General features: G+C 40.7%; 1 protein-coding gene across 1 annotated transcript; it reads left to right on the forward strand.

Moving 5' to 3' along the window:
* Positions 1 to 6,014: 6,014 nt before the first annotated feature.
* Positions 6,015 to 31,667, forward strand: MTNR1B (melatonin receptor 1B). The gene is made up of 2 exons (XM_050333684.1): positions 6,015 to 6,319; positions 30,654 to 31,667. The coding sequence occupies exons 1-2, from the start codon at positions 6,103 to 6,105 to the stop codon at positions 31,520 to 31,522; spliced, it is 1,086 nt and encodes a 361-aa protein (XP_050189641.1). The 5' UTR covers positions 6,015 to 6,102; the 3' UTR covers positions 31,523 to 31,667.
* The last annotated feature ends 40,422 nt before the right edge of the window (positions 31,668 to 72,089 follow it).

Genomic DNA, 72,089 nt, shown 5'->3' on the forward strand with positions numbered 1-72,089 from the left:
TCTCTTAAACATTATTACAGTAACTAAAGTGGTGTTTTGACTTTACGTTATCTGCTACTGAAGAGAGACACAAGGCATTACCCCTAAAAGCAGCTGTACCTCATGCGGCATATAATTCAGTGGGTCAGTTTTTGTTATTCAGGCAAGGCAGTCAGTCCAGACAACAAGTTCCAATTTACGCCATGACCTGTTGTTCTCTCTCCCAACTTTGAGAAGACCTGATCCATCTTAGATTGCAACTGAACGGCACCACAAAATCAGCCACAGCTGGCTCACTGGTAGTCTTGTTGGTTGTTGAAGTGAAAGCGACACTTGCCTATAAATAACAGTGGGAAAGCAAATTCAGCTCAGTACATAATTTGGTTGGTGTGATGGTGGTTATCAGAAAATTGTCTGTTCTAGTCAAATAATCACAAAGTCTGCCTTTTATTTCCATGAGTTCATCATGTTCCAGCTCCAGTCCCAGTGGATACGGCACTAGGTTTTCTAGATGGAAGCGTCCTATTACAGGACCACTGTAATCTAAACTTCCTATGAAAATGAGACTTGAGATAATCAGGCCTTCTATTACCATATCTGTGCTGTTGTTAGCCACTCCTAGCAACTTTTAAACTTCTGCTAAATTCCACTGGATTTGAGTCATGGCCTCAAGCTTTGAGGTTGTTGTACTTCTAGACATTTTGTGAAAACTGACAGCTGGCTAGAGAAGCCATACTTACACTCCTTCTGCAAAAAGGCAGTCTCTGTCTTTTATGCATATTGTATCAGCCACCTGACTGATCTCAGGTGATATATCATATCTCAGTTGATACCTTGACACCCTGGCAGAGCTCAAGACACCACAGTTCATATTGTCTCAGGGACAACACTGGTGGAAACTGATGCTGAAGAATGAAACCTTATGTCTATCTTTATTAAAACAGTTGTACTTAAGCTTTGAACTCATTTGAGTCACCAAAACCAATTATTCCTTGGTTCCAAATTTCAGCTCATGTTGAACATGTGGTCAACCCTGTGAAGCAGACCATCTGGTACTGCCAGTATTGGCAAAGAGCTACAGGCTGGTTTTTATGCAGCTTAGACCATTCATGACAGCTTTGGATTAACTTTAACAAAAGACAATAGGCTGCACAGCAAAATTAAATATATTTCAAACCATTAACGAATTAACTCTCAATTACCTCCCAAGAAGTACCTAACAGAGTTTCCTTTGTCTCTTTTGTCACATTAAAATGAGGCTAAGAAACAAAGTTAGCCACAGTCCTGTGACAGATCCATGGGACAGTCACCATCAGGACTTCAAAGCCTCCTGATTGCCAGTACATCACTCCCTCTCCAGCCCATCTTGGTCTCTAGCTGTGACAAAACTAGCAGCTGCTTGCGAAAACAAGCTGAAGGACAGAGATAACAGCACCTGAATGCTACATAAACAAGGGATTGTAGTAGCTCTCTCTAATAATATAAACCTATTATGTTCTTCTGGCTCTGGCTTCCATCTTAAAAAGAATTAGTCAAAGGGTTATGTGGCATTAGGGAATTAGCCTTTCACCCCTGAAAAATGTAAGTTCAAATATTAGTTGAGGTCATGAATGAAAATCATTTTCTTCCATTCCAGCCTTGTGCTTACATATTAGAAAAATACAACACAAATTGGCAGAACAGGATTGGAATAACAACTGCAGCTTGTGCACGTGTATACACATATATATATAGTATACATGTATACTATATATATATGGTATACAAAGTAAATATATACATATATGTACTTACATTAGAGAATGGGGAAGGTGGAATAGGAGAACATGTTTAGAGATAGGATGGTTTTGAAATGTTTTGAAATTTGACACTGAATCCGAATCAGGAGATCCAATGTTTGATTTTAGTCCTGCGATGACCCCTTGGAGTAATCTTTACCAAGCAAGAGTCCCCTTTAATCCCCTAACACTGAAATATCTCATCTAAGCTAGTCCTCAAAGCTCCTCTTCATTTTTGTCAGAAAGACAGGCACAAAGTTATCTATGCCACCTACCTTTCACACCTATTCAATGATCACAGTGCAACAAATGTACACAGTCCTTTGGAAGCAGAGCATGCTCTCTCTCTCTCTCTCTCTCTCAGGTTGAGATGCACACAACCTAATCCCTTCCCGCTCTCAATCTTCATTTTGTCCAATTTATTTATTAAAGATTTAAAAAAATGTGACTCTTTTTTATTCAAAATTCACAGCAAAAGGATCCTGTTGTGGGCCATGGAAATTCCCTGTGAGAATGACAGATCTTATTTAATGAGCAATTTCCAGCAGGAAAAAAGGGTTGGAAAATTATGGACAACAAAATAACCTTTCCCCCACTAAGGTTTTGATTTCTACATAACTACAATATTGCAGTGGAAAAGATGAAACCCAGACCAGAAGATGTTACTAAGTGAATCTTCCGTTCCTACATAAAAGACAGATTCTTCTTGATTAGATGAGATACAGCTTTTCTGTACAGGCTCATGAGAACAATAGACTACCAAACAGGCTTCCATTTAAACACTGGTTGGGCTTGAATTGACCTACAAATATAGAGAGAACTGTATAAAAAACTCCAGAATTTTATAGAAATGGAAGTGGTGTAAAAGTCCAGACTCCAACCTCTGCCATGGTGTACACTGTAAAACAGGGAGTTCAAACTGAGATAGTTAAAAGTAGGAACACTATTTAGAGACTGTGCATTTTAGCTCCGAATGACCTTTGGTCTTGTAGAAGCATGTGCTGACATAACAAATATGGAAGAGACATAATTTCTTCTTCTCGTCTACTGGAATACCTAAATTTCAAGAGATTTTGCCAAAACAATCCTCTGTCCTGAAATGTCATTCATGTCTGTGAAAAGTTTTGACTTCTGTGACTAATTAAAGATAAGTCCTTTCAGAAAATCAAATCAACAAATCACAGAAAACAAAGTACTTGAATGTATCTCTAGGAAGCAGTCATTTGTCTTCAGAATGAAAAGAAGAAAAATAAAAAGACAAACGAGGTTTCAGCCTCGGGCAGCAGTGATGCACGGAATACTTGATTGTTCTACCATACAGGCAAATTCCTGGTCTTATCCTGGAACACAAATAGAGTTGGCCTTAGAAAACTTAGATTGCTTTCAAAAAGAAACATAGAACACAGTTAATTTTCCTAGACATATAGAAGAAAATTTCCCCAAACTTAAAAATATAAAGATATTAATGATCCAACTGTGAAGAATATATCCCTTTCTTTGAGACGGAGAGCTTTCTGTAACAATGAGTTATTTCAGATTTGCCTCAACAATCAATAGGCTTAAACATGCATTTCACTTTCAAAGAGAATTTAATTCATTTCAAATTAGGCTACTAAAAAAGTGAGTAAGAACATCCGTAGATTGCTTATTGCAGTTTAATCAATCATTTTACAAAGCAAACAAGATTAACTTTTATAACATCATTTTATAGATATCTGTAAATAGTAATTCAGATTTATGTTACTGACATAAATGAAGAGAGTGGGAATTCAGAGCAGACGAATAACCTGCTCTTTACAGGTTGCTGAGGCGGGAAAGGTACCATTTTTATTCCTACCTACTTGTTTTTCTACTGTCAAATGCCAGTGGAGCCACAAAAGACAGACTGTTGTTACAAAGCCAGCAACACTTATTCTGTTTCACATTTTGTAACAGACTCATACTTCAGGCCAAGCTCAGGCCATAGCTTTCTAATTTTTCTCTAAATCACCTGACACACTTTGGGGAGTTATAAAACAAAGTGACTGATGATACCTAACAATTGTGTGTGGCAGGGAAAATATATAGCGTTCCTCTTGTGGGGACAAACTGCAAATCTGGATAATGCCAGCAGTAAAGTCTACCTTGAAAAGTCACATTTATGCTCAGGGACAGTTTAAGCTTTTAACAAACAGCTGAAGATAAATCCTGTAGTAATAACAGACAACAAAATGGTACATTTCTCCTGAAAGCGCTTATATAGATTCTGGAAAGATGCCCAGAAAGAGTCTCAGGCATGAAAATAAATTATAATATGTGTACATTTTCCATAACAAGTCCATAAGTCTAGAGTAGTACATAGATAATGGGTAGTGAGGATAACAACTTTCTGAAAAGAGGAGTCAGAAGAGAGGCAGATAACGGGAAAGACTGTAACGCAAAAGCTTTCCTTAGTTGTAGATTATTATTCACTAGCAAAAAATCCTCCTTTGCACTGATGAATACAGAATACAGGAATCTCCTTGGATAAACTTCCTTTTAAAGTTCTGGAGAAAGAAAAAGAAAAACCAAGTGAACTTTCACTTCCATCAAGAATGAGCCTGTTCTGTCAAGTGTGCAGTTATTACTTTCCTATGGCAGAACTGCAGAATAACTATTCAGAAGTGATAATTCTCAGAAGACAGTTTTCTCTTTGGTTCAAGCCATGGAACTATGATAACTCCACCTGTAGTTTGAAAAGGATCATGATGTCTTACATACTGCCTACATTAAACAGAGAGCATCTGATGTGTGGTTGTTTTTGTTTTTTTTTTTTTTTAATTGGTGCAAATATGAGTGGTGCAAAAATCCACATGCACACTTCTATGTTTATTCCAACCAAGACTACTTTAGTATATCTGAAATTGATTAGGAATACATTTAAATTAAAGAACAAACTATTTCTAATTTGAAAGGAAGTCCACACAGTAACTTGTAGCACTTAGATTACACCACTGCACATTTTTGTAGACTCAAGTGACAAAGAAGCAGTGAGCCATACTAAGTTATTTGCTGTTAGAAAGCACAGAAACTTGCCCTGTTTTTCCAAACTGACTCCACAAGGCAGGTTGTCTCGAGATCTAATTCTTGAAAATCTGTGGAGCGTACCTTTCTCTGTGTTGAACAGGCACAAAGAGGACGAACCCAGCTACACAGTAACCTCTGTGGCAGGTGTAGCTCCTGCATCATTCTCAAAAGTGGAGCAAAACTTGGAAGCAGGACAACGATACAGTGTGGCCTGGATGGCCTGAAAACAATGCAAAGTAGGGCACAAAACCCTTCCGAGTTACGTCTGCCGAGAGCAGCCCTAATTGCCAGCACACGCTACGTGAACCCGGTGATCCACTGTCAGTGATGACGGCGATACAGAGGAACGTGGTAGCAATGCCTCTGCCCTCCTCTGTTGAATGCAACCTGTTTATTTACTTAGTGCAAATGAGCACAAGGCATCTGCCACTTTTGGGGGTCCAAAGGAAACTGCATGTTTCCAGGGTAGTTTCAGAGTGAAGCCCACCGATGCCCCATTGTCTGCCCCTGCAGCTTAAAAGGAAAATCCCTCGAAACGCGCGCAGTTTCCCAAGCCGACATTGGTGCGGGCACGTCCCGTCTGCGGCGTTCGCAGTTATCTCCTCACGGGCACTGCCCTTAGTCTCGACCAGACAGACTGCTGTGTTCAAACACGAGGCACAAGGCCAGGGCGATGGGAGCGTAAAAGCTCTTCAGATCCGCAGCCAGGCCGACGGGAGCAATGTACCAGGACACTGCTGGAGGCAGTGAGGGTGGGGGATAGGGGGGGACCTGGCCTTGCGCTGCCGGGAACACCGCGGTCCGAGCCGCAGGGGAGGGGAAAACCAACCACACACACCCCCCGCCCGAACCAATACACAAACAAACAAACAACCCCCAAGCAAGCATTCCTCCCGCGGCGTGTGGTGGATGTTCGCGGCTGAGCCCGGCGCCGGGAGCAGCAATGAGGGAGAGGGGCTTCTCCGCCGCTCTCGCCTGTCGCCGCGGCTCTCCGGCCCCCAAGCCGTCACCGGGCTCGGCCAAGCACAACCCGCTGCCCCCGGCTGCCCGCGTATCCTGCCCCCTCCCCGGCAGCTCCGCCGCCGCCGGCCCCTCCCTTGGCAGGCGGGGCCGTGCCCGCCCTCGGGCTTCCCCCACCGCCCGGGAAAGGGGAGGGGGCGCTGGGTCCGCCCCATCCCCGCCCCTTCCCCGCCCTTCCCGGAGGATCAGCCCCGGCGCGCCCCTTAAAGCCATTCCCACCGCCCGCGCGGGTAGAGTCCACGGGGCTGCCGCCGGGACACGCCGGGACGGGGTGTCCGCGATGCTGGAGAACGGCTCCCTGAGGAACTGCTGCGACCCGGGCGGGCGCAGCCGCCTCGGTCTGGCGGAGAGGGAGGCGGGGGCGGCGGGCTCCCCGCGGCCCGCCTGGGTGGTGCCGGTGCTGTCCAGCGTGCTGATCTTCACTACCGTGGTGGACATCCTGGGCAACCTGCTGGTCATCCTCTCCGTCTTCAAGAACCGCAAGCTCCGGAACTCAGGTAAGGGCTTGAGCCCCGCACCCCGCCCCGGCGGCGGCAAGGGGTGGCGAGCGCCAGAGTCCTGCGTGCACCCATGTCCTGCCGCTTCCAGCTGTCCCGAGGAGCCCAGCCTGCTTGTGGAGTCCGGGCGGGCCGTCCGCTGAATGCGGGGGACCAGAGCCCCCCATCTGTGCTTGCCCTCTCGTGTGTGCAGGAACCCCCTGGCGCTCAGTGAACCCTTTCCAGCGCACCGAGCCCGCACTCCCTCGGGCCGCGCTCCGTCCTGCTTGGCCCGGGAGAGAGGAATGCTCTTAATGAAGCATTGTGTGCTCTCTATGGAGCTTCCGAGGAAGGGGAATCGGTGAGAGGGAATCGGTGCCATCCGCTTAAAATACCGGAGACAAAGAGGGTGTCCAAAGCGGTTGGAGGAAAAAAGAAGTTAGAGTTTTTAAAACTTGCTCAGAAGTCCTGAAGATGTGGTGCTGTACATGCGCGGGAAAGCAGCTCAGCCCTCGCTCCGCAGCCTGCAGCAGAGTTCACGGCAGTCTGTCACGATATCGTCTTTCTTCTTGTCTCCTCACCTCATATGCTTCAACCAGAATGCAACAAATAAAGTGGGGTGTTTTCTTTGAATCATGTCTATTGTTTTTCCCTGTGTGTGCTAAAATGGGGCTCTGCGGTTTTTATTTGCTAAACTTACTGGCTTTCTCTCCTCATCTCTGCTGGGCTGGTTACACGTGTCTCAAACTATAAAACTGTAGTTAACCACCAACTTCTCGGATTTCCCTCCCGGCCAACCTCCCTGATTCGCGTATCTCCCCCTGCGTTTGGATACTAGACCCCCACCCTCCTCCCACCGTCGGTGGTGCCGGCTGTTCACTGATACGCAGAGCAGGGATGCTGCTTGCCTACCTGCACTCGGGTGGCTGGTGGGTGGTGGTGCAGTATAAGGTGGTACTCCCGAAATAGTGGTGTGTCTACTACAGTTCTCGTAGGACCAAGCAGCTCCCGGAACTGTTCCCTCCTCCGGGTCTTGAGTGCCACTCTTTGCCATGCGCACGCAGTTGGGGGTAAACCAAACTTTGTGGGGAGCTGAGCGAGGTCCGATATGCAAGCTCCCCTGAACTCTGGGAGCCAGCGGGCTCTACCGTCGGTCCTCTGGGTGCTCCCCCAGCACGGGGAAGGAGGGGCAGATGCTGACTTGTTTCTCCGGGGGGGGGGGGAGTTTGTTTGTGATTTGAGGGATGGTGGGGGGAGGTGGTTTGTTTTTGTGTTGTGTGTTTTTTTGTTTGATTGTGGGTTTGTTTTTTTTTTTTGTTGTTGTTGTTGTTTTGGTTTTTCGGGGTTTTTTTTTTAATAGTGTCGCTTCCCAAGCGCTGATTTGTCTCACGTGCAGTGTCTAGAGCTCCTGCTAACTAGGATAACTAGGAGAAGGCGTTCATTCGCCCTTGCTTTAAGTTAGATCATACTTAAGGGCAGTAACAGTTTATGGAGGGGTGAATCTTGCTCTCCCTCATGGTTGCACCTCTAACTGCAGGCGAGGGATGCCGGCGAGTCCCGTTTTCGTGGGGCTGAGCAGTCTCAGCCCAAGGACCAGCGCCAAACTTGAAGACGTCTGGAAGGGTTGTCTGAGTGAGGTAGGGAGCTGCCGGTCCTTTAGCTCCTGCCCGGGCTGCACGTCCAAGGGGATCAAGCCGCTACCAAAAGAAGCAGAGCCGTACCGGGGTGGCGGCTCCGGCACATCCCGGGAGCCGGAGCCCTCCGTTCCCCGAGCAGGGCCGTGGCCACGGAGCAGCGCCGGGCGCTGCCCCGGGCGAGCAGAGCGGAACTGGGGGCAGGGAGTCCCCCCCGCTCCCTCGGGACCCCCGTGAGTCACCAGCGCTCTCGTGGCTCCCTCGGCGCTGGAGGAAGGCGCGTTCCCGAGGGATTCGCGCCTGGGCTCCAGAGGGAGGAAGCACCCAAGGAACAGGCTCTCGCTGGAGGATGGCCGGCCCGAGGCATCAAGTCCCGGCTGGGGGGCAGCAAAACAGGGGCTCTCCTCTGAACCGTTTCCTTCGCTCAAACTACAGCAGAGGGGAGGGTTTGGACTGGAAGAGAGAGTGATGCCTGGAAGAGTAAGTTTCAAGATACTAATAAAAGTGCTCTGCGGCATCCTAGGACTTTGGGGTTGGGGGGAGGGGGATTGTGGGGGTGTGGAATCTTATCTAATTCAAATGCCCACTAATTGATCTCCTTCTAGGATCATCCCTAATGTGATGTCACTGACCCTATCCCAACGATCTCTTCATCTTTGATAAGTACTGTGAAGAACAGGAGGAAAATCCTTCTGCATAATCTTCATGAGGTTAAATATCTTTTAAATTGCCAGTTCTGAGTTTTAAATCAGGGAGAGATGGCTCTTGGAGGTGAAAGGGAAAGAGGATAGTTTGGTAAATGTCCACAGAAGTCTTTTCAAGAAACATTTCTTAAAGAAGGAGCAGAATGGAAGAGGACTGCAAACTGATGTGGGTGGAGTGATAGAGGGGATGGGGAAGTGGTGGAAAGCTAAGGCAGTACATGGGAGCCCTCAGCCTCTGACAAGGAAGGAAGATGGAAAATGAGGTGGACTTTCAGTTTTCCTTTCTGAGGAAAACAAGAAACAACATATTTATACTTGCAAGGAGAGTGAATGTAGTAGAAAGTGAAATGATGAGGAAATATGTAACAAAAGGAGTTAGAGCTGTAATAAGAGATGTCAGAGAGGGACAAGATGTAGTTAGTGGAATGGTTGTGACAAGAGACAGGACATCCAGATGATCAAAGAAAAAAGGAAGAGCTATAGCACCACGAGCACCCAGTTCCCTTTGAAGAAGCTAATGAGAGATTTTTCTTGGATAAGGATGAGAATTTGGGACTTCAAATAAGTCACAGGTGTATAAGGAATAAATTAATCAGCTTTGCCCACTTCTGCAGTGCAAACACTAATCTTGCCTTCTGAAAGCAAAACAGGACTTTAGCACTTTTCCAGGATTTATCAACACTATTCTGTCCTAGACTTTACAGAGAAATCTGATAATTGGAAACAATGTAATTATGCATCACTCTCCTGAAAATTAAGGCATGATCAAAAGTAAATCTATTTTAATGCTGTTATATAATGGGAGGCTCTAGAATGGAGTGAAGTAAAATGACCCATTAGCCTTTAAGCTGATATGTATTATGATCAGCAAGAGAGAAATGGAGAATGGATAGGACTTGTGCTTCTAGACATTGCTCATTCAGTCCTCAAACGGTAGGAATTTTGCCAGCCTTACAACAGAATGATTGATTGTACAGAAGCTTCTTTCCCATTTTGAATTTGGTTTTAGGGAAAATTTGTGAAGACTCTTCCAAGTAATGCATAGCATAATTGGTATGAATCAATGTGCTTGTCTTACATAACTGCACCCAGTCTTTCTGTGAGAGGCTGAGCAACTTCTGATCTCTAAAAGTGATTTAATTTACAGAAATTAATGCTTTTATCAGTTCTAATTTGGGAGGAGAGTAATTTCATCCAACACACTACAAAATGAAATAAAACTTAATATATGGAAATAACAAAATTAAATTAGCCTGTCTTTCTATTTGAAATGTCAAATGTGCTCTGAATTTTCAAAAACAATTATTGATTTTGTGTGTCTTCGATTAAGCATGCCCAGATGAAGACAGCTTTTAAAATGCTAAACTTTTGAAGTGCTAAAGTTTACATGTGTTCAACCGTCACTGCTGGATGATCAAGTATCATGAAGGTGCATCAAGTCAATCAAAACCACTATATGCTTTTAAGAATTTCAGGATACATTTGAATAGCCATAGCTATAAACATAACATTATGGGGTGGGTTAAGAACCTGGTAGGAAGCACTCCAGAAGGTGGGAACTGGCAAGGCATCTCCCACAGGACAAAGATAAAGCAAACCATTTATATTTCATTGGCCTTAAAGCCAGCATAAAATCAGTGAGAAGTGAGAATTAGGCACATTAACTCAATATCATTTTAAAGAGTAATGAGGACTTGAGACCCTTTGACTTTTGGAAGAAGGTCTAATATTAGCCTTGGTGCATTGCCAAAGAATACATTAGTGGAAAGTGATATTTTTAGTGTATTTTGTCAGCCTTCTTCACTCTCTGCAGTATTTTCCTTTCTATATATAATAGCTAACACAGCACAATGAGATTCTGATTTCCATTTGAATAGCAAGGTGCTGTTGCAACACAAATTAAATGAAAATTCATGTTTCTTTTACCATGTAAGAACATGGATATATTTGCATGTTTAGTTCTGCCTAATGTGTATGTGACTGTAGAGACAGAAAATACTTCTCATAGATACATCTGTAAAAAACCCCACCATTTAAGAATGTAGAATTCTAACTTTGGTACTCATCTGTCTACTAAATAAATGTGTTCAGCAATATAACCAAGTCCTGTAGTCTTTTTCTATGCTCTTTGCATAGTGCTCACTCCACAACTCTGTGATATAGTTGACAGTAAGTTTTCTCCATTGTTAAATGCTGGGTTTAATTATTCTTCATCTCTTTGGTCACACCAGTTCTCTTTCCCTCCTTTATTCCTCCCCCATAATTATTCCTATCCACTGGCGTAGAGGGCAGTTGTCTCCTGTAGTGGAATTCATCTCTCGGAAGACTAAATTGAGAAACCTGTTTCCGAACTTCTTCCCTTTGGCTCCCTTTATAATCAATGTAGAAAAATGAGCATTTTCAGGGAACAGTTAACCTAAAAATTTTTTTTACGCATCTACTTTAAGATAGCTGATTCAGTCCAAAAAAGTATTAATGTCTCTCCACTAAAAACAAAGAGAAGCAAGAGGGACTGTCTCAATGTAGCCACCTACATTTAGATGGAAAGAAATCAAATATGAAGTCAGAAGACATAATGTAATTCTTCTAGTAAATTGTCAAGTTTCATTTTTAAAATGGCACATTTTCTTCCTTCTTACTGCCTGTCCTCCAAGAGATCATGTTGATTTAACTAAGACTGACATAAAAAAAAAAAAATTACCAATACAACTGATTGTTCAACATGCTTCCTGGCTCCTGAAACCACTTGGAAAAATTGCCTTTTAATATCAGTAGTGATACTGACAAGAATATATTTTGATGAGCAGAGCATGAGATCACACTCTTATGGGATCAGATTTGTACTCATGACATCTTGAACCCTGGGACTGTGTGTGTTTGGCCTTCGCATTCTTTCTCACATTCAGCTTGAAGCTGCTCAGTACTAAGGAACTGAAAGGACTATAGGTTTAACATTCAAAAAAAAGGTCATGGAACTCAGCACTTAAAATAAAGATTTTCTATCTCTTTGTAATAATACTGTGGTTCAAAGTAGCTTTTAGTTTATTTAAACTTTGTGATTATTAGTTGCTAATTTATAGTGGATACTTTTACTTGTAGAACTATAACTGTCATTAACTTAAATGGATCATTTCTTCACCTGGTGAGAACTTTTGTGCAATATTAATGGAGAATATGCATATTTACCTCTCAACCATTTTTTTCCTTCCCATAATAAAAAAGCCAAATGCTTTTAGTTTCCTCTAATTAGCCAGGGTCTGAATTTCCCTGCTTGTTTTAGGCCTTTTACATCACTTATCCAAACTAAATAAATAGGTCTTCAATAAGAGACACCTGAACTGTTCATAATAACGGAGCTGAAGGACCACCAATACCTTCAAGAAAATATTAATGTCCTGTTCCACTCTTGTCTTTTCCTGGATGGACAAAATGGACCTGGTATGCCTTGAAGCCACATTTTCCTTTTATGTGATAGCATCATATAGATGGCTGTTCTTGGTGCAGTCACTTGCTGATGCAGCTCTTCTTTTTCTTTTGTTACACAACTATTCCTTCAGTACCTGACCTTATACCTCATGTTATTATACTCTATCCACTTTCTGCTCTTTTAGTCCTCAAGCAAAAAAGGATCTTGACATTTCCCTGTATCAGTGTAGGCTCTCAACTTAGAATTATCACAAAATTTCATTAGTTCTCTTTGTGTTTTGTGACATAATACTTCTGAAACAAACAAAATTACTTCAATGTAGGTTATCCCCCTCTGGTCCAACAGTTTTCTTTCATCACCATCCAGGCAGTGGTAGCAACAGACTGAGTGGTACCCTGGTGATTCCAAGGCTAGATCCATTTAGAGCAACCTCTCAGATACAGAAAGTCCAAGTCCAGCTTTCATTAAATAAAGATGATCAGATTTGTTGGTGCAGCCACTTTGTGTAAGCTTTGTATAAGCATTGACTTTTATTCCATCTATCTTTAACTATATCGCTTATTTTCCTATCCTCTCAAGCTAGTTTCTCCAGCCTTGCCTACAATTAGGATGAGATTAAGAGCCCAAGGATTTCTTGATTCATTCTTCCTTTGCAGCAATTCCCCACCTTGAATGCAAGTCCCATGTTAGCACATAATCTATGGTAGACAAATTAATCTTCCAGAAGTGGCAACGCTGTTTTACTGTTCTCATTGCTCCTCGACTAATTGCTTTCTGGCTTACTGCGAGCACCATTCATGCAAACAGATACAGCATTTGTGCAGCACGACAGCAAGGCAAGAGGAAATGGGTAGTAAAGTGTGGGAGCACCACAGCTGCAAGTGAGTCATGGCAACACTGCTCTTTGGGATGCATGTGGAAGCCAAGCTCTTTTCCACAGCCTGAGAGAAATCTGCACTTCCCTACTGGCAGTAAGGACCAGAGAACAATTTCAGCCCCTTTTTACAGGTTCCACATGTAGCTTCTCTGTCCTTTCAGAGCAGATGACACTATTTCTGAGATAACAGATGTTAAAAAATTCCTACCATCAAGTATACTAAATCTCTCTGACATTTTGATTGTAGATATGCTAATTCCTCACCTGCCAGCCTGCCTTGTCCCCAAGACCACCATTAAAAGTGGTCCTTATTAAAAGTTCTAGCAAAATCTTTCTTCAGACTAGGAACTGTTTTAATTTGATTTTCAGGTTCCCCCTCCCCAAGTAACTTGTTTTTCCTTTTTCCTTTTGTTATTGTGCTGAAAGACCATTTTAGTCATTTTAGAAGTCTTCACAAAGCCAATGAGGTTTAGAGGTGTTGTCAATTCCCATTTGATCAATTTTTGCCTCATTTCTTGCCCTCAGTATCCTTACTGAGACCATTTCTCCTCCATCTAGATCTGGAACTTTTTCTTACATTTTTTCCCTCTTTTGGATGCAACTTACAGAGAATATTTTTGTAACTTTAATATGAAGAAATGCCAACCTTCCTCCTCATTCAAGTCCCTAAGCTCCTCAATACACTTGATTTCACTTTCCTAATTAGCTTCTTTTATTTATCAAAATGTGCAAGCCCCCTTCTTAGTTATATTTATTTTGTTTGTTCTTCCATTTAATTTAACCAAAATAATCCTGTTTGCTTTCAATTCAACCATATTTTCTATGACAGGCTCTTCAGGGACGTCTTTATTCTTTATGCAAACAAAGGCCAGGATGTGTTGGCAAATAGTCTCTGTATTGAAGAAATCTGCTCGGTGTATATCCAGAACTCAGTGGCCATTTGTGTGCTTATTTTCCTCTTTACATATGAGGACCTGCAGTGTCCCATTGTTAAATTGGTTCCATTATTATTTTCCTACTACAAGGAGGTGTTCTCATCCTATTGCATGTTTCCGCATCCTTCCATGCACAGTCTTTACAACTCTTCCTCAATGTAATTTTGGCTTTTATCAAAATGTATATCATCCTCTCTCTCTCTTGCTGTCTCTCCCTTTTTCCCCCTTTTATGAAGACAATAGACTTTTCAGTTAATATTTCTCTTTTCTGATCACTAGTGCAATTCCATTCAAACAAAATTGTTTCCATGAAGTTTTATTTTTATTTCTTATTGGTTTTGGATCCCCTATTTTATTGCATAGGTTTCTGGCACTCTTTTACTGACTCTGCTGCCTTTTACGTTACCCCTCCAGCTGAACTCCTCAGTGTTTGAGCTCCTAGTTTCTGTATTTTTTGTCACCACCTTCTTGAAGCCAAAATTCCCTTGCCCTGAGTGTTAAATGAAGAAACTGCATGATTCCTTTCAAGTTCTCTTTCCATCTCTCAATTTCAAGTTCTTTTTGTTCATTCTGCCAGATTGGATTGCAAGCTGGTATCCCATATGCTTAGGTGAAGTCTGTCCATGAAGATATGAAACCTCCTCTCAGAAAATACCACCAAATGATCAATACTCTAAATCTTTCTACATCACTTCTAGAATTATTCAGTCATGTGCCTGTGATTCATCTCATACTTCTAATTACACTTCTATTCTCTTCCTGGAGAGGAAACAGAATAAGTTCATCACCAGTTCCATCCTCCTTTTTTGAGACTTGGTTCAAACAGTAGCCAGATGAGAACATAAATCTTCGAAGTTACTTATGAAATAATAATTTTGCTAACCTGTTCATAATTCCAAAAGTAGAAGACTAAAGTGAAAAAACAGTATTGTTCATTTGCAGACCAGGAAAATTACTTTAACAAAGGAAGTATCCTTCAGCAAAAGTAGGTAAATCTTGCAAGTAAATTTAGAAAAAGTGAAAAGCAGAGATTGTTCTAGATGAGACGAAATATAAAGAATACAGAATTTAAAATATTTGGGAAGTAGAAAGTTTGTAAAGTAATTATGAGCCTAAAGGGATTGAAAAAACATTTAGGAGTACAGAAACATCATAAAGTAGAAAAATAACTTATCTATAAATCTACATCACAGGGAATCCAGATTAGTTTAAAATTGTGATCTGAGGCAGCTTATTCTGCAACTGTAGAGTACTTTGTATCCTTTGAAGCACCTGGCAATACCATAGGAGATAATATCTAAATTATAATTTTCTTTTATCCTGTAGAGGAAGTATTCAGTTTATTGATAAGTGAATAGGAAGTTTATTGCCAAGATCAGCTCCAAGACACTTTTATTTTAGAATATAATGGTAAGTTCTACCCTACTTAGTAGATGGAGCTTTTGTGTGTTTAACTTTGGAGGAAATAAAATGATAAGCATTTAGTTAAGCTGCAGAAGTATAAGGATTTCCTTAAACCTGTAATGGAAGAATTTAAAGGTATATTTATGTTGTGTATTTCATTTGGCACAAGTCCACTCTACCCCTGTTCTGAGCAAAGGAAAATCAAAGGATAGTGTTCATGTGATGCTTCGCCTGCAACAGCATAGCCAGGCTCTCCACAGGACCAACTCTAACACAGCCAAAGAGCTTTTTTTTTATTCTTTTCAGAGTATGAATAAGCTTCTCTCATCTACCTGAAATATCCAATACAAACATACTCTCAGATACAGGAAATTCAAATGATCTCTTAGCAGCTGTATTATGGCAATTCCCATGTGTCTGAGCAGCACTCCCTTTCCTGCCAACAATCTCCTGGACTCTGGACTGCAGTTTCTTTTTCAAGAATCGCTGACTGTATGAGGAATGACCTCTCTGCAGTAAAGCTCTATTCTTGGATGGACTGGCAGAAGCAATTCACAGACTCATGGTGCTCTTTGGCACAATCAGCCAAAGAGCTATGAGGCCAAACCTCCTCTCAGAGCACTAGGGCAGCTCATTTTAAAAGATTATTTTTTTCATCTATTCTTAGCAGATATATATTCACCAGGTGACTTGAATCAGTGTGCTGAGGACGTTATAGGAGACTACACTCATCTCATTAAATCGGTGACAACCAGTTCTCTGCCTCTGGGAGTAAATTCTACTCCTACTCCAACTCAAATCTATTATGAGTACCAGTATCTTCAGGTATGCTCAAGGTTTTAGCTCTTAAAAGTTATTTTTTACAAGTGCATATTGGTACCTTGATGTAGACTGTCAAGTGCATTGCCTTGTTCCCAAGAATACGAAAACAGCTATGTTATCCTGAGTTGATAAAACAAAGCCATTTTTTTGTCGTTGCATAGCGGAAGAAATGCTATGGCAATTTTCATCTATTTCATTCTATATTTAAATCTTTCACCTTGATATGGGCATAAAACAGGTTTCCTGACAGGAAAAGCCTAGAGAAACATATCCACATCACTGTGGGTGCACCTCCACTGTCCTCCCTAACAACAGCAGCTGCTTTAGAATCTTTTGGTTTACTTTTGATCTCAATATTGATAAGGACTGAGCTCTTTTAGAGTCATCATTTTCCTGACATTTCAGCTGTGTAGGCGACAGTTATGTCTTGGCATGATAGCAGATACCAACAGCCTAAACACACTCATCAAATGACTAAGATCTTGACTGTTGGGATTATATTTTAATTATTTACTCATTATAGAGGTATTTGAATTCACTGTTTAATAAATGCTGCTTAAATTATGTCTGGAGAAGAAAACATAACCCTTCTGTCAAAGTTACTAATTTTTTTCACCTGCTTTTTACAGACTTGGATTGGTTTCAGTATCTCTATGAAGACTACAATAATTTACATGACGCTTCCACAAACATTGTCACTTTTCTGCTACAGAATAACATCTGCTCACCTGTTGTTTTAGACTGCCATATTTGCACAACGTAGGCAACAATTGTTGTCAGAAGATATCACATGCAGCTCTGTGGAGCTAGCAGTCTGACTAACAGGAAAAATATCCACTTAATACATCAGCCTTGTAAATATAATTATGTTAACTAATTGTAAGTTCAGAACTAGCATAGAATTGTAAAATATATCACTGCAAAGAGGACAGGAACTTATAAGTGGCATCCTCATGTCTCTATAATTTTCTCCAAGCCTGAAAATCTTAGTGTCCTCTCATTCTAAAGCCAGGTCCATTTTCCCCAAGACTTCAAGTATATACAGCATTTAATGTGAGTTCTGAGAACTGTGACTTATGGTTCTTAAGAGTCTTGGGAATCTATATTCACGAGACTAAACATTCCAGCCAGCTTGTTTGAAATCAGTTGTTACTCATAGGAATGTACAGGGTGTAATTTTTGGATTGTTATGGAGGAAAAATTACTTGATTAATAGGGGTCTGGTATCTTTGTATGCCTTTGTCTTGTTACATTAGTGGACATTAAAATTCAAAGTCCCCTGCCACAAGTCAGATAGTACACTCTTATGTTCCAGGTGTTTTACTGGTATAAAATATAGTGTCAGAAAATGACTTTTGTGCTGTGGAAATTTAGAGCACTTCTACTCAAGGACATAAAGCCTCCCTGTGATATCTCTAAAGTGACTGCAAAAGTACTTGCTATTATATTCACAGATGGGGTTACAGCCCATGGACAACAGATTGTTTTCTGCAATAAGTTTTCATGTTAGCAAGATTTTCCTATATTTTTGATGCTTTCTTTTGCAGTCCTTAGAAGTAAAATGTGTAAAATATTAAGCAGATTTTGAAGCAGGTCTTGTAAAAAGATGGTTTATGCACAGTGATTTGCCTATAAAAAATTATTTATGGGTAAGTGGATTAAAAAAGTTTAAAAGATTTTACCTAGGATTATGGCCCTGGGTATGAAACATCAGCTACACAATCCAGAGTCCAATTTCAGTGCTGGACATCTGTCGTTTCAAAGTAGAGGAAAAATTAACTAATTTGAGATCCTGTAATTATGCCTTTAGATAATCTGAAAACAATGTAATCCTCTTTAGTCACACTTATGAAACACCTGGTAGGCTAGGACCATAAAAACTGTAAAACTTGCTGTACAGTCAGCTTCCTGGTTCAATATGAAGCAAGAATATCTGTTCTGCTTATGGAGAGCAAACGAAATATTGAAGTATGTGACCTTCAAACACAACATTCTCCTGTAGCATATAAGAAAGTGATTTTCATTTGAGACTGATTTAGTAAAAACTATATTGGTTTTGATCCAGTTTGTAGGCATATTCATACAGTAAAAGATGTGTGACTCCGTATGTTACACAGACAGAAGTCACCCACTGCTCTTTCTGGATCACAGGCCACCAGGTCACTCATGGAGATAACACCTAGGACTCCTAGGACAAGGGATTAGTCTGAATGGCTAGCTGCAGTTCACAGTGCTCAGAGCTCATCAAAGTAGCACGTGCAACAGGATCCTGCAACCTTGGCAAGCTGAACCTAGTATGTGAATAGGTAAGGAGGAAAATTCTAGCCTTGCTAAAGCCAATGGAAATTGCTTTGCAAAAGTGATTTTGCTAGGAGCTGGTGCCTCCTGCCTCTTTCTGCGCAGCCCTCACCACACTCCACCCTCCACCCCTTGGAGGGTGTACCTTTTCTGGTCTGTAGATTTATGGGTCTGTAAATGTTTGTTAGTCCATATTCTCTGTTTGGTTCAGACCACTATGTCCAGAGACTGCTCAGATTCTGCTGTCACAAGGAATCTGAAGACACAAGGATACCTAAAACAAAGCCCCATGTGCTGTAATCCTCTCCTGACCAAGCAACTCCAGCTCGTTGTTAATGAGCATGTCTCGTCTTTACATGCACAGTAACAGGTATGATGTTAGATGCCCTCTGCTATTTAGCAGACCAAGTAGAGCCCTTGTCTCTTGCCAAATCAACAGTATTCCCTAGTGAAAAGAGTAAATATCCTATATACTTACTGCTTCCCAGAACAGTTCAGAGGTTATTGAGTCTCCATGGCTGCAGATAGTCAAAACCTGACTGCACACGGCCATGAACAACTCACTGTATCTGATCCCTCTGTGAATGGGAGGGTTGGACTAGATGATCTCCAGAGATCAATTCCAACTTCCATGATCCTATAGCTATATTGGTTGAATGCCTATGCCTATCACCCCTCATTTACCTATCTCACCAATATCATGGCTCACAGCCCATGCAGAGCAGAGCTTTTGTCTAGACATTTTGCAAGGTTTCTACTGGCTCTCAGAAAAGACCTTGATTCAGCAAATGATCATTACAAGCTTTGTCTGTATTGAGTTGAAACACAAACCAGATAATACTTAGGAAGAGAATACACAATCATTTTCTCCAAAAGCATTTTATTTATTCACATGCTCACATGCTGTTTACAAACCTATGAGTATCGTTATAAGATGAATCATGTCAGTGTACTTTGCTTTAAGACCTTGTTTCCAAAAGAAGCAGATGGCACAGACTGACAACAGCTTCTCAAGACACTCATCTCTCTATGCATGTACAATGATGAGGCCTTCCTAAAGCTCAGGACAAAAGGGGTAAGACTTTTCCTCACTCAAAGATTATAAAAACCATTTTCAGCAAGTGTTATCTATTATCTTCCTTGGTGAAACAGGAAACAAAAGAAAGCAAAAGAAGATCATAATGAATGGGCTCCAGAGGGTGTTAGAAGCTTTTGCAACTTGTCAACCTAAGTGTTTTCCATAATAGATTTTCCTGTATACTCTGTTAACTGCAGTGTGTCAGATCCCATTTTATAAAAATCCAGCATCCCCTACTGTGTCTTGGAGTTGAACATAGGAACCCCCAAAAGTACATAGCAGCAATACTGGGCTTAGATTTGATTTCTTTTTGCAGATGTAACCAGTTGACATGTACATTGAATGTATTTGTTTCTGACTCTGTAGGTGTCACATGCTGCAAGTCCTTCGTCTGATAACCAAGTCTCTTGGCTGAGTATGTCCCACAGTTTGCAATAGTCCCAGTTTTATTCACTTCACATACCTGTCTGATAACTTAAGCATCTTCAGTAATATCTTAAGCCTTATATTTTAAAATAGAACTATTTAATATCTGCTAGCAGTTATTTGTTTTGTTTTTTTTTAATTCAATTAATCTGCTAGTAAATAAGAAAATAAAATTAAACACAAACCAAATGGTTTTACAAAACAAAACATGGTTCTAGTTTGAACAAAATTATTTTGATTTTTCAATTTCCTGTCCTCCTTTCTAGAAGAAGGTGGAAGTTAAGTTATTCTAAGGACTTGCGCACTGTTTTGGTGCTGTAAAAAAGGAAAAACAACCCCATAATTTCCTTTGACACAAATTTAAGCTAAAGACAGTAGCAAAGGTGAAGGTAATAGAAGGTAATATTGAAGGTCATAGAAGATGAACTACCCTTTCATACAATATAAATTAATATCTGCCAGGGCATAAAAATTTTCTACAGAGTTTTTAGGAGTCAAATATCCTTACTTTGTTTACTTCCACACTTCAGTCTTTTATAGTTGATCTGAAACAAGTTTTAGGGTGGGTTTTTTGTCTGTTTTTTTTACAAAATAGCATCCTACAAAATGTTACATATTTCACTTCTTTTTTTCTATGACATGACATATAGTGTTGACAGTGAAAAAAAAGTTATTAAAAATTATAGGTTGCCTAGCTCTTTATAGGATCTAACTAGATTGCACCTGTTGTATTTTACAGCTTTTCATATTAGCCCCTTTGTCAGCAGTAAATGAGTTTTCATACTTGCAGTTGTGCATGTAGGTTTCCTATTCTTTCTTGGTTGAAGCAATCAACAGCTGTGATTACTTCAAGAGAAGAAAATTAGGCTTTACATAGTGGCAGATACAGGAAACACTATTTCTTTCATGGGCCAGTGAAAAAAACCAGTCTGCTTTCGTTGTCATTTAGTACTTGCGCTCAGCAACTGGAGGTTTTGAAGCTAGGCTGCCACTGGTGCCCACGGTGCTAAGCATTCAGAGTAAAGGTCTTAGCTTCACTCCCTGCATGAAAAGCAGTATTACCCTAGATAGAGACATTTAAACTGAAAGAGGGTAGATTTTAAACTAAAGAGGGTAGACTTAGATTAGATGCTAGTAAGAAATTCTTTACTGTTAACGTGATGAGGCACTGGAACAGGTTGCCCAGAGAAAGTTGTGGATGCCCCATCCCTGGCAGTGTTCAAGGCCATGTTGGATGGGGCTTTGAACAACCTGGTTTACTGGAAGGTGTCCCTTATCATGGCAGGTGGTTATAACTGAATGATTTTTAAGATCCTTTCCAACCCAAACCATTCTATGATTCTCTTAGCAACAACTTGGGCCTTTTGCCATCCTAGACTACCCTGAAGTTAAGAGCCTGACTTTAGTGTTAGCGTATGGGTATAAGGGATCTTCATCCCTGAACTTGCTGCAAAATGCATCTCAATTACAAAACCAGGCTAGTTGCGTGGAGTGGCTGACAAGCTTCTAAATGAGAATGTCACATCATAGCACTCAGACCGCCACAACAGAGGAGCCTGAGAAAGAGCTGTGCTTCTGCATGGTGTCACTAAAACCTACTGTCTCCCTCACAGAAACAGCTGAATTGGTACAGACCAAGGGCATAGTTAGCCTCATGCTCTGTCTTTAACTGTAGATGTAAGCAGCCACTGAGGAGAAATAGTGAACAGAGCAACCCTGTGCAATACTTCTGTACTCTTTCCACTTATGATTCCTTCCAGCTCAGAAGGTTCCCTGATCTTACTATATTATGTCTGTTGAGTAACCTTCAACTGGCATTTCTTACTTTTCCAGACTTCCTTTGAGGTAAAACTTTTACAACTGCAAAACCTGTTAAGGATTTATTACCTGTTGCTGAAACCACCCCTTCTGTTTGCTTTGAATTCAACCAGCTTGACTTAATAGCTCTAGCTCTTTCATTGGCTCCATCCCTCAGTACCAGTATACCACTATGGTGTCGCTTTGGAGCAGCATGCTGGACTGGTGCTGTCCTTTTTTTCCAGAGTGTCCCTAACAGAGGTGGTATTATCTATTAAAGAAGAGCAAGAGCAAAGTTCATGAACCTGGATTTTTCTCCTAATGTGTCTTGGGCAAGTCCCCCCATCTCAGTTTCTCACCTGTTAAATCATGAGAAGAATTTTCAATTTTAATTTTTTTTTGCATAATAATGAAGAGCACTCTGCAATGCAAGTGATAAGGCATGTATTCTGATTCTAAGCTGAAATTCTTCAACATAACCTAGAAAGAGACAAGCACAATAACCCCAGAAGAGCAGCAGGGCTAGTGAGTAGGGCACTGCCTATGGGAAAGTGGATGTGGGAGACATAAGCTCAAATTCTTTTTTCAAAGAAAGGCTCTTCTTCCATGGAAGTGTCTTAACTACTAGGCAACTGAATTCTCTATCAGTTGACTCTGTCTTGCCTCTTCTGCTTCCCGTCTTATCTCTGAGAACATCCAGTGCCAGGAAAGTTCCTGCAATCTCAGAAAGTATCAGAAGCCTAGAAAAGTATTTATCACCCTGTGAATGTACTATCTGATTAACGATCAGCATTTTGCTCTGGAAGAACCCACCACTTTCTTTTGCCTGCTGCCCTGTTGGACGATGCGATGTCTGTTGCGGCTCATGCACCAGGTGGCAACAGAGAGTCATCAATCTCCCCATTCTCACCAGAGGGAGCCACAGGAGAGCAAAATTACACACGTAGGAACTACAAACCTCAAGCCTTTATACTAAGTTTTTAACAGCACAACACTTTTGCACCTGTAGTCTATTAGGAAACTCAAGGCAGCAAACTCACAGCAAGGACTTGTGTTCCCATATTTAACCTGAGGGAGAACATGGAGAAAAAGCAGAGGCTTTGTTTTGGGCTGTGTTCATACCTGAATGCTAAACATGCTAAAATCATGATCTCAAAAACACATCAAACAACACTGCAACCTAGGTGCCTCTCTTCAGCAAGGCTGTGAGAGCTCTCCTCCTGAGAGGAGAGCTGCCTTATAAGCTAAAATTCAGCTCCTGCAAATGCAGCTTCCAGCACTAACTGGTAGTTGCAGATGTAGGGCCAAGAATACAGGTCTATCCCCGTCCAGGAGTCTGCAAGTCACTGAGACAAAATTTCAAGGTCCATTTTGCATGCTATGCTTCTGTTCTTGAGTCCTGCATTCTTCTGGGAGTCATTTATCAACGATCTGGACAAGGGGATCAAGCACACCCTCAGTCAGTTTGCAGACAATACCAAGTTGGGTGGGAATGTCAATCTGCTGGAGGGCAGAAAGGCTCTGCAGAGGGATCTGCAAAGGCCAGATCAACGGACTGAGGTCAGTGGTATGAGGTTCAACAAGGCGAAGTGCCAGGTCCTGCACTTAAGTCACAACAACCCTAGGCAGCTCTACAGGCTTGGAGCAGAGTGGCTGGAAAACTGCCCGGTGGAAAAGAACTTGGGGTGTTGGTCAACAGCAGAAGAACATGAGCCAGCAGTGTGCCCAGGTGTCCAAGAAGGCCAATGGCATCCTGGCCTGGATCAGCAATAGTGTGGCCGGCAGGATCATCCCCCTGTACTGGGCACTAGTGAATCCCATGTTCAGTTTTGGGCCCCTCACTCCAAGAAAGACATTGAGGTGCTAGAGTCTGTCCAGAGAAGGGTAATGGAGCTGGGGAAGGATCTGGAGCACAAGTCTTGTGAGGAGCAGCTGAGGGAGCTGGGGGTGTTTAGCCTGGAGGAGGCTCAGGGGACACCTCATCGCTCTCTACAACTACCTGAGAGGAGGTTGTAGCCAGGTGGGGCTGAGTCTCTTCTCCCAGGTAACAAGTGAATGGACAAGAGGAAATGGTCTCAAGTTGCACTAGGGGAGGTTTGGATTGGATATTAGGAAAAGTTTCTTCATTGAAAGGATTGTCAAGCACTGGAACAGGTTGCCCAGGGAAGTGGTGGAATCACCATCCCTGCACATATTTAAAAGAGGTGTAGATGGAGTACTGAGGGATGAGGTTTAGTGGTGGACTTGGCAGTGGTGGGTTAACAGCTGAACTTGATGATCTTGATAGGTACTTTTCAACCCAAATGATTTTGATTCTATTCCCAGTGATGACTTTTGCTTTGTACATATCACAGGAAAATTATACTCACCAATTATTCTAAACAGTTTCATAGAACACACATTTCCTAAGAAAGAAATAACCTGAATGTTCCATAAATCAAAGACCAGCTTTGATTCATTGTTTATATTTTTCAGTAGAGTCTCTAAAATATACTGTTCTAATGAAAATATATTGCTTCTCCCTTTCCCTTACATCAAAGTCTGTAGTATACCCCACTAATATCTGAAGTCATGAAACATAACTACAAAAGAGCATATCACTGCTTTTAAACTGTCATATTCAAAGAAAACAAAAACCCATCTGGCACTTGTTTGGAGTGTTATGTTAAACCTTCTGTTAGTGACACACTGTTGAACATCATACCAGATTAACATGTCTCAGTAAATCAAAGATTATCCTAGGTCTTGGCTTGTAATGTCTTAGGGAATTCGAATGTCAGTATGTGAAAGACTTAATTCTCTGCTCCACCTGCTACCGGTGTCCATTTCTGGTTCTTTTGTTCCTGCTGATATGAACGGAGTTTCATCTGAATAAGTCTAGCAGGTTCTATTCTTTCTGATGGATTGTGAGGAGACAAAAAAGTTGACACAGGAGATTTTAAACATATTTTTAAATTACCTATTTTAAAAAAAACACCAAGATCTACAGGAGCTTAAATACTGTAAAAGAATACTAATCAAACAAGTCAGAACTCAAGACAAAAATCAGTAGGATGTAAGAAGCATCAGCTTTTCTGCAGGAGCAGCTTATGTCTCTCCACATGCCGTTTAAGCCATTAAGCTGTATTAGCTGAGCCACCTTCAAAAGAGTAACAAAAACCTCCCCAGCCCTTGGTTCTGCCTGCCTACCTTGTACCAATTCTTCAGTCCCTCCAGAGTCAATATTTCCCTTCAATATTGAAAAGCCAATCTTAAGAACAACCCCCATAAACAAGCCTGAAGTGAGCTTCAAGAATCATGTGACCTGAAGGCCAGTAGAAAATATGATAGGTCAGAAATGCAGGTGTCACTGGCAGCATCAAGAATCAGCAGTAAGGTGGCCAGGACTCCCATTTAAAAGACACACCTGAAAGGTTAGTGGAAGTCCTGGCTCTGAAAGCATAATCTTCTAATTTGTTATGTAATTCTTTCATAAAATATGCCAAAATTCACTCAAATTTTGATAATCAGCTGAATAAGTATGGACATGGATAGATATACAATGAAAAGCTCGAGGAGTGGGATCTACCACACAGTTCCATCACAGTTACCATCTGTTTTGCCAAAATCCTGAATTCTGAATTTGTACCTTTCTCAGGTTTGCACTCAGAATAATCTGCTTCTTAAATGGATATTCATCCTTAGTTTCAATCTCAGGAGTATTCTTATACAACCAGGAGTGGAGACATAGACACCTAAAGTCAATTTTATACCAATTTGCTCACAGTTGAGTATTCTCCTGTTTTATCTGGTCCAGACCTTGAGACTCACTTCAATGAGGATTCAGAAGGTTCTAGAGCCTGAAAATTAAATTTAAGCCTCTCAAAGGGTGACATTGTACAAGAAAGTTCAAGGCAATATAAATATCAGGGCTGAATAGTTTCTATTACTAAATAGTAATTATAGACAAGAGGAGATTAGAGGGGTAGTCTTATTGACTGAAGGACTGATTACTTTCTTCAAACTGAAAGATACGCCTTTTCACTCTCTATGCTGGTCTAGACTCAAACAATACATCCAACAAGCCACTTGCTGTAGTGAATCCTGGTCAACAAGCCTTGAGATTTGTGTACTGCTACTTCTTTTTCTGAAAGTAAAAGTTGTAGGAACTATGAAAGGAGTCTAGACTTTGACTTCTGTTCTTTATATCCAAATATAATTCAAGTGTTTAATTTTATTCAAAGTAAAAGAAGAGTCATAGAATCATAGAATTAACTGGGTTGGAAGAGACCTCTGAGATCATCAAGTCCAACCCTTGATCCAACCCCACTGTGATTACTAGATCATGGCACTCAGTGCCGCATCCAGCCTTGTCTTAAAAACCTCCAGGGACAGTGAATCCACCACCTCTCTGGGCAGGCCATTCCAATGCCTGATCACTCTCTCTGTAAAGAATTTCTTTCTAATATTCAACCTAAACCTCCCCTGACAGAGCTTAAGCCCGTGCCCTCTTGTCCTACTGCTGATCGCCTGGGAGAAGAGACCAACCCCCACCTGGCTACAACCTCCTCTCAGGGAGTTGTAGAGAGTGATGAGGTCACCCCTGAGCCTCCTCTTCTCCAGGCTAAACAACTCCAGCTCCCTCAGCCTCTCCTCATAGGACTTGTGCTCAAGTCCCTTCACCAGCCTCGTTGCTCTTCTCTGGACCCGCTCCAGCACCTCAATATCCTTCCTGAACTGAGGGGCCCAGAGCTGAACACAATACTCAAGGTGCAGCCTCACCAACGCAGAGTACAGGGGAAGGATCACTTCCCTGCTCCTGCTGGCCACACTGTTCTTGATGCAGGCCAGGATGCCATTGGCCTTCTTGGCCACCTGGGCACACTGCTGGCTCATGTTCAGCTTCCTGTCAATCGGCAACCCCAGATTCCTTTTCACATGGCTACTCTCCAGCCTGTCAGTCTAACTTTTTTTGAGGATGTCTATTACTGGGAACTCTGCACAGAAATGATTGGCTTAATTTTGTAGAATGATAGGACTCTCATTTACTTCATTAAAGCCAAGATTTTGCCCTGCTTCCTTTAGTAAAGATAAATTTCTACATGTAGTTTTCAGAGTGATATCATAGAGAAACTCATGTTCTCATAATTCTCAGCCAATACAAAAGGCTACTTAATTATAAACAGTCCTGATTGTAAAAACAGATAGGTTTTTAGCCCATAAACCCATACAAAGAGCTTTCCCACTTACATTCCCTCTGAAGACATAGAAATAAACAGTCTGTAAAAGCAACTCTGAGTTCTCCCTCAAGGATAGCATATGGAAATGGAAGAATAAAATAACTGAGTCATTGATCCTTGGCATTTAAAAAAACCCACCAATACATTCTAGTTATATTCATACCCTTTCTGCCTTACCTGTCCCTACTCCCTACATTTGTTGCTACACAGCATCCCAAGTTTGACAGAAGAAGAAAGGGCAGTGAAAAATGCAACAGTCTGCACAACAGATTGTGTAGAAACAATTTTTCTGTCTTGAAGCTAGGCATTTGTATGTTAAAGACAAGAATAATGGATGCAGAGGAGTACATATACAAGGAGGAACATGACTGTAGCCAGGGGAGGCAGATCAAAGAGGGTGGTGTCTGTATGCAATGTATAACAACTTGTTAAACAAATCCGTAACAATCAAAACACAACCCGATAAAAAATAAAACACTATGATATATAACTAATCATTTTAGCCAGTTTAAAACTGGCTTAAAAGAGAAAGAAGAAAAACTTCCAAGTGGTTGATGATTGAAATTGCTATTGGTTTTGATAGAGACATTAAAAGTCAGTTTCCCTTTCAGAAGGTAGGCGCTTAGCCCTTAGAAATTCTGACCTTATCAAAAAGTTTGTTCTATGAGTAAATTCCTACAATATCAAGTCATATCAAGAATACAAGAGGGTGTGACAGTTCTCTTTTTCCTGTTAGCTGAAGCAAGAAAACTTCAATATGCAAGAATGCCTCATGAAATATCAATCTACTTCTGCTGCACCCAAGGTCACTATCAGAACTTACTTTCCTTTTTGTGCACTCAACTATCTATGTTTAAAACAGCACAGATGTGTATCTTTTTGAATCCTTGGCAAGATATTTGGCTTTTAATAGCTACTGCTTGTAATTAGGGGGCGTTCCACTCCAGTGAAAAAAACATTTCCTATAAATGAATGTAATTCTCTCTCTTACGGAACCAAAGTCCAGGAACAAAGTCCATTGGGTAAATTCCAGAAGTAATTATAATAATTCCAACTAAATGAACATTCTGTGCTTTCTATTTTGTTGCAAGCAGCAAAAAGTTACCTCTTTAGTTATCTTATGAATGTAATTTATGCCATTCCAAAAGTTGTGACTTAGGTATATCAAGGAGCATTTACTTTCTCCAAGCACCTAAAAGATTTCTAAGACCTTTGATTTCTCAGTATGTTACTTATATTCTATGAATTAGAAAACTCCCTACTTTTGTAGACTATTCATTGCAGTAATATAACATTCAACTTAATTCTGCAGTCAGCCACAAAGACAGAAAAATATCACTGGGCCTTACTTTGCAGTGCACAGTGTGCACACTCAACCCTGTAAACAGCCATAAAAGTGACAAATCACCTAAGGTCTTTATAGGTATTTGAAAATTTTTCTTCTGGGTTATAAACTAGTATATTATGGTTTTGACAAGTTCATTTCTAACTGTATTTATTCATTGCACCTGGAATTTTCAATATGTCCTAAACTGCACACAAAATTTTGAAAACATCTTGTTAAATGTACTTTGCAGTCAATTTCCAAATATGGTTGAAAGAGCGGAATGCTCACTCTTTTTCAACAGAACAATTACTTTCTAGACATAAGCTGATGCTGGAAGGTCTTAGCATTTAGATTCATCTTGGCACACACCTCAGACTAAATTCTTTTTTTTTTCTCCAAAAGGCATTCTAAAACATTTTAAAAAGCATTGTCTCCCTTCTTCCTTCTCTCCCTTCTTCTCTATCTTCTAATGTCAGATAAAGTGATGAAAAAAGGTAAGAGAAATCCTTGTTGCCATGTTGTAAATACATTATGACAAAGACACCCCTGTACTTTCGTTAGTTTTGTCTTTTATTGTATTTACCATATGGCTAGAAGAGACCTTCACAGTCATCTCATTCTTCCTATACTCATAACAGGGATCAGCTTTATGTAGGTCAGTACTGACAAATGCTTATTTAACGTTTTCTTACAACCTTCACTGGCAGGCTCAAAGCGAGGTGTTCTCATACTTATTTCTTCTTGCCATTAAATTCTTTTCCTCAGTGTCTAGTTTGAAACTTCCTTGTTGTGACTGAAGCTTGTTTATATTGACAACAATCGTGGGAATAGGTTATATCCTTCCTAATTTGTTTATCTGAAGTTATGTTCTGCTCAATTGTCTCCCTAGTTTTTCAACATTTCCTCACATATCATGAAACTATAACTATGAAAACACTTGTGTAGCTTTCTAAAATACATAAACCAGGATACTAAATACATAAAAAGGAGCTATCTAAAATATGTTGTACACCACTCTTGAAATGAGTCATGTTTTGTAGGTACAGATGGATAATCCTGCTTTCCATTAAGTTCACTAGCTGTGGTGCAAATTCTGATGATCAGAGTTGTCCCCTACAGTGTATGGGAGAAAGAGAGCTCCCCATTCCTTAATTCAGGAATGTAAAGCAGATGTAAAGCAGATGGAGCAAGCAGAGTAGAGGTGAAATTCTGTAATTTTTTGATCGGTTTATTCCTACATAGTTGTTGCTTTTACGATTTCCAGCTAATGACGTTCTTAAAATGAAATGGAGAACTGCTTTGCTAGATGAGGACTAGAAAGCTTGGACTTTGTAGAAATGAGCATCCAACTGCTCCTTTAAAAAAATTATTATGTTCCATGCACAATTTTAAAAATTACTGGGGTCTTCTGCATATCTGTTCATGCTGTGAAGGACTTCCAGAAAAAAAATGAGTATGCAAACCAGAAATATATTTTTTGCTACCTAAATGCCAAGAATCTGAAGTCTATCTTCAAGAGTAAAGTTCTTAAAGAATGATTTTGCATTATGATTTTTCAGGAATATAGCTTACTATCTCACTATTTTATCAAAATACCCTCAGATGCAATGCCCAGAAATTTCAAACTGATGAAAAAGACACTGTTTAAAGAGAGGCAATATGGCTCAACCATATCAATAAGATTTTTCAAAATGTCATCAGTAGGAAAAATTCTAAAGAATCCTTCCATGAATTTGAATACTTTCTGTTGCATGCATGCATTTTTCATTTGTATAATTAAACATGCCTTTCCACAGAGGGTGGTAAAGGCAATTAATTCTTCCTCAGTCAATCCAATGGGAAAATAACTGCAGTATGGGTAGGCCATTTATGCAGATAATAGCTATACTACAGACTATTGTGTAGCAATTTAGAGTACACATAAACCAGCACATCCTCCTAACCCTGATAGACCTAGCCTTTGTATGTCCTCCTTGATACTTGTCAAGCCTGTTAGTATTCCAGTGATAGGTTAGAATGGCATAATGGTTTGCCTACTCAGCACAATTTAGATTTTTTTTCCTTTTCATCTTATTCAATCCATCTGCGGAGTTAGCTACACTGAAACAATTCAACACATGCTTATGTAATGTCTCACTGATGGTTATGTTTACTGAAGATAAAAATAGCAAGGAGGATACAAACTAGTCAGCAACAGATTTGAAACATCATGTTGCTGCAGATATTTCCATGCTGTTTTAAGTTGAATTGTGAAATTATTTCCCTATTGATCCTGAATACCCACTGCTTGCTAGCATCATCAGTAATTTAGCACTGCAGATATCCAAAATAATGTTATATATTCTCTTCTTTTTCACAACTGTTCTTGCTTTCATACTTATGCCTATGTATTTTTCTTTTCCCCCAGGTAATGCATTTGTGGTGAGCCTAGCTTTGGCTGATCTGGTGGTGGCCTTGTATCCATACCCACTGGTGCTCTTAGCTATTTTCCACAATGGATGGACGCTGGGTGAAATGCACTGTAAAGCGAGTGGCTTTGTGATGGGACTGAGTGTAATAGGCTCTATCTTCAACATCACTGCAATTGCAATAAACCGATATTGCTATATATGTCATAGTTTTGCCTATGACAAAGTGTACAGCTGTTGGAACACCATGCTGTATGTCTCCTTAGTCTGGATATTAACAGTAATTGCAACCGTACCAAATTTTTTTGTTGGCTCTTTAAAGTATGATCCACGCATCTATTCATGCACGTTTGTCCAGACTGCAAGCTCATACTATACCATAGCTGTTGTGGTAATTCACTTCATTGTCCCTATCACCATTGTGAGCTTCTGCTACCTTCGAATTTGGGTTTTAGTGCTTCAAGTCAGAAGACGAGTCAAATCAGAAACAAAGCCAAGATTGAAACCAAGTGATTTCAGAAACTTTCTTACCATGTTTGTGGTTTTTGTGATTTTTGCCTTTTGCTGGGCACCACTTAACTTCATTGGACTGGCTGTAGCCATTGATCCTACAGAAATGGCACCAAAAGTTCCTGAATGGTTATTCATTGTAAGCTACTTAATGGCTTATTTCAACAGCTGCCTTAATGCAATTATATATGGACTTCTTAACCAGAATTTTCGGAATGAATACAAACGAATTTTAATGTCACTGTGGATGCCAAGGCTTTTCTTCCAGGACACATCCAAAGGAGGGACAGATGGCCAGAAGAGCAAGCCTTCTCCTGCTCTAAACAACAATAACCAAATGAAAACTGATACCTTGTAACTATGTCATAGTCAACGCAAGAGTTTGAGGTGGAGAAAACCAAGAATATAGTTGCAACGTTGTGGTCATTCCTGCTTGCTTGTGTATGGTGGGGGGATTCCATCTGGATAGCACTTTATGACTGGAATACTGTCTTGGTAAAGCACATCACTCTCGATTCATGATTTATAAAAGACAGCAATTGAAAACATGTTTCAGAACTAAAGCAGCAGGTGGGTGCAAGCTGTTTTAGTTCTCAGAGCTGAATCCTGCTTCCAGACACATGAATGAGGTATTTTTTACTTCAGTGGGAGTTTTGCATTCTTTTTAGAGTATTGGGATTCATTTCTTGGAAGGTGTAGTGAATGCACTTGCCTATGGGTACAGCAGCTCATCAAGGATGGGGAGTCCTATTTTCCTCCCTTCTGACTCTGCATTTCTGTGCATGTACTGATGACAGTAGTGGTATCTTGGAAACAAACTTGTAAATTGGAGAGAATAATATTTGTGTAAAAGCAAATATTTACATTAGAGACTTCCCTCATGGGTCTTTCATGTTTACATACACTGAGATTGGGAATGCAGTGCATTTACTCTGCTCAGTTTTTGTGGTCAATTTTATGGTAGATAATATAATACAAATGGTTGATTTCTTGCAGGTTTAATTCACACAATATTCATCTTTTAGAAAGGATTGAATTTTCATTGAACTTCATTTATTTACCTAAATATATACATATACACCCAGTGTTCTGTGGCACTTTAGCACACCTTACACATTTGCAACAGGCTGGAAAATATGGCATATGACCTGTGATCATCTGGACTGGCAACCAGCTACTAGGTAAGACATCCTAGATCATCTCAAGAGATGCTAGACCAAAAGAAGAAGCCCTTTTGCCTATAATGGTAGCTGAGATACTCAACTCACATGTCTACATCTAATCTTGAACAAAACCCTCTGTTGGTGTCTAATCTAAGACAACCCTGAAGGTTCCCTATACTGGAGAGATGTTGCGTTGCATCTGTGAAGATAAATACACACCCAAGGATGAGATGAATTGCTTTGTGAAGGTGCTGGTCTCCTTTCACTGACTTCAGAAGGAGCTTTTATTACTAGTTCAAACACCTCATTTTGGATAGCTAGACAGGGATTTATTTTGCCTCATTTGGGGTGACTTCGGTGTAGATGTTTGCACAGGATCCATTATCTAAATTCCCACTGTAGTCCATAGGGTTCTAGGAAATTATTCACTTTATCTTGAAAGAGACATCTTTATTGGTAAGGGGAGCTGATCAATGGAACTCATTGACTGTACCTTCATTGACTGTGATAGAGATCAGGCAGCTCATGTAGACACATTTCAGGAAAAGAGAGGTGATCTTAATCTCATAAATAGTGTACCTACAGTTCTTATTTGCACAGTTCATAAAATAAAAGGATGATTTTCCATTTTATTTTCAAACTCATCTTGAATTCAAACTGGATTTTTTCTTTTCCAGGTAACACATTGTAACAGTGACTGTGTAGATCAGATTACAATCTGGGTTGTACTACACGGCATCATAGTAATTTACACAATGTGGCTGTATTATCTCTAAATCAGATTAGGGATCTGTGTGCAAACACAACAGTCAGCGTGAAGTTATTTTATCATTAGACCTGAAATGCACATTATTCTTAGTAGTGCTGTTCCGGGAGAGAAGCCAAGTCTCTGGTAAATCCATGTCAGGTAGTGAAATGGTAAAATGAGAAATTCGGGTTTCCATGACATTCCAGTTTGGGTTTCCTGACCTGGCTATTATAAAAAATATTTCTGTAGTAATATTAACTTGTACAGCAAATATACTACTTCTGAAGCCATAAAAGATATATTAAACATCACCCTCATGTTGCTCTACTGATATCAAATTACCACAGTATTTTAAATGTTTTATCTGCTTTCCAAAAGCCTGTGTAAAGTACAGCAAAGCAACAAACATGATTATTCTTTTAGCTGCTTTCATGTTCTTCAGATAGTCAGAAGTCCAGTACACTAGGACTCAGACAGTAGTAGCCTCATAAGAAGCTGACACATTTGTGAATAGGGATAATAAAGAGATGGGACAAATACAACCTGGTGGTACATAATAAAAATATTGTGGCTAAAAGTAGCAATCATTAATATGTAGGTTCTACCTGAAACATAATTTTGTAAGTCTGACAAAGTTTTGGTATGTATTGTCTTTCTTCATGACATCCACACTAAAGTACTGAACAAACAATTAATATGCATGCATGTCTACATGGGAAATTTCCCCCAGAGTAAATAAGGAGTTTCAAGAGTCTGGAAAACTTGTAGGAAACCACCTTACGTTTGATTAAATGACAATCCTGCTTTCGCTGACTTCTCTGAGTACTCAATATTGTGACTTGAAAGTCAAAAATTGTTGACTGACTTAGAGATGAACTAGTGTTAGAAGTAAATTGATTGACCTTGGTTTATCACTTGCTGGCATGAGTCAGAACAGGGCCCAGAATAGAGTCCAAAAATTATTGATTTAGCTCCATAAAATAAATACAAATGTGGGAACCACTTGTTTGGCTGTAAAAGTGAGCTGCTATCATTCTCCATACTTATGAGGAGAAGGCTTGAAATTTTTATGAAGTCATTTTACAAATTATGTCTGCTATTTAAAAATTAAAGATCACTTTAAGAATCCTTGTATTGGTATCTCCTCAACTATTCTAAATGAAGCTTACACACATAATTGAATAGAATCAAGAATCATAGAATGGTTTGGGTTGGAAAGGGACCCTAAAATCATCTAATTCTAACCCTTCTGTCATGGACACCTTCCACTAGACCAGGTTGCTCAGAGCCCCATCCAACCTGACTTTGAAAACTTCCAGGTATGGGGCATCCGTAACTTCTTTGGGCAACCTGCTCCAGTGCTTCACCACTCTCACAGTTAAGAATTTCTTCCTAATATCTAATCTAAGCCATTACCCCTTGTCCTGTCATTACATGTCCCTGTGAAGTCTATCTGCATCTGTCTTATAAGCTCCCTCAAGGTACTGGAAGGAGCTCTAAGGTTTCCCTGGAGCCTTCTTTTCTCCAGGCTGAACAATCCCAGCTCTCTCAGCCTGTCCTCATGGCAAAGGTATTCCAGCCCCCTGATAACTTTTGTGGCCGCCTCTGGACTTGCTGCAACAGGTCCATTTTCTTTCTTTTGTTGGGAACCCCCAGACCTGAATACAGTACTGGAACACAGTAATGCATTGTTGAAAGAAAGAAGTGTTCCAAAATTTGATCCTTCCTCACAAATGACAGAAAATTTTTTGAACAGTGTTGAATTATTAGGAGTGGATTCTACCACCACAGCATTTCCTGAATGGGACCTTGCACTGCATGGTGTCTGCAAAGCCAGTGGAGCTATTAATTTGCCAGATACTGCTACTTGTTGAGTCCTGATGTAGGGACAAGAACTCATGGTGGCTAAAATAAGTTTTATACCATGTATTGCCACAAAATGTTGCATTTGAGTTGACCTGGAAATCAATCAAATCCATATAATTTAAATTTTCATGGAAGTCAATTAAATACACAAAAATTATATTAAATAAGATGGCTAAATGCAGCTCTTGCATGGTGAAAACTCTTCATGTAGTAACATATACTTTTACCTACATCAGAAGCCTTAAATTAAATTTCTCCCTTTTTTACTTTAAACTCAAAATCCATTTTCCCTCAATGCATGTGTGAAGAAAAAAGTTATAAATGCACCATCAAGACAGGCGATATTGTCAGGAAGAATGTATCAGTTCTGAACAGATTTATGCATCTTTGAAAAAATTATTATTTTTCTTGAATAAAAGTATTTGCACCAGCATATCAGGCATAAACACTTTAAGAAAAAGCAGAAAAAAAGTCAGGTAGATGCTGTGTTCTGCATAAGGTAACTAGTGAAGGAAAAAGTAGGACCTCAGGGACAAAGTCTGTTTCCAGAAAATTAATGTTATCTTGATTAAAAAGTGCTGTATTTTCTGTTCATTAAACAAATAAATGTCTCCTAGCATTGTTCTTACAATAGAATTGTGGTTAGAAAAAAGCTTACCCTTGCATAGATGGGTGAAGACTGCTTGTAAATTCTGTTTCAGTAAAGAAGGAAGTGGAGGTGTGGTAAAGTCTAAATGAAACTGAAACAATGCATTAGTCTTATCCTGTCACTCTGTGCAAGCAAAAATTTCACTCTCAAGGAAGAACAGCCCTGTTACTGTTGACTTTCATGAGATCAGCTTTTCTTACTGAATTATTGACTGAATAGAATAATTTTGCCATGTTCATTCTGCGGGGCAGAAATGTATTTCTGTCTCTCCACTTCTTCCTTTAAGAACATATTTAGATAAAAATTATTGCTTTTATTTTCCAATTGTATTTCAATGAACTGCACAAGTCTGGGAATGTGCCAATGAATAAATATATATGGAAGACTGTATATATTTCTTAATATGTATATAATACAGTTTTGATCATCTGAACAATTTGTTGCACTTAAAGATGTTTACAGATTTAATGGAAAATGTGGAAAACAATTTATTTTCAGTCATCTGAATATGTTGTTATTTTAACTGGATCTTGCACACCTGGTCTATGATAATAAATCAATATTTTACCTCAAGTTATGAGTGTGTAATGAGACCACTATGAATGTCAGCTGCAGAACACACAATTGATTCCTGTTCACTGTCTTATTAGTAACACCTCCAGCTGACTAATAAGATGATTTTTTTCAGTCTATATTTTTAAATATTTTTGTGGTATAACATTACTCTGGGTTAAGAACATTAAGTCTATTGTCAAAAAATGGATACTCCTTATTTTACAAGTGGAACTGGAGGTTGAACCAACCAAGACCATGATGCACTTTGAGACCCAGTGGACCCAGTCACAGAGGTGGGACTGTCACATTCACTAACTGTAGAGACTCTTGTTCAGCTCTGGATGTTTTAGTCCTTGTGGATAGTTGGGAAGGTTCTATGGAGTATCTATCATTGGGATCACTCACAAAACAAGTTAATCTCATGGCATCGGGCAGGCGTAATTCCAAATAGTTCAGTGGTTTCAGAACAAAACCTTGAAATTGCTGTATAGAGGGAGAATTCTTCTTTGGGAGAATAAAGAAGTGCTGGCCACAATAACAGCATTTAAAAAATCATATTTTATGTCTGAAATACATACCAACTAATTTTACTCTTCTGTAAAACTACTGACGTTCCCTTTACCTACGGTCATGTGATAAAATCAACTAAACCCATGCCAACTGATAGAGTAGGCAATCATAAGTAAGGTTTGTTGATGCCAGCTGTGTCTTGTTTACAAACTAATGAACAGTGAGGTTTTGTCCTAAGAAGGAAAAAAAAAAAAGAAAAAGAAAAAAATAGCCTGTGAAAGCAGACCATACTTTTATATCACTTGTGGCAAATAATTTGTTTGCATGTATTTAGAGTAAATGTAACCTTTTCATCCTGGGCACAAAACTCCAAAAGGTTTTGCAAAAATTAAATTATATAGTCCTGTTCCACGGCAAAAGATGCACACATCTAGAAATGCACACTTCACAATTCCTGATTTTCAGAAGTCCCCATAAGACACTGATGACACACAGAGGATAGCATGAGGGCAAAATGTGGACGATTGCACAATGATGAATTTAAATGCTTCTTATTTAGCCTACAAAACAGAGCTTGCCTGATTACTGTGAACACAGAACAAGTGTGGAAATAGGCCTGGACAAGGAAGCACTCTGGAAATCCTGGTGCTGTCTGGGATGGTTTATGGGAGGATAAGATCACAACTATTGCTAATAGAAATGTGGTTTCTCTAGTAGAGACTATCACTGTCCTCTCCTAATCCTCTGCTGACAGCACACTTCCAGGACTCTATTTTTCTGACTCTTCACTGCATTAGTACCTCTTTCTCATGCTGCTTTTTTTCCTCTTTTTCACATCAGAAGCAGCTTGGTCCAGTCTTGTTTCCCCAGTCTTAAGGAGAACGATTTGCTTACATGACTGAGGAGCCTTAAGCAGTCTCTGCAACTGTCAAGAAAGTTTTTTTCGGCAAGAACTGACTCTCTCACAGCCTCTTGCTTTCAATTTCAGTACTTTTTCTAGTTTTGAGTAGTTCATACCAAAAAGGAAAAAAAATATCTCAAAATCATTTAAAGAAACTTTAAAATAAAGACTGCCTCTGGTTTGAAATGTTCACATCTGTGTGGCAGAGTGTATGAGTAGATGTAATTTTCCCTCACAATCTCAATAATACTGTCAGAATTCCAGCATCATGTCTTAGGTTGGGAGGGCCCTCCAGAAGTCAAACTGTCCAATCCCCTGCTCAAAATAGATCTGAACAGATCAAGTTGTTGACATCCATGCCCAGTAACACCTCCAAGGCCAGAGACTACACAACCTCCTTGGACATCCTGCATCAGTATTTGATCATTCGTGTGGTGTATTCTTTTCCTCTAATATCTATTTGGAATCTTCTATATTCCAACTTGCTCCGATTGCCTCCCATCCTATCACTGTTTGCCCTCAAGAAGACTAGCTCTATCATCCTCTGATCAGCTAGTTGTGGACTGCAGTATAGCTTGCCCTTCACCCTCCCTTCTCCAGTATGAATAATTCCCACTTTCTCAGTCTTTCCTCATGTGGCCTGTGCTCCATATCCTTTACCAGCATGGTGGCCTCTGCTGAACTCATTTCAGTATATCAATACCTATCTTGAGAGTCCCAAACAGGATACAGTATTCTAGATGTGATCTTAAAATCTCTGAACAACACTTCCCTTGCCCTTCTGGTGACCCTTTTCCTAATGTAGCCCTCTGTTGCAAGCACATGCTGCTGGCTCGTGGTCACCTCCTTGTCTGCAAAGGATCCAAGATGGCTGAGCCCCAGCCTGTAGTTTTACATTATTCCATCCTACATACAATATCATGCTCCTACTGAATTTCACGGTGTTCCTTAGCCATTTCTTCAGCTTGTCCAGGTCCCTCTGAGTAGCAGCCCTGCCCTTCAGGATGCTTTCTTCAACTTGGTGTTGTCCAAAAACTTGCTAAGGATGCACTCTGTCCCATCATCTGGGTTGCTATTGAAGACTTTAAGTAGGATTGATCCCATTATTGACCCTTGAGGGCCCCCCTGACCATTAGCTGGACTTTGCATCACTAATCACAGCTCTTCAGGTCCACCAGCTGAGTGAATTCCCCACCTACCATTCTGCTTTCTTATACAGCCCTTACGTTCCAAATTCAGTGACAAGGAGACTATGGGACACTGGTTCAAAGACCTCATTAAAACCAAGGTATACAACATCCACTTGCTCTCCTTCAGCCACAGTACTCATCACATTATCATTGAGAACAGGGAGGAAGGTCAGGTACAATTTCCCTTTGGTAAATCTGGAAAAGGAGGTAAACATGGGAAAAGAGAAGGCTTCGGGGTGACCTAATTGCAGCATTCTAGTACCTGAAGGGAACTTACAGAAAAGGTGGGTCAAGAGCATTTACAAGGGCATGTAGTGACAGGACGAGGGTGAATAAGTTCAAATTGAAAGAGAGTAGGTTTAGATTAGATATTAGGAAAAAATTCTTTATTGTGGGGGTGGCGAGGCACTGGAACAGGTTGCCCGGGGAAGCTGTGGATTCCCCATCCCTGGTAGTGTTCAAGGCCAGGTTAGATGGGGCTTTGAGCCACCTGCTCTAGTTGAAGGTGTCCCTGCCAACAGCAGGGGAGTTGGAACTGGATGATCTTCAAGGTCCTCTTCCAACCCTAACCATTCTACGATCTATGATATACCTGTGCTGGCTGCTCTTAATCACCTTCTGGTCTATTTGTGAGTTCAGAAATTAATTCTGAGTGGATTTGCCCCATCACCTTTCTAGAGACTGAGGTGAGACGGACCAGCTTGAAGTCTCCTGAATTCCTCTTCTTGCCCTTCTTAAAAGTGATGTGGTGTGCTTTTTTCGAGTTTTGAGGAGCCTCTCCAGTTGTCATTCTAAAATGATGCAGTGTGGCATCACAATTTCATTATCAAGCTTCCACAATACCCTTAGATGTATCCCATCTGGTCCTGTGGACTCGTGTAAGCACAAGAGGCTTAAGAAATCCCTAATCCTCTCTTTCTCGGCTGTGGGTACTGGTTTGCTCCCACCAGGGGACCAGGAGACCAGGGACCCCTGAGGACAAGCCTTCCAAGTGAAAACTGAGACAAAAAATGCACTGACTGCTTCAGTTTTTTCCTTGTTGCTTCTCACTATGTTCCCTGCCCCACTGAAAAGTGGGCACCCATTGTTTTTACCCTTCCTTTAATACCAAGCTATTCACAGGTACCATCCTTGTTGGTCTTCAACTTGGTCACTCCAGAATTTTATGTGCAGTGTCCAAGAGATTACTGCACAGATTTAACTCTCATCTCTGTGCTCCAGAGCCTGAAGCAGGCTTTCCCTTTCCATCCCATTTGCAGCTGCCTGCTGTTGTGGCTGGGAGAAGCAGGTGCTATTTTGTGTGACTTAAGTTTAGCTGGTGAAGGTTAATCTTGGTGATTTAAACTAAATGCATATCCCAGTGGGAGAGAGACTTTATTGGTAAGTCATCTAACATTCCTTGACAATGACATTTTGATGAAATCCTAGGGTAAGTTGAGAAGGAAATATTTTGTGAAGGAATCAATCAATCAAAAAGAAAGAACAGGCTTTGGGATTTTTTCCTTATATTTCAATATCAATCTAGGGACTTCTAAAGAATATTTTTGACATGGGAAATGTTATCATATTCTGCACTTTTCACTAGTTTTAAGCAGAACTTCACCGAAAGTCCACTTCAGCAGTCTGATTCAAGCAGTTATGTGCTGCTTAACGTTAAAGCATCCTTGTCAAAAACTGCACTTAACCAGAGTAACTACTGCAAACCTATTTTCTATTTCCTTTATCATTCACTTTGTTTAAAAGGCAATGAATGAGAAATATTTATATGAAGTATATGTAATATATATAATTTTCAATATATAAACTTAGATTTTCCATATTGTAATGTATTCACCAATCCCATATGCCTTAGTTTATAAATGATAATCCATAAAGCCAAAAACTAGTGATCCCAATGCTTTTCATATAGAAAGCCCTAATTCTTTAGCCCTAAGTCTTTAATCAACTGTGGCCTTTTTGTCATACTTCAATTGCTACGTCACTGGAAATTATGCAAATTTTGTGTTCATAGGACCAGATTCCTGCAAGGGTTAATCAGCGTTAGTCTATGCATTTTACACAATAGTGCAGCAGGGCTTGAGAATTTCAAGCAACATATCATTAAACACAGTGAATCAAAAGATTTTTTTCCCTTGCCCTAAAGTAGCACTAATCTTACACTGAGTGTCACTGCAACACCATGAAAGCCTGTTTTGCTGCTAAATTTCAAGCAGATATTTAGTATTTTAGAATATTTTGTTCAATTTGTAGATATGAACTCTCAAAAAGCTCCTGCAGTGACTGATCTGGATACTCTCGGGCTGGACAGAGAAAAAGTGAACACAATGGCCCTAACAGCCCTTTCTGGTGTAGATTGTGAATTGACAGGGAATTCAAGTCCTCTGTATTAAAGCACCTTCTGTATAAGGAGTTTGCCTGGAGAACAATTTAAAAAAAAACAAAACCACCAAAAAACCCCTACAACAAAATGATAATGCCCCATATATAGGGACAATCTTTCAAATGCTTTACATACAAGGAACTAGGTGGCCTCAAGTATCATTTATTTGGGAAAAAAGTTTACAGATCCTGGAGTTTCATGCTCCACCTTGTTCTGCACCTGTTTTTCCAAAATATACACATGGCTTGCTGAATAACTTATGCCATCATCTTAACTTTTCCCATACAAAAACAACGTAGGGACTAAATGCAATGCTATGAATGAAAAATGGTGTTTTTTGAAACTATTTGATGTGCTACTGATGAATTTGTTCTGTTCCCCCTCCTCTGTGTCACCTCAGACAGCTGGGGCTTTGTTACAACAAGGCATTCATTCCATGACCTTTTCATCCTGATATACTCTCCCTCATGTGCTCATCAAAAGCACATGGAAAGAATCTTCTTTTCCCTGTTGGAAACACAAAGACACCAAAGAACATTTGGAGTCATGAAGATAAAAAAGAGAAGTTTATTTTATTCTTTCCCCAGTCCCCACTGTCTATTTATATTTTAAAAAAGAGCATATGTGTTAACAGTATGGCCCTTAAATTTTATAGGGCTTTTTTGTATTTAGAAATTCATTATTCCTTTAAGATTTCTGTATTATAAGAGGTGTGTGTGCTTTTGGAGGGTAAGCAATAAGCATAATCTTTTCTCATGAGGCCACAAGTAGTCAAAACATTCCTAGTTTCCAAGTGGCTGACAGGTCACTTGTCTGTTGCATTTAAGCAGTGTCCTCACAGTGTCAATCTGATAAATTGCCACACAAAGTATTTAAAAATGAAGAAAACTTATTTTTGAGAATCTCTTAGAAAACACTTGGCAGGCAGGTTTTTATCACCTCATACCTAATGCCTGGTTTCTTTTGCCTTTTGACATGCTGATACACTTCTTCATCTACAGTGTGAAGCACCAGGAAAAGACGAAGGTGGCACTTAAGTGATCTCTAGGAAAACATGATAAAATATTGTTCGTAACATTCATATTTTTTTTCTGGTATATGAGATCTGACAGCAACAACAGCTGAAGCATTTCCTATGGTTCTTCAGAGACATTAGCTGCTGGAAGGATAACGGCTCTCCCTTCATGCAGAGACAAATGCCTCAGATTTGACTCAGGCTTCCCTGGTCAACCAAGTGTTAAATAAGCTTATTTTGAAAGAATGAGTAAATTAAGCCTAAGAGACCTTTTTTTTCGACGCTCTCATTCCAGACAATTATTGCATAGCTTGTTATGGAGCCCCTGTAATTCTACTCATAGTTCTTTTGATTTATGTTTACTGGATTGGCACAGGCTGCAAGATTTAACTTAAGGCTTTCAAAAGCCCATGATTCATTCTTTGAAGATGCAAAGTGCCCTTTGTAAAAAATTCACATCCTCAGCTTTGAACTTCAGCAGCAGTCTATTATTTTAACACTTCATTTAAATGTAAATGTGCTATTTTCCAAACTTAAAACTTCTAAATTTCTGCATGATTTCGAGGCTCCACAATGAAGGTTTTCATGTTGGAATGACATTTCTTCTAGATTACACAGAAAGAGGTCTCCATAATTACAGAGAGGAAAGAGCAAGGCAAGGGTTTCAGCAGAAGAAAACATACCTGAGTTGGTAACTGATTAGCTGCACTGAAATAGAGGCCATTCTCAGGCCGCATAGCATTTAAAGGCAGTAGGAAAAGACCATTTAAATCCCCCATGCAGCTACAGAACAAGACAGAAGTCCCATCCCATGCTGTAGCAGCAATCTATCTATATAACTGATGCATTTCTGTAAGACATACATGTACAGTCCCAGTTAGAGTGAAACTGCCACCGATAACAGGGATGCTGCCTTTTCATGTAGAAGGAAGTCTCCACACTACAGATTTCATTTTTTATCATATATGGCCACTATATGGCATCCATTCTGCCACGGGTTTATGTTCTAAGTAAACAAAAGGCAAGTAAAACTATCCTGGGATTTCATGTTATGGTAAAATGGGAAGGAAGCCTGTTCATCAGAGTGGAATCAAGCAAAAATCTTCAGGAGATCAAAGAAATAAAAAAAAAAATTATCAGCTGCCAATCCTGCCAGTCCATTATTTGCCATTTTCTTCAAATAGTGCATCCACAAAATTTATCCTCTCTTTTCCAGAAGTAGGAAGGGACAGCAAGAAATGTATAGGATATCTAGCTGTACTCTGCATTTCTCCCTATATTCAGAGATCAGCTACAAGGGCACCATGGTTATACATACTAAACGTTCTTCATCCAAAATCTTGATTCTGGAACATCCAAGAGCACAATGTGAGTTTAGATTTCCCTGATTCCTATGCATAAGGTTGTCACATCAATGTCTTTTTGCTAGTCTTTTAAGCTGTATATCAGGCATATTAAGCCACCAATCACACAGAAATGGGAATGCAGGATCCTTCAGATTTCCTGGTAGCACATCTTAGTTGTTACAGGGCTACATTTGTAAGCTGCATGATGAGTTTTTAGACTCAAGTCCTCAAGATGAACAGCCTCTCAGTGTACTGCATATGGAATATCAGTTCAGTTTTCCTCCACAGATAAGTAAAAACTCCAGGGGAATAGATAAATCTAGTATCATGTTCATATAAATTCATAACATACAAACAGTAGTGGGATCATACTTATTTTTTTCTTTCATCTTAATTTTCAGTTTTTGAACTGTCCTCATTCTGGCCAGAACTAGGTTAATTTTTGCAGTAGCCAGGAGGGGGCATGGCTAGGACCTAGGGGTTATTCTATACCACCTCAGGTCATTGCTGTGGTGGGGCAAAGGGAGTCTCTCTTCTGGGGAGAAAGGGTTCCTTCTGGTCGAGAAAATGTAGTGGGAAGAACCAATTGGTATCTGCTTATTGTCATGGACTTTTCTGTGGAAATTACTTCTTTGTCCTATATCTTTTGTTACTAGTGTTGTTGCTATAATTTGTGTTTTCTTATCTCTTTGCTGGTTCCATTAAATTGTACTTATCTCAACCTATGACTTTTGTCTTTTGTGACTCCAACAGGAGGGCAAGGGGGGAACAAGCAGCTGTGTGATTTTAATAGGAGCACTAAATTGGACATTCCTGAACCATGACATCACAGAATCAGACAATCACAGAATATGCCGAGTTGGAAAGGACCCACATGAATTACCCAACTCTCAGCCCTCCACAGGACTTATCACCAGGAGTCACACCATGTGCTTGAGAATATCATCCAAATGCTTCTTGAACTCTGACAGGCTTGGTGCTTTGACCACTTCCCTGGGGAGCCTGTTCCAGTGCCCAACTACCCTCTGGGTGAAGAACCATTTTCTAATATCCAACCCAAACCTCCCCTGACACAACTTCAGGTCATTCCCTCTGGTCCTGTCACTGGTCACCACAGAGAAGAGATCAGTGTCTGCTCCTCCTCTTCATCTCACAAGGAAGTTGTAGACTGCAATGAGGACTCTCCTCAGTCTCCTCTTCTCCAGGATGAACAAATGGAGTGTTCTCAGATGCTTCTCATACGGCTTCCCCTCCAGGTCCTTCAACCCTCTTTGTTGTCCTCCTTTGAACCCTAAGAGCTTCATATCTTTCCTATATTGTGGTGCCCAAAACTGCACACAGTATTCAAGGTGAGGCCACACCAGTGCAGAGCAGAGCAGGACAATCCCCTCCCTCAACCGGCTCGTGATGCTCTGCTTGATGCCCCCCAAGACACAGATAGCCTTCCTGGCTGCCAGGGCACTGCTGACTCATATTCAACTTGCCATTAACCAGGACACTCAGGTCCCTTTCTGTGGCACTGCTTTCCAGCATCTCATTCCCCAGTCTGTATGTACATCCATGGTTGCCTCATCTCAGGTGCAAAATCCAGCACTTTCCCTCGTTGAACTTCATATGGGTGGTGATTTCCCAGTCCTCTAATTTGTCGAGGTCTCTGCAGGGCCTCCCTGCCTTCGAGGGAGTCAACAGCTCCTCCACGTTTTGTGTTGTCTGCAAACATGCTCAGTATCCTTCCAGTCCTGCATCCAAGTCATTTGGGAAAATGTTGAGGAGCACAGATGAGGACTTGCAGAACCCCACTAGTGCCAGGTCACCAGTCTGATGTCACCTCATTCACTATCACCCTCTGTGCTCGACCGGTGAGCCAAACGCTCACCCACCACATGATGTGTTTATCCAGCTGTGTGCTGGACATTTTGTCCAGGAGGATCCCATGAGACACAGTATCAAAAGCTTAACTGAAATCCAAAAAGATTACATCAACTGTCTTCCCTTGGTCAGCTAGGTGTGTTACCTTGTCATAAAAGCAAACCAGGTTTGATAAGCAGAAGTTTCCTCTCATGAAGCCCTGCTGGCTGTGGCCAATGACCGTATTGCCTTTCAAGTGTTTTTCAATACCTCCCAGAATAATCTTCTCCATAACTTTACCAGGCACTGAAGTGAGACTGACAGCCCTGTAGTTTATGGGGTCGTCCTACGTGCCCTTCTTGAAAATTGGGACATTTGCCAGCTTTCAGTCACCTGGGACCTCTCCAGATTCCCAAGACTGCTCAAAAATAATTGAGAGTAGTTTTGAGATGACATCAGCCAGCATGAGTACCTGCACTAGTGTAGAAGCATTTCAGGTGTGGTACATTGTAGCCAATAGCCAGTGAAGCAGATTGAGGGATCCAACCAGTGCTCCTTTCTTCAAGTTTTGGCAAACCATCTTATCACTGGCGAGTCTGGTTTTGTCCCTCTCCTGCTTCCAAGCTAGTCATGAACCCACGGACACATACATTCATCTTGAATCTTAAAGTCAGGGTATTTCATAATATGTTGTGTGTCGGAAGGCACCTTAAACATTATCTTGTTGCAATTCCAACACCTCTACTACAGGTAGGCATGCTCAGGTTGCTCAAGGGCCCCATCCAACCTGGCCTTGAACACTTCCAGGGATGGGGCATCCACAACTTCTCTGGAAGCCTCTTCCAGTGCCTCACTATCAGTTTTCAGCCATCTTAGTTTAGGGGGTTTTATGCAGATGTCTGCATGCAATCTGTGTGTCTAAGGTCTTATAACCCAAAGGCACCTGTACACCAGTTCAGCTCACCCCACAGTCTGCTGGGGCAAAAGGGCTTTGAGGAATTACTGTTTACCCTCTAATTCAGAAAAGTCCTCTCTATTTGGGTTAATTAAGTAACTACACTGAATATTTACAGTATCTGCAGTCTGTTCACTATTCGTTTGGAAACAAACATGGCTTATCCATGGTTGGTAAGTTAAACCCCTGTCTTATGTCCTCATGATGGAGGCAAGAACCTTTCACACAGCATTAGAGACACCCCCACACAGATATGAATCATACTGAGTGCAGATATGTGGGTAGCTCTTCCTGTTGCCTCTCCCTGGCTGACTCAGAGGCTGCTCACCCCTACAACGAGGAGGATTTTCTGTGGGGAATCTAGCAAGGAATCAAGCTAAATCAGGTAGACCATTGATACACAAAAATCAATGGAAATACTTAGTATTTTAAAGCTTCACAAGGTTAATAATTAAAGACTGACTTTCATTCATCAGCAATATTAATGCATCTTTGCAACATCAATAATGAAAACCTGACACCAAAGAGTGACACCACAAACTAACACTGCTGTATTGTAGTGGTTTGTGGACATTTGGAAAGGAAAGGGTAATTCCACAGGCCAAGTGACAGTTAGTTTTGAGTGTGGTCTCTACCTCCCTCAAAACTAAGGATCTGTTTGACATGGTGTTTTCAACTTTGCCCATATTCCCAAAGCACAGTTTCCTCACAGAAAGCACATCAGATAATGAATGCTTTGTCAGCTTCATTTCAGGCAAACATCCTTAACACAAACACCTAGCAGGATAGAAACTACATTTAATGTGACTTCATGTGATTAATTAATCAATTTACAGTAGTTATTATAATGTCTGAATGCAATATAAACATGTCAGTAGGTTTTCTGTCTTTTTCTTAGTATAGAATCTCCAACTTCTAAAATTTTTTCCTACAACATTATGGACCCAATTCAGCTAACTGAGAACTGACTTGCTTTTTTGGACCATTTAGAAGTCTGGAGTCTCTAGGGATGCAGAGGCCTCAGGTTGAAAACTCACATCCAAAAGATAAACAATACCCAAGATTGAGAAGCACAACACAGACTAAAAGCTTAGTAAATTCAGCTCAATTGTCAGTGGTGGGCAGAGCTGATCTGTGGAGGACTTACATATTATTCAATAAAATGTCATCTCTTTAAAGAAGAAGAATGGTTCCCAAAATAACCAAGGGAAATACCTCTACTCTTATCAAGAAGGAAACTATCTTAATAAAGTTGGGCATGACGTTTATATCACTCATGCTCTCCTTTTCAACTACCTATTAGGCTACATTAATTCCCAACAACCACTTAATCCTGACTTATCAGTAATTTATAGCTGCAAGATAATTTGAAACCTTGCTGTGCATTCAACAGTAGGCCCTTTTCCATGAAGGTCTAGATTTATTACCTGTATCCAAAATACCATAAGATTAGTGTCACATAGAATTAGAGAATCATAGAATCAGTTGGGTTGGAAAAGACCTCTGAGATCATCAAGTCCAACCCTTGATCCAACCCCACTGTGATTACTAGATCATGGCACTCAGTGCCACATCCAGTCTCATCTTAAAAACCTCCAGGGACGGAGAATCCACCACCTCCCTGGGCAGCCCATTCCAATGTCTGATTACCCTCTCTGTGAAAAATTTCTTCCTAATATCCAACCTAAACCTCCACTGGAAGAGCTTCTGGTTGTGGCTGACTGATGAAAATTTTTTTGTCCCTGCCCTGTGCCCAAAGGCTGGTCATTGCTCTTCACATCCAGTGGCATAACTGTCTATGTAATTGCTCCTTAGCATAATTAATTTAATACAATTAAGACTATAAAAGTTCTACTACCTAAGAGAAGGTAGATCATGCCTAATTAACTGGATTAGACAGCATATGCTGGCAAATGAACATTCAGAGTAGCTCTGTGAAGAACAGTGCAACTGAAGCTCTACAAAGCTCTGAACACATATTGGTAACTGTGGTATGAAATCACACAGAATAATCTGCCTTTAGTCTCCTCCAGGAGTAAGAACTTGAAATAGGAGAACTGGAGTTTGGAATCAGGGCAAGAAGAACGAACATCCTTCCACGTGCCTTCCAGTCAAACTGGAGCACTTGGGTCTTGTGGCAACTTGTGCTCTGATCAGGCACCTCTGCCTGATGATAGGAAGTACAAAAGCAGGTGAACATAAAATATTATTATATTCTGTTGAAATAGCTTCACAGTTTCCAAATGGCTCAGACTTAGGTAAAGGTATGAGTTCAGTTTCCATTTCATTTAAAGGATTTGAGGAAAAGGAACAATAAAAGTTCTTAATGCAAGAAAAACTCAGCTTAGGGTACAGCCTGTGGCATAGCGGTTGAACCAGGTGATCTTTAATGATGCCCTCCCGCCCCTTTTTTCTTGGTTTTCAGTCAAAAAACTTCTGGTATTGTAATAAAATACAACCAATTTCAATACACCACTGAAAGCTACTAAAATATTCTCTAATGCTGCAGTTACTGGTCCTAATGACAAATTTACTCCATGATGCATCTGATGCAACAAAATCCTTGTTTGGTGGAGCTGTGCTTGTGTACTTCTGTCCTGCTTTGTTTAGCTCCTAGATATTAAATATCAGCAAGACTTTCAAACTATCTTCCAGAATAAAGTCTCATTTTCCCATGACCATCTAGAGGTGCTCCCAGTAAGGAACTAAAAGTTCACCATCACTGAAGCAAATTACACCAAATCAACTTCTCCCTTTCTGCTACTACCACAGAGAAAAGTGTGGGCTGATACCTTTAAGCAAAATTGAATATTTATCTTTTTCATTCTCCATTGTTTCATGGGAGGTATTGTTATAATTTGTTTCAGACTAGAGTGTATACAAAGCATCTGGAACATTTTAAGACAGCACACTGGATATAAAGGAGGTTTATAGGGAAAAGGATGTAATCAAGCAATGTACTTTCAGACTTAACTGTTAATGGTATAATTGAAAAGAGTCACAACTCGTTTGCCTCTTTGGTACCAAGCTAAAGACAGAGCTCAGGTCTTGAAACAGCTTCTAAGAGTAAATGTATACTTGATCTAAAGGTCAGCTCTGGCTGAGACGCCAGGTTGAAAAGCCTCTCAAGGGTGTCACACCTGAGCTGATACTCTTCCTAAACAGGAACAGCAGAGAAGATGCAGCCCTGTCAGGAATAATGATGGCTCTTCTCCATTTCCTGTTCCGACACAGAGGTGATAAGTGGCTGTGAGTCATTACATCAAAACAAAGCACAAAACTAAATTATATTTTTGGCCCACCATTTACATCTTTCTGTTGGTATCATCCTGATAAGCTTTGAAACTTGTCTTATTTTTGTGACTGCTTAGCCTTTGCCAGGTTTTGTTCTTCAGTTGTCAAGATGCTCAAGGGGTCTGGTCAAATCCAGAGAGTGAGGTGCTTTAATAAAAAGGTACAGCAAAAAGAGGGTCTTGTCATACAGGGTTCCCTGTTAAAATAATTCCTGAGAAAAGGAGCTAATAGTCACTTACTATGCTTACAGGTTTTTTTCTTCAGGTTTTTGACTTTTTAAGACAGGATAGTGGCTTTATTCATTTCAGTAAGTTAGCATAAAAATGCATTAACTTGAAATTAATCTGAAAGACCGTGACAATTGGCTGGAAATGCCTTCCACAAAGCATTCAGAAAACCAATGCTGAAAGAGAAGGGAACAGTGACTGCAGCAGTCTGACTGGAAATAAGAGTCATGAAAAGAGCAGGATACAGACAGGTATCTGTGCCTCTCTATAGCTGCAAACATCAGAACCAGTCGCATCATCTTGAGAAACATCTCATTGTTTAATGAACTGTCAGTTTAATTTTAGAACATGAAGTTTCTTGCCTGTTATCCCTCAGTATGCAACAAAAACTATACCACACTGTACATGGCATTGTAAATTGCTCAGTGGTTTTATATTATTTCTCCAGCACTTGCTTACACCTCTTACACCTCTGATTTCAGAGAAGTTCCTTGATCTTACTTTTTATGTCTGGTCACATTCCTAGACTGCAACAATAAATGCGGTTACTAGTCACTATAAAAATAGCTGTGATCATCCAAAGAATGTTCTCTTCATTCCTAACTATCAGAAAAAGAGAGGCATGAGTGAAATTTGGAAAATAATAATTTTAATTACATTTCCAGCAGGTCTGAGCAGGTTGAGTTGGCCTAAGTACAGCTTGCTCTCTTTAAGTACTTCATAAGCACCTACATTGCTAAACCCATTATTTTCCTACCCAGTCTGAATGACTCTTTTCAGGTGTTGAGAAAAGGGGAGATTCTTCAGATTATGCAATTTAGGAACCTCATTACCTAAGGACAAAGGAAACAAATTATGTTCATTCTGCCTCATAACTGAAGCATTAATTTAAGAGTCTAAATATGAAAGTAAAATTTAAATAGTCAGACTAAACTGCTCAGTGTGTACCACAGATTCTTAAGAGGTATGATTCTTAATAACCTCCCAAAGGACTGAAGGAACATAGGTCAGGAAAACACTTAATCCAGTCCCTTGTTCTCATAGAATCACAGAATGACTGGGGTTGGAATGGACTTCTGGAGCTCATCTAGTCCAACCCCCCTGCTGAAGCAGGTTCACCTAGAGCAGGCTGTAGAGGATCCTGGATGCACCCCTTCTGGGACCATGGATTTGTGGGTGTCAGGTTTACCTAAATTATCTCTAAGCCAATCCTTCTCGACAAAGGGTAAGGCTTCTTTTCTTCAGACTTTCTTTCCTTCAGAGTCTGGAATTCCAAAGGGTTAGCCTTAGAAGTAAAAATTAAAGGAAAGAAGGCATTCAGTAACTCCACCTCTTCTGCATCCTTTGCCACCAGGGCACATATCTCATCCAACAGCAGGCCCACATTTCCTCTAGTTTTCCTTTTGCTACTCATGTACTTGAAGAAGCCCTTCTGGTTGCACTTGACATCCCTTGGAAGATTTAATTCCAAAAATGAAACTTATCCCACATGCATTCTCATATGCCTTTTATAATGACATATATGGTCTTAAAATAAATTGGGATTTTGTCCCCGTGACATATATTTGAAGACTTTTGGAGAACTGGTTGTGAGAAGCCCTCCCATGCAAACCTTACAACACTTACTCATTTCTAACTATTTGTTGAGTTTGGTGCCATTGTTCTGTCAGCAGGAGAACTGGTAAAAGAGCCTTCATATCATTTTGATTTTTGAAAGGCTCGGATGTTTTAGTCTAATGTGGATTTGGATTAAGTCAGTGGAAAATTCCTTACTGCAGTTTAAGTAAGGTGGAGAAGCCTTTTGAAAATTCTAGCTTTGAACTTTAAAAACTTAATTGTAAATGCATAGCAGGCTGACTATCCTGAAGTACCTAACAGAGACCTATGAAAATTGGGGAAAGTGATAGGCAGATAGCGATAGGACAAGGGAGAATGGTTTCAAACTAAAAGAGGAGAGATTTTCGATTAGATGTTAGGAAGAAACTCTTTTCTCAGAGGGTGGTGAGTCACTAGAACAGGTTGCCCCACCCCTGCAGTGGTTAAGGCTAGGTTGGATGGGGCCCTGAGCAACCTGGTTTAGGGGAAGGTGTCCCTATCCATGGCAGGAGGGTTAGAACTAGATGGTCTTTAAGATCTCTTTCAATCCAAGACTCCTATGATTCTAGGAAGTGGTCAAATAATGTATCAAGCTATTATGAAAACTTAATAATCTTCATTCATTTAGGTACATATACTAATGATCTTTTATAGTTGTATAAACTCAGTTTTATCTGGGATAGCTCTTTGCCTATTAACTACAAAGCAAGACTTGTTCTGTTCTACCTTGTACACTGATTCCTCAGTAATGATATTGTGCTGAAAAGGCAGAACTAGAAAACACTATATTCACTTGTAAAAACCAAGGCATTGGGAAGTAAGCAGTTCATGGAAGTCAGGGAGAATAAAAGACAGGAAGATGGGAGTCTTGATTCTTTTGTAGAGGAGAAAGCACCCCTGGTGCTTTCAGATTATCCAAGGCCACACTACAAGTATTGTACGCTTACCGAACTGTGCAGCCTTTTATTTTTAATTAACTCACAACATATGTTGCTCAGAGGCTGTTGACTGCAAGGGAACCCTGTTGTGCTCAGACGTGATCAACACACAGCACCACCTGACCTGCAAAACACATGTCTAAAGGTTGACAGCAGGTGGAAAAAAACCAGGATTATAATTCCCTTTTCAAAAAGCAGAACCAGGGATCAGGAAAAAGCAAGTGTTTTGTTCAAAGTGGTGCAAAGTTGTTGCAAAACCAGAAGGTGAACATAGATTTCCAAAGCTGTAAGCTACCATTTGATAGCTGGTTGCATCCTCTCTTGTCAAGGGGAAGCTAACCTTTGAAAAGCAAATCCCAGTCATTCAGTTAGGTCCCTTGTTATTGAGTAATATGAAATAATTGTGTTGTTTGATATAATTGTACAAACTGTACCCAGTGAAATAACAGATATCACATGCCAGAGCTTGGCATCATCAAAAATATGTAGGGTTTAGTCATCTTCTGCAGAAACACAGCCACACTTCAGTCAATGTATAGGCCACAGAGCTCCCATGTGGATAACAGAAACAGCTTTGCACTAGCAGGTACTGGGATTTTAAAGCTCACATTAAACCTTAAACAAAACAAAGTCTGATTAAAACAATTACAACAACAAAAAACAAAAACAAAACCCAAAACCAAAACCACAACAACAAATAAAATCCCACAGCGAACAACAAAAGTGTGCAAATAGTAGTGTGTTTTGACCTCCATGTTGAACTGCCTGAGATAACCCTTTCACAGCCAGCTTAGGCATATATATCTCCACAGAATACCTTTAGAATGCACGTATACCAAAGCTGTGCTAGTGAGAATATCTTACTCTTTCCTGTTTATGCTGTTCCAGTTTGTATAAAGAAGCAAACACTCCGCACAACAGGCAACTTTGTATCATGGTTAAAGGGACCAACTATGATGTGAGAAACCAGGTTCCTTTCCTCAAGCGAACAGCTTCCTATTCCTTCTTTTCAAACCTAAAAAGAGAATCTGAAATATCTGTCACCAGTACCCTGACAAGTGGAGAGGCCAATTGCTGGCACAAGGACATCACCTGTTAGGAGGACAGAGTTTACATACAATAAGGTTTTAGGCTTGGCCACAAATTTGCTATATTTGATCTATGAGCTTGAGCACAGTTACTATAGATATTAAATTCACAAGGGAGCACTCAAAACCACAAGTGAGCAATCAAAAGGGATTAGACCACATCTAGATTCTGCATCTAGTTTTGTCAAGAAGCACATCAATAAACTGGACGAAGTTCAGCAAAGGGACATGAAGGTGATGAAGGCTGGAGCACTTGTCCTGCAAGGAGTGTCTGGAGGAGCTGGGCTTGTTCAGCCTAGAGCAGAGACAGCTTCAGGTGGACCTGACAAAAGCAAATCCAATCTACATATAACATCTCCCTCAACAAGATCAAGACTGATAAATTTTCAATAAAATTAGAAGGACACTACAGTATCTGTGATGGCTAATTAGTCTACTATATTCTTTCTAGTCTCTAAGTGTCCATCAGGCAGAAATTTACTGCTGGATTATAAATACTAAAGACACTGAACAAAGAGACCGAGACTGAACTCTGCTTGCTGTTCAGAAGGAAAGGCAGCTCCAGACATCTTCATAGAACACGAATTACAATTTGAGCCACAAATCTCTCTGCTCTGTTGGCTGCAGGTAAAACTGGTATTATTTGGCTGAATCCACAGTTAGTTGGACTGTACTTAAATAAAAAAAGGCAAATTATGCAGGATGTGTCCCTGAATACATGAGTCTTCTTGACCTGACAGACGTTGAGATTGGTTTGACATAAATGAAGACCCCATTCAAGACAAAAGTGAATCAAGGAGTGAGAATGGGCACACCTTCCCCTTCTCCACTGCCTCTAGAAAAATCTCAGCTATATTGGCTCTCTTCTTGGCACCAAATGTATCACAGAATCACAGAGGTAGTGAAGGACCTCTGAGGTTGCTCAGAACACCAAGTCAGGTTTTTAATATCTCCAAGGATGGCGACTACCGTAAATTCCAGTGCTTGCCACCATTTACTCAGTCTATAGGTCTCAAGTGGGTTCACAGTGCTGGGATTCCTGAGGCAGCATTTTGAATCTGTGCCCCATTCTTTTATTCCATGATGGAACAAAAATCCCCCAGTCCTTGAGGGACTGAGAATGGGACTCTGCCAACTCAACTCCACCAGCTGCAGGTTGTAAAGCCAGTCTGCTCACTGTAAATAAGAACTTGAAGTTTTACAAAGAAAGAAACTAAAATAAAAATTATTTGCATTCTGCTCAGTCCTCCCTGTGGGCAAGCATTAAATCAATATCTTCATTAGCTGTACTATTTCACTTGGTCTTACTTCCGTTCAAAACAATGGGTTAATTTCCTTATCATGGGTAGTAAGGGAGGAGGGCTGGCAGAGACAGCTCTTCGTGTAAGAATGGGTAGTAAGTATAGACAGTGAATAAAGATAGTTCTTGATTGCTTTGACCTTTCTTCATTATGACTTTGCTTAATATTGTAATTAGAATACATGCTTCATTTAACAAAGAATGTGATAAAAAATAATTCCTTCTGGGGTATTTTTATACACCAGAGATGATTAATAATTCAGTGAATCTGTAATTTTCCATTTTCTTTCCTGTATCCTCTTTCTTAAATGGATTTAATTTCAACTCATGAGAACTATAAAGTTAGGCCAAAGCTCAAGTTATTGCATTCTTTTGCTTGGCAGATTGGAATACATCACTAGAATCATTTAGCCTAACACCCATTGACTATCATTTGGGACAGAAAAGCCACTAACTCTAAAAAGAATAGTGAAGGAACGAGACAAATTAGGGCATGAAAAAAGGGTTCTGCTGGTGGAGTAAGGGAGGCAAAACTAGTACCATACCTGAAGAATCTTGAGATATGCCAATATCAATATAGGAGTATCTTGGCCACTTGTCTAAAAAATTTAAAAATCACCTTCTGGAATAATCTTTTAACCAGTGTTGGAGGTTTGCTTTTCAGTACATTCATCAGGGTAAAGATTTACCTGAATGTTCAGAAATTCTCTTGATTTCCCATTCAATATATTACATTACTTCATGCATGCAAAAAGCTAAAGTCAGGAACCCACCATTAGTTGCTTGTCCCAATCTGTCTTTTCTAAACATATACTTCCAGAAAATTTTCTAGGGATTTGGAAGTGCAAATTGGAGACTTTCTGTTCTTTTTTTGCATCATTTTTCCCCCCCCCAAATAATGTATTTTTTTTACTTTGTAGACTGCAAGTTCCACAAAGAAATGACCTCATATTTTTGAGGTAGATTGTCACTATATGGAAATCATACAAGTTGAACAGAAGATTAAGCACTGTTATTCTTCATCTGCACAGAACCACACAATCTTTTTGTGCTCACTTTTGTGTCAACATGGCCCCATAAAGGAAAACCCTATGTTATGGTTACAAAGACGGAGGGAAGAGCTTTAACAATGAATAGTCATCAAGTGAGGTGTGTGCTTGACAGGAAGAAAAAACCAAGGACTGCAAGAGGAAGGGGCCACTTTTTCGCCAGCGTGGAGGAAAAGACAGGAGCTTTTCTCAAGCCTTGCCATAGGTAGCAGTTGCTGCCGGGGCCACTGCTGCCTGGACTGCACTGAGGGACCTTGATGGCAACAGCCCCGCTAGTTTCCAACTACTGGGATGGGGGGGAGAGAAGGGTTTGTCTTTGCCTGGGGAAACCACATGGCTGCCATTTTGTCCTGTCCTGGGGAAACCAGACGCCATTTGGGGGGTTTTTGTCCCAGGGGTTTAGCAACTAGAAAACTGCAAAAAACAGCCCAGAGGACAGTTTGTGCATGTGTCAGGCCTTTGATATGTAAGGCCAGAGCCCAGTTCGGGTGTGTGTGTTCTTTCCAAACCAGCTGTGAGTTTCCCAGTCTGTTCCAGTGTCTCTGAATAAACTTCCTGTACTGCTTCAGCTGATGGCCTAGTTCTCTGCTTACCAGCGTGTATATCAAAGCTTACAGTGGGGTTGCACTGTAAGTAAGGATTTGGGAGGGGACACAGCTGGGGCCAGCTGACCACAGAGATACTCCACACCATATGGCATCATAAAGCTGGAGGGGAGAAGAAGGAAGGGGGGAACATTTGGAGTGATGGTGTCTGTCTCCCAAGCCCATGTTGCATATGATGGACTCCTGTTGTCTTGAAGATGGTTGAAACCTGCCTGCCCATAGGAGGTGGTGAATGAATTCCTCATTTTACTTTGCTTGTGTGCATAGCCTTTGCTCCACCTATTATGCTGTCTTTATCCCAACTCATGAGTTTTCTTACTTTTACCCTTCCAGTTCTCTCCCCCATCCCAATGCAGCAAGAGTGAGTGAGAGGCTACGTGCAGTTTAGTTACCAGCTGAGGTTAAACCACAATACAGTTTGTAAAGAGGGGAAAATTATGTCATGGTCTGAGTTAGTTCTACACATTTCCCAAAATAAAGTCAGATAGGCTCATGCTGGCTACAGAAATCTTGTGGAGTTGAACAGATATAAGATTACTTGTGTTCTTAGTATATCTTTCCTGCAGAGCCTTGAACTTGAATGGTGTCTCATAAGTAGTACAGGATTTCCTGAATATCAAACTATTTAGTTTGATATTTAGATGCCACAGTGAAGGCAGACTCCAGACCCTACAGTGAAGACAACGGCATGGTCTTAGGGTGTTCATAATCTGCTTTGTAGGATGAACAAAACCTAAAGACTATAAGGGGGGAATGCTGACCCACACAGTGGTCCCAGTACTCCTCCAGCACACAACAGCCACACAGAAGGTCAAGGGATGACCCTGAGGGACATGGGTTGGTAGGAACCATGCTCTTACAGAAATGGGTATTACCTGTGGTGAGGGAGCGCTAGTCTGATCCAAGGAGCATTAGTAGGAGCTAAGCCAATTTCCATTTATTTGAAATGAAGGTGACTGACAGTTAACTTTGGAATCAGGTGTGTATATGTTATATGTACTTTTATGTGTGTATGTTATATGTACTTTTATGTGTTAGGGTTAGGGTATGTACTTTATGCACACAGTGCATAAAAGTACTGTGCAACATGATTAAGTAAGGGAATGTTCCCAAGCCTCTAGGATTTTGATCATACCTCAATTTTGCTCAGTAGCTAAATCCAAACTTTCCTCTAGTTTTCTTGGTTTCTTTATTTAGTTACTTCATTTATTTGTTCAAACTTATAGAAAAATAATAAATTTGGACTGTACATTAAAAAATCCCACCTGACAAATTACTATGTAACCTATTTTCACAGCCCTCCACCTTGAAATGTTATGCTGAGGGTAGGCAGCATGTGCTCTCTGTTCCATGCCATTAAAGGACCAGTCTGGTGAGCTGTAACACAGCCCTTGCAGCCCTTCAGATGCATTGAATAGCAAAGGAAGATACCACAGAAAATCAGGATTTTGCCTTGGGCCATGGTGGATAAGAGTAGATTCAGGACCAAGTGTTGCGAAGAGCAGACTTTGTCCACCTGCTCTAAAAAAGGTTTGTCCTCAATAGTAAGGAAGCAAACCTGTGTGCATGCTTGTCCTCAGACCAAAGGACTGGTCCTTGTCTCTTCTTGTTTAGCGGAACAGGTATAACTTCCATGTTCCTTTATTCCTTTCCAAGCCAGAGATAATTTCCCCACTATCAGAAGATTTATGTTTTGGTTGATTGTGCTTGTTTCTCACAAAGTCTCACCCACATTCTTCATTTAGTGACACACTTGTGTTCCCTTTCATCCCTACCCAGGGATTTTCAGCATGACTCACTTCCAACTACATTTGAGACCTCAGATCTAGCCTATGTCTTTGATATGCAAGGAACGCTTCCTTCCTTTTGTCCATGAACACACTTTCTCTTTAAATTAACACCTTTAATCACTATGCCAATTATGTGAATTTTCTCTCACAATCTGCTCTGTAAATTAAATCACATTCTGATCATCTGCATGAATAATTTCAGGATTACAGATGTATCCCCCATGGTTTTTATCTTATATACAGAAACCTAAAATGTTTGGCAGCCTACGCTATAATCCCCTTTGACACTCCTAAACCCCATAATGAGAAAATATCTCTTCTAGCTTCTTGGCCTTCTGCAAATCAGCATTGTTTATACTCATTTGTAGTCCACTGTCCTTCATTAGTTTTGGTCCTGCTTTAAAACTCTCCTCAACAGATTTGCAAAGCAATCTTCAAAGTTTCTCTTCCCCTTTCATGTGTTCTGAATTCTGTCATCAGTCAATGAATGACTCATGAAATATCCTTGGATGAAGCAGTGAAAGCCCTCCTGACAGCACCATCTGCTCAGCCATGCCCTTCTCAACTGGATACATCTTAATGTGGATGTGCTTTGTCCTTTCACTGGAGGAACAGATGGGAGTCCCCAGTTCTCCAGTTTCTTTCCAATATCTCACAGCCACTTTGGATCAGTGTAGGAACACTAGCAGGGCTCACATGACAAAGTGGAATTATGCCTTGGTCAATGGTCTGAATGTACCTCAGCAACTTTGAGCTACTTCCCAGGCACTTTCTGGTACATCTCTAGGAATCTTGTGGACCCTGGGTAGAAGTTCTCCCGTACCATCCTCACAATGCTGACTTGCTGACTTCAACAAAGACTTATAAACTAGGATACTTTCTAGAAGAGAAATTTAGTCATTACAGAAATTTACTCACACTCGTCTACTGCATGATCTCTGTCCTTTTGGAAGCATGGGCTGCCCAATTGAGCTCACTTTCAATTTGTCCTGCAAGCTGTCCCTGAGTCTGCAATGGAAGAGATGACATGTAAACAGGTATTTTCTCCTCCTCTTCTTTATTTTACTACCACGTTATTTTTAAAGTGTCTCAATTCTGGGGAAAAAAAGAAAATCTCTTCTAAAATTAAAATTAAGCAGGATTTGCAAAATCTGGAAAGTTTTGAAAGCTGAAAGTGTAACTAAAGATAAAGAATCAGAGTTTCTTTGGTTTCAGTTTGATCATCCAGTTACAACCCCTCTGCCATGGGCAGGGAAACTTCCACTAGACTAGGTTGCTCAGAAAGAAAGAGAAGAAAACACAGTATTTGTTAATTTTCTTCCTTCATATACTTCTTCCCCCATCCTTTCTTTTTCTACTGCTGCTTTTCGTTTCCAGAATTGTGCACTTGAATGAGCAATTACCTTTTAAGCATTGAGCCAGACCATTACAATTCAGCATGCAACAAAATGTTCATTAAAAAGAAATATGACCACTTGAGGCCATACCATTATTTTTTCAGCTCTCAACAGTATCAATACCTCCCTGACCTCTCAGTAGCCAACATCAGCCACTGCAGTTCAGAGCAGTGGTATGAACTCCCAAGAAATTCCCTCAAATGAGCAGTTGACTGCAAAAAGCACTGTCTTGCAAATGCTTGCAAATACCTCTCTCTGAAGGCTTCAACAGGTAGCTTCGTGTAAAGCACATTAGAGTGACTAACCGAGGCAGAAACAGGATGGATCGCAGCAGCTCTGGTCAGAAATCCTTGGTGAGATGGAAAGAAGAAGTGCTGTGACTTCATGTGAACCCCGGGGTTCTTAGGACAGCCAGAGGGCTTTGAGCCACCTGTTCCCAGCAAGAAGAACACTTGTTACTGCAGGCTGGGGGGGACACCTCTCCACAAGCAGGCATCTGGCAGTGCAAGCCCCACACAGTGCTGCTCACACATTGGCTCTGGGGACATCTCCTCACTACACTGACTCATGGACACCATGGAAGCAGTGCATGTTGACTTCTCATCTTTCACCCCAGTTCACCTTGTTCCTCAGCATCGTGGAAGAAAATGAACGCAGGCTGCATTGTCTAGACACAATATTTTTAAAACTGTGTTTACGTGATTTGGAAACAACCTCCTATAAGAAGAAATCATAAAGCATTGTTCTAATGTATATATATATATTGCAAACACGACGTTTTCCAAAATCCTTCTTTCTCTTATCTTTTCCTTCGCTCATGCCACTCATCCTCTCAGGTTAAGTAGTCCTAATGTTGGAGCAAACCTAGCAGTAACAGTCGGATTAGATAACTTGGAGGATTTTTCTGAAATATATTTCTCACCATTACAGGAAAATGTCTACAGAAGTGTTAGTATATAGGTAAGTATTGATAAATAGGTATCGATAAGGATCTGGCACAGTCCATAATATTCAAAAGGATCCCTTTCATTAAGACTCTATCATGGTATCCAAAAGAATTACAGCATTATATTTTTGTTTTGGATACTGTAATTCCCTAATTTGGAGAAAACCTACTTTAACAATGGTTTTTACATTCTTTTCTATTGCATTTTCATTTTCTAAGTTTTTTGTAATCTAATGGTTAGTCCTCCCTTCTTACTGACCCTGAGATTAGTTCACTTGGTTAGAGCTTGGTGTTAGTAACAGCAAGGTTGTGGGTTAGATCCCCAAATGAGCCACTCACTTAAGAGTAGGACTTGATGATCCTTTTGGGTCCCTCCCAACTCAGAATATTCTTTGTGGAATATTTTTATTTTTATTAGCCTTTATTACTGTTTTCTACAGTTTGTTATTCTTAAACTTGCATTTTCTTAGTAATCAAAACCCTGTTACTAAAGAATTAAAACGTGCTAGCAAAAATAATTCATGTTTATATCATAACCAACATATAACCAATGTATAAAACCTCTTCCAAAGCAAAAACAGAACTGCTGTATGTCAGCATATCTGCCATAGAAGCAACTGCCTCATAGAAGCAATTTTCTTAGCCCTAATTTTTCCCAATTTGCATTTCCAAGAAGCTAAACTCCTCAGTAGAACCCCATTTGCCATAACTGACTCCTTGAACTTCTCAATGATTTCCAACATTTTCCCTCTAAAAGTACTAGACTTGGCTTCCTGCTTTCATCCATTATTACTCTAAAATAATTTCATGAAATCCACAGTCTTACATGTTTTAACAGAAATCTCATATCACACCTGTTGACACAGAATTTGAAGTGATCTCAGATTGGGACCTAGGCACTGCTGGCAGCTTAAGCGGGTTGGGATGCTGGTTCATTGCTGACGTGGACCACGGGATTACCAGGCAAGAACTGAAAACCTCACAGCTCCCAGGCTGTAGAGCCTAACTAATCAAATGTAAGCACTTCTCTTGTTGTACCTCCCATCCCAGAGCCTAACTAATCAAATGTAAGCACTTCTCTTGTTGTACCTCCTTAATTTGATGAGTCTCTCTTCTTTTACGAGACTGAACAGTGACCAGATAAACCATCATCCCTGACAGACAATAACATCAAATAGCTTCAGAGTCGCCCCAATGAAGAAAAACTGTTCTTTTTTGATGTCAGGCTTTTTAATGTCTATTGCTTCCTGCAATGTGGTTTTAATGGACTAGAAAGTATCTGTTAAGTAATAGTTATGTTGGCAACAATTCCTCTAAATTATTACAGGATCCTAGGCTGACTAAACAGGAGGAGAGACACCAGTTAATATCATTTTTATTTCCTAGGTCAAAGCTGTTGCCTCCCATGCCAGTACCAAAGAGTGACAAAACCAAACGACCTTCAACTTGATTACAACCTTGTGTTTCTTCCTTAGCCATAGCATCATGACATTGATTCACCTCACCCTAGGAAAACTTCCAAAAGAAATGACTTTGGAAATGCCCTTTATAACTTATTTCAGATATGCTATATCTTGACTTCTCAAACTTTTTCCAAATTATATTTATTGAACAACTTACATAAAAATTCTGGTGCACTAAATTCTAATTGAACAACCAAATAATTAACTTCAGCCACATCTTTATCATTTTAATCAGCTAAGACCATGACTTCATTACTATATTAGCTTTGCTTTCTACTTAGTTGCCAGACAAAAGCACTTCCAATTAACAATACCAACCTAATTTTCTCATGCAGTTAACATGTTCTGCTGCAGGAAGGTGTTACACTTCTGTAGCTAACAGGCCAACTTCCTTTAGGGATTCACACTTTGAATACAAAGTGGGAGTTCACTCCTCTCCCTTTGCTCAAGAACCCTTTGTGAGTCGCGTCATCTTTCCAACCCCAGCGCGTGACAGTAAGTGACACTTCCAGGGTGGCTTTAAGTGTACAGTATTGCTTACATTGCTTTCAGTTATTTCAGTTTGATACTTCTAGTAATTTCTGCAGAAGATGTAATTTGTCATATAATTCTAAAAGTATCTAGGTTGAAAGGGACCTCTGGAGCTCATTTGGGTTTACAGCTCAGAGGACTAAACTCAAAGTTGTCAGGGCCTTGTTTAGTTTTGGATTTTTCCTATAACAGAGCTCACTTGGTCTCTCAGCACTGATCCTAGTGCCACACAACCCTCATGGTGAGCATTTTTTCCTTATATTGGTTCAGAGTTTGTCTTGCTCAACTCTTGACCATTGCCTCCTCTCCTTCTACTGCACCTTCTACTCTGAGGTAATGACGGCTTCATTTTCTTCACAATTGTTCTTAAGAGAGTGAACAACTACAACTAAATCCACCTTCAGCTTCCTTTGTTCCAGGCTAAACATACCTAGTTCTCATCACTCGTACCCATCTCCATGCTACCAGTCCCTCCTGTGCTCTCAGCAGTTTGTTGATTTCTGTTGTGCACCAGAGACCCCAAAACTGGACAGTGTAGTTCAGGTTCAGCTTTCTTCATCCCTAGCATGGATGTAAAACCTCACAAACTAAGTGTGGGGAATCACACCTTGTTTTGATATCACATCTGTAGAGCACACAACACCACGAGGCTCTGCGCCTGTGTGGGTTGTGTCTAAAGAGGGTAGGGGTTCAGGATAAAAGGTTATGACTTCAAGCCTGCAAGTGCTTAACATCATGAATCAGACAAAGAAAACAGGACTGAAACTGCTAGAAGCAGTTTTGATAAAAGAAGAAAACAGGAAGCCATTAGTATATTCAGATGGTGGAAGATTTGTAAAACATGAAAGCCATGTCCACATGCTGATGCCTGTCAAGAGGTAAAAGTTAAAAACTGTAAAATTAATCAAGATGTCTTTTTTGTAGGCAGAAGACAGCTGGTAAGTGACCCTGGCCTCCCTGCTGAACGCTGGGCTCACTGCTGTGCACATCAACCTGCTACTGAAAGATTCATGAGCCCTTTCTCCACCAGACCGAAGGAGACTCAGTGTTCCACCTGCAGGCATGGGGGACGAGGTGAGTGGTCCAGGCTGCAGCTGAGCCCTGCAGACAAACTGGAAAATTCAGAAATGAATCAGAGCATTTTGGTCACCTCAGACAGAGTAGGAGGTACCCAAGGATGGTAGCTCCATTCCAGGAACATCCTCGCCCAGCTGAGGACCCACAGATGAGCTACACTACACTGAAGCATTTCCTACTGTAGGCTGTCAACAGGGGTGTATTTGTAGCTGCTGCCTAAAACCTGCTGTCACGGGTATGCATGTCAGAGTCATACCATTTTCTTTTGTCCTGATCCAGTTATTTTACCATGGTAGCCAATGGGAAGAAAATTAGCCCTGCCCCAGCCAAAACCATTGCAGTCGCACATAAACAAAATTTTAAAACTTGTTTTCCTGCTGCTGTAATTTTTCTTTTTTTTTTTTTTTTTTTAAGTAATATGGTTGAACATTTCTTACCCTCAAAATAAACCATATACAGAATATATAATAGAAGCAACCCACTATGTAAAAATGAAAATACAGCAACTGACAATAAACCAGGATTTTAGTTCAAACTGTCTGACTAAGACTGATAGAACATGTGGGAAGGGTTAATTTTGTTCTACATCATGAGATGAAAACTAGTTGTCATCATTGTCCTGCAAGCCATCCACTATGATTTCTATTTCATAAGGATGCGATTATTGTGAAATGTTAAGTCCCCTCTACGAGATGCTTGAATTCACTGAAGGGCCATTAAAATTTAACAGCTTCACATCACAGAGGTCTTGATGATTTTTCTGCTTTTTGGTTTCAGTTAACAAGGCCTCAATGACATCAACTTTCACTTAAATGTCAGATTAAGATGAGATCTCCAGCATGGTTCAATTCTGACAACCCACTCTGATGTGAAACTACACAGCTAGGCTGACACGGTCCACACTCAGAAGCATATTTTATCCTTCCAAGTATCCAGGGAAGTAGATAGCTCTGTCTAGAAAGACAAATAGGGACAACAGTGGAAACCTATTCAGGACAGGAATCCTAGATGACAGTTGTTCAGCAAAGAAAACAGTGACACTGCAGAGAGCAGCATCTTTGATGGAGTATTAATTCTCCTGTGTTAGGTGATAAGGCAGAGTAATTTGACTCTTTTTATATTCAGTATGCTTTAATCAGTTTCGTTTGCAAATCTTCACAGGAGTGCTGATTTTGGCTGGGACAGAGTTAATTTTCTTCACTGTAGCTTGTGCAGGCCTGTGTTTTGGGTTTGTGCTGTAACCAGCGTTGATAACACAGGGATGTTTTAATTACTGCTGAGCAGTGCTTACACAGTGTCAGGGCCTTTTCTGCTCCTCACTCTAACACCAGGAAGCTGGAAGGGGACACAGCTGGAACAGCTGATCTCAGCTGACTCAAGAGATACTTCTTAGCATATGGTGTGGTGCTTAGCAGATAAAGCTGGGGAGAAAAGAAGGATGGGGGGGAGGAGATTTGGGGTGATAGTGTTTGGCTTGGCAAGTCACTGTTATGGGTAATGAAACCCTACTGTTCTGGGGATGGTTGAACACCTACCTGACCATGGGAAATGGTGAATGAATTTTTTGTTTTGCTTTGCTTGTGTGAACAGCTTCTGCTTTACCTATTAAATTGTTTCTATCTCAAGCCATGAGTTTTCTAGATTTTACTCTTCAGGTTCTCTCCCCTGTCCCAATATGGCAGTGGACTGAGAGAACAGCTGTGTGGGGTTCAGTTATCAGCTGGGGTTAAACCATGACAACAGGTTAATCAAGCTATTGCCATGAAAATCTCCCAACAGACATCCCACAAACCAAGACAGAGGATGTCATGCTATGATGACAATTTTTAAAAGAGAATAAAAACTTACATATCTGAGAGAGACGGTTACTGTCCTTGTAGCAAAGGATAGCTTAGCTGCTCAGCCACCACATGAGAGTCCTGGTAGGTAGACCTTATGATCAAAGTACCTTTCTAATCATACCAGTTGACACATTCAATTTCCTCAACTCATCTTAAAATCCAGCTGTTTGTTTCCAGTCTAGGTTTCAGATACTAGCAGTCAACTGTCTGACCATGAACTGTCTGGCCAACCTTCATATAAAAAAATCACAGGTGAAATCTCCCAAATACAGAGTTTTCAAAATCATAAGATTTACAAGATAGTACTTGTCAACCTTTCTTGTTTTTGTTAAAAGCCTTCTGTCTTTTAACCTTTAGAATATACACAATAAAGTTTATAACTGAAAAAAAAAGGCTCTTCTCTTCCAGGTAGAACAGATCTATGCGCATCCACACAAAACTAGAGCTTTTGTCTTTTGAGTTTCTACAAAAAAAAAAAAAAAAGAAATAATTTCAATAGTTCCCAAATATCCCATGAAGAAAAAATAAAAAGACAATATAATGATTTCCATGGACCTTAAAAGTACTTTGTGTAACAGATTATTAAGGAATGCCTATGCTTCAGTTGCCAAAATACAGGGTCTCTGGATCTGATTCAACTCCAGGAGCAGGCAGACTAGAAGTCTGCCACCAGAAACTATATGCAGCATCATCCTATTATTCTCTTCTCCTGAGGACATGCAACCTATATTCTTCAAAACAAAGATGTCAATTCAGGTAGTTTTCTCTTATCATGCTTGACTGTATCCATAAACAATGACCTTGCACAAGATTTGTCTTTAAAACAGATAATAAAATTTTGCCCTCCCTCCTGCACTACAACTGAAATGCTCACATAACCTTGCACCTCAGCTTCTGTCAGCCCCAAATACTGCTATCAGTGTTACTCACAAACAGCAAAAATCAAACTGTCAGAAACTGCTGGATTCTAACTGTGTCCTCATTACAGGCTACTCTCTTCTTTTTTATACTTGATGTCAAGGTAAATGTTTGTTATAGGGTTTTCCCTCACTCGCTGCAAGACCATGCTGATGATGTTCACTTCCAGCCTAGGAGTTTCTCAGCTGCAAGTCACAGCCCACTGCACAACAGATAACCTCAGTAACTAAGCGTGACTAGGGAAAGCTACTCAGCCAGCGTTTTACACTCTCTATCTCATTCTTTAATGGGGCAAAAGTGAAGGAACATCCAGTACCATCAGGACTCAGGCTTGGTGAGAGCTGCCAACTGTATAACATAAATCCGTAAGGGTTCCATGTCATGTGAGTTTCCATTACAGCAGGTCACACCAAGAGCTTCATGTTACAGTCATTCAGGGGCGTTGATCAGGACACCACAGTGAGTGGAGCTTAGTGTTCATCTCAGTAAAATCTATTCCTTTGCTCATTCCGCTGTATGCTGTTCCTAGATGGTCAGGACATAAGCTCTACCCATTCCGATTAAACTTCACAATGTCCCAAAGCAAACTATTAACTACTGTTCTTAATAGAAAGTTCCGTCTGATAAAAAACACCTGTACACACAGATCTTACCAAGCACTCATTTCATACCAAAATTTAAATGACCACAGTCACCCAACCCCATCAGTTAACCCAAAATACAGGCTCATGCAAGTGTGTCCTCCTCCTCACCCCATCGTACCATGCTCTCCTTCTTCCCCTTAACAGTAATGCAGTTACGCACATTTTTAATGATTGCTTCCCCTTAAATTTCTGCATGGATTTCCCATACCTTACAACATTTGGAGTTGGTGGAACTGTACACTCGTTTTGAGGGGCAACCGTTGGACCACAAGGAACTTGAGAAGTGATAGTTTGTCATTTTGAGTCCCTGTTATGTGTTCCAGCTAATCGCGGCAACAGAACAATAATGCCAACATCCAATTTGCCTTCTAAATGCTCTTTCCTCATTTATTCCTCTTTTAAAATACCCCACCACCACCAAAACAAAAATGAAGGCCCAGGGTGAATGTTGGAAAAGAGATTCGTCTTCGCCCTGACATTGGTGCTGTGGGTATTTTTGGCTGCCATTTGTTTATGTGGGTTTTGTTGTTGCTTGCTGTACTGAAGCAGAGCTGGAGCACATCAATGTAGCGAGTCAAAAACTAAGCCATCTCAGAGGAGGCAAGAAACTGGAATGGTTTATTGGACTTAAAGACTTACAGGGTTTAGGGTTTGCATATGCAACAGGGGGTTGGAATTACTACAATTCATTACGAATAGGGGGTTTTAGGAGATGACATAAAGGGAAAACCCAGGTTAACAAATTTGGGGTCTTAGCAATTACCTCCTGGGGAAAAACCCACTTTATCTTAGGGGATTTTACAGGGGGGAACAGCTACTCGGTTCTACAGGATGCAGGGATTCAGGCTGCTCACACTCCTCCTCCTCAGGTTTTGGCTAGCACGTTGCTCACGCTAAGGCCTGATGTATGCTAGGACCATTAGGCCAAAGCAAGAGCAACACACAGGCAGGACATGCTGACCAGGACAAAGGTCATTTTGAAGCCACTGTCACCTACAGTTCACAGCCTCCTGAAGCCATCATCCTTGCATATTCAATGTTGGGCAGTTTCTTCAGAATCTACTAACTCATGGAAATGGTACAGACCAAACTTTCCAGCTGGAAGGTATAATGACATGAGCTCACCCAAAAAGCTTTTCAAGCAGACCCAACAGCCAGCTGGACTGCGAGGCTTTCATGCTTCCCAGTGCAATACAAGGGACAGCCACACCAGGATAGAGAAGGAAGAAGGAGCACTCTTGCTGTCACTCCAGTAACTATTTTGCTCACAGCCGTGTGTAAGACCCCAGGTTCGAGCTACAAGCATATCAAAGGGGTTTTACTTTAAAAATATATAAGGCTCCAAAAATTAGCTCACCAAATTTATTACAAGGGCCTTCAGTTCTTTTCATACCTTGAGAGAGTGCATGGGAGAAGATGTTGCACACGTTTCTCAGGAGGTCAAATAACACACTTCTCTGGCAAACTTCAGAAAATAAGGGAACTTGGCAAAAGTCTGAAGGGCAACATTCAACCAAAATAAAGCATTTCACAAAGCACTGACTTAGCAGATGCTAATTCATACAATTTAGCATAACACAACCCATCCATACAATTTAGCATAATCCAACCCATCCAGCTTTAACTTACCCAGATATCAAGAAAGGAGATTGGGAGAAGTAAAGAAAGGGAAAGAAAAAGAATTCTAGCTACCACCCAGAGTCCCATGCAAGTCCAGCCTTCTACATGTCCAGATGGTGGGGTGCAACCATGCCATGGCTGCATGGTGCTGATTTTATCTGCTTTGGCCACCCTCCACCCCAGGTGGGACTTCCAGTGCCCCAGCTATTCGGAGGCTGGGTTAGGGGCTCCAGGGAGTGTGGTGTGGGGGAGGGCTCCCTGTATGCCAGGGACTGACACCTGCTCCAGGGCTGCCCCAGAGGCTCCAAGGAGCTGAAGTATGGAGCGGGGTTCTATTTCACCTTCATGACGTTTGACCTGGCCCTTTCCTCCCCCACCCCCCGCCCCACTTGAATTGGTCTGAACCAATAACTAATATAATAATCCAGTGTCTCACAGCATATGAGCTAAGGTTTGTGAGTTAGGAATTGAGAGATCTTGTGAGTTAGAAACCTCACAAATTAAGTGATGAAGTAGTGAATTCACAGTAGACTGGACTGTACAAAGGGAATTGAGCCTTTGTTACGTGTATTTATTTTATTTCCAAATGAGCTCATAAAATGAAGTTTAGTTACAGAATATATTGTGCTGTAAGCTTGAGAGATCCAAACAGACCATGACGTATGTCTGATAGGGGTTACATGTTGAAAATGAAATCCTAAAGTAAACTATGTGTAGCTATAAATTTGTGCAGCCTCACCACTTCATAATACTTGGAACAGGTACTTTGGGACTTTGTGCAAATCTACTGTAGATGACAATACTGGTCTATGATACTGTCATTAGCTATGGTGCATGCAGAATGATTGCTGCCAGGTCCTTTGTGCACTGCTTCAGGCTGTCTGAGCATGAAAGGTCTCTACAGCCTTCCAAAGCTTTACACAAAACATGCAGTCCTTTTGCATTTGTTATTGTCTTTTGCTGCTATTAAGGCAATATGGAATTTGGAGACTTCATTTCCTCACATTATAGGCAAATTAGTCTGTTCCAGGAGTAGGGGGTGATGCCCCAAAAGGTGCAATGAAAACTGCTCAGAGACAGTGTTGAGACTTTAGGTAGCAAAAGGTATTTATTTTAAGCAACATCGGGTGTTGGAGGTCAGGATGATTATGAAGATAAGGCAAAAGTATTTAAGAAGTGGAAAGAAACCCAGAAAACTGAGGCTAGTTTTGAAGAATGGAAAAACCGACTTTCCCTTTCTCCCTCATGGACTGACAGCCTGACAGGCTTGGATACAGCTCCCTGTTGGCTGGTACATCGTGCGGTACTGACCAATCCCGTTATTCCTGGTTCTCTTCTCCCCAGTTACTGCCTCCTAATGTTTATGCATCAACTGTTGTCCTATCATTGTGAGCGGATTTGCATGCTCCGCCCAAGTTACTCCCCTTTTCCAGAATGTTCAACTCCAGAGGGTATAAAAACCCTCCATTTTGTTAAATAAATTGCATCAGTTTTTGGCTGTGCAGGTGTTCACATCTCGTGTGTGTGTGTCTCTTTCCTGGGGCTCTGCGCGGTAGTGAACGTATACCTGCCAGCACTTGCTGCTGCTGCCTTACCATCTGCAGGCAAGGCAAGAACCCCCCGTCACTGGTCCGGTCCTTTCCCCGAACCAGAAACTGCGACAAATGGGGGCTAGCCAGCTCACACTGGATAAAACTAGCCCAAAGTTATCAGCATAAAGCCAGATGTTTGTACAGTTTTGGTGTGAGATTTCAACATCTTTAATGAATATTCGTACAACTACAATATCTAATCCTAATATTTATAATAGGAGGAGTCTGGGCGGAATCTGGGGTCAAGCCCTCTTTTGAGGTGTTGCTCTGGTGGTTGTTCTGGTGTCTTCAGCCTCAAAGAGGGTCTCAGCTCCAGAGCACCTTTCTCCGGGTAGTTTCCTTGAGAGTCTTCACTGAAACGGCTCAAGCACTGCTGGTTTAATTGCACTGTAGAGGTGACTGTGTTTCTCAAGGTAGCTTGAGCCTCGCTCCTCCGTGAATGGTGCAGCAATTGCATGTCTGTGGGAGAGAAAGAGTTGGCACCAGCTGTGGGGGTGGACAGGATAGGAAGAGTAGAAAATATTCCCTTGCAACTGACTCCTGTGCTCTGTAAAACACGGAGGGTGGCTGGAGCAGTAATGTGCCAAGAAAGTCTCCTGCAGGGAGAAAAGGTCCAACTGCCCTCTGGGTGAAGAACCTTTTCCTAACATCTGAAGTAAACCTCCCCTGACACAACTTCATGCCATTCCCCTGGCTTCTGAATGCATGGAATCAGATGCAACTGCTAAGGAAACTTTCCTGTGCTATCATCCAGGAGCCACTCTGGCAGTCCCTTCAGCTGAGTCACTCTGCAGTGGGTGGCTCCAGTGAGCCGATGGTTGCCCCGCCTGACTCCCTACACCCCCCACGCTCACACAGTCAGATAAGGCTTCCTTAACAGCTCGACCCCAGGCTTGCCACAGCAGAGTCTCAGTCATCTCAATCCTTCAAATAGTATAATTATGGTGCAATAATAAAAGAGCAGCTCGAGCTGGGTGCCTCCGAGGAGGGACCCCGAACAAAAGAAAATCCAGGCCTTTTATACCCTTACAGTCTAAGCTTGCTAAAGTCTGGGTTCCTGCCATGTCTCGGAGTGTCCAGTCCGGTAAGGCCACAGGTCCCTGTGCCCTCGACTGTGCAAAGGGATTTTCATCTTTGGAGGTCATCTCACTGCATTATGGACCCATGCCTTCTGGCCAGGGAATCCACAGTCTCTAAATCAGGAAGGTGGCTGCAATACAGGCAACTGAAGAATTCCTGTCACAGTCTGATGATGCCAGTCAGGCCGCCGGGAGGAAGTGCTCCGATCACCAAAGCCCATGGAAAGCCCACAAGCAAATGTACCAAATCCCTCTACAGTATGACTGTCTGAAGTGCTGTCTGAGGCCGCAACCTTCTGATTGGTCTAAAGCAGAAAACACTTAAACCTGGTAATGCACTAACACTTAAGTACATCACTGTCAACCCCTAAGGCAGACAGCAATAGGTAGGATTTGGTTTAGTCTCATGGGACAACTTAAAATGCCAGAAAGCTGGGCAACAGACAGGACTTTCAGAGCAATCTGTAGTCCGTAGAACAGAGGAACTGATCTCTCCTAGGTTCTCTCTAGGAAAAGCTCATTGTAAAATTTCCCCACATGAATATGGAACTAGGTTCTGTGGGTCATAAAAGGGAAGGCCCTGAGTACCTTTTTGGTTTGCCGCGACTTCTCAATTATTTCGATGATGCTGGCTTGACACTGGATTGTGGCTTCCAGCCTGGCGTAGTCAACTTCGAGACTGAAAAATAAGTACAGGCTTTATGACAGAAGTCCACAAGATCACAAATCCCAAAGGAACAGTGTGAAAGAACCTCATCTAAAATGAAAAGCATCTTTGAAAATCATGTATTAGTATCTCACTGG

The sequence above is a fragment of the Myiozetetes cayanensis genome, unplaced genomic scaffold, assembly GCF_022539395.1.
Source record: "Myiozetetes cayanensis isolate MyiCay16 unplaced genomic scaffold, myiCay2020 scf5-8, whole genome shotgun sequence".
Classification (NCBI taxonomy): Eukaryota; Metazoa; Chordata; class Aves; order Passeriformes; family Tyrannidae; genus Myiozetetes; species Myiozetetes cayanensis.

What these genes read in the sequence shown, in the direction of transcription:
- MTNR1B (XM_050333684.1), top strand. Translation starts at nt 6,103, where the DNA reads ATGCTGGAGAACGGCTCCCTGAGGAACTGCTGCGACCCGGGCGGGCGC. An exon ending in CCGCAAGCTCCGGAACTCAG is followed by an intron (nt 6,320 to 30,653) that starts GTAAGGGCTTGA and finishes CTTTTCCCCCAG; the next exon opens with GTAATGCATTTGTGGTGAGC.